The sequence below is a fragment of the Larimichthys crocea genome, chromosome I, assembly GCF_000972845.2.
Source record: "Larimichthys crocea isolate SSNF chromosome I, L_crocea_2.0, whole genome shotgun sequence".
Taxonomy (NCBI): domain Eukaryota; kingdom Metazoa; phylum Chordata; class Actinopteri; family Sciaenidae; genus Larimichthys; species Larimichthys crocea.
Window position 1 is genome coordinate 4,554,934 of NC_040011.1, and position 71,653 is coordinate 4,626,586.

Sequence of the window (71,653 nt, forward strand, 5' to 3'; positions counted from 1 at the left end):
AGGTGAGAAGCTTTTTTCAGGGCAGCAGCTTCTCAAAAACAACTCGTTGGCAGGCAGGATGGTTTTGCATTGGCTTGAGTGCAGCTCATAAACTGTTGATTTGGGTTTTTCATTTCAAAATAACGCTAAGCTATCATTAAAATCAATTATGCGTAATGAAGGGGGTTTTTATCCCACTTTTCTCTTGACCCAAATGTTGGAAAGGCATGCAAAAACCTCAGCCTGCCTCGGGCTCTGTAATTCAAACTGTAATTTCAAAAAGTGACCAGGAAAAACAGGAGAAACGTGGAGATAAATAATAATAATAAAAAAAAACGAATAATAAAAACTGCGATGAGCTTGAGTAACAAGCATTAGGTCTACCTCCCGTGTCTGGCATCTCTTGGGAACTCTTGCAGAGCAACAGATGGTAAACTCTGAATGACTCAGCCACAGCTCGTTCATGCATGGTCCTCTACTGGCACCTGCTGGTCACATGCAGGAAGGATAAATAGCACTTTGAAATGAAAATAATAGAAACAAGTTGCCGAAACATACTTTATTTGCCATCATGTGCAATCCTTAATGGAAACTACTATTACTATCATCCCTCTGTCCCTCAAACAGGTCCAGGAATGACTTAATGAATCCATTTAGTTCAGTATTTGAAGTTTAGACATCTATTGTGAGTGATGATGAAGAGATCGCCACACAGGGTCTAATGATAAACACATGTGAGTCTTCCCACTATCTGGGCCAATTACAGACAGCAGACACTAAACAATCTATCATAGCCATATAGAAAAATGACCCCCTTGATACAAAAGGAGGATGAAAAATTACATGGAATGTGAGGAGGTGAGAGCAGATGGATTATGAACTATAAATGTATAACAAATGAACCGAGCAGGGGGCTCAGGACTGCCAGACCCGCTCAATCAATCACTGCTTTAACAAGACAGTGGGCAGCGTGTTGTCGTTTCCAAGAGAAAGACTCGCGGGCAGCAAATTCCACGCTCAGAGGAGAGCGGCACGCAAACACACACAGCTATATAAAAATGAGATATAAAGGTGAAGCCGCTTGGAGAGGTTGTCTCTGTGTGGGGGTGTTTGTTGTGTGGCTTTGTGAGGTTATAACCTCATTATGAACCAGCCTTCAGATGTGTTTCTGTAGCTGTTCCACTGCCGTGACTAGAGAGTTGGCCACCACTTTTCAGTTTTTAAAATGTATTTGATGGACTGTATTTCTCTGAATGAATCATCTGGTATGAAGCTGGGTATAAATAGTAGTAAAATGAAAGTAACAATATTTAAAATTCTGATGATGTGGAGGAGCTGTTGTAAAATTGTGTAGCTTTTCTACCATGAAATAACTAATTGGATGTTACACTGATGTGTAATCAGGTGACTCTTTCATTCCCACTCTGCACCCGTGTGTCTGTTTCTGCGCTATGTAACTTTGTGCTACGAGTGAGATCACCCGAGAGAAGTCTGTAGTGCTTTATGGCACTAAGTCACACACCACCACTATTTCACTGATTCTAATGAAAGTGGATCATATTTTATTGAGAAAATGTTTTTTTGGTTTTCCTTCCCTCAACTCTCTGTGTGAGTTTCTAGATGGAAAATAAGCTGCTGCCAACTGTAGCTGCTGTTAGCTAATTTTAGCTCCGTTCGTTAGCCAGGCTGCTTGGACTGTGAGCTCAGAGCATTGGGGAATTGTTAGTGTTTGTACCTCAGGCGTTTTGGAGGAGGAGATTCTCAGGCCCAGGATGCCGACCAGGATGGGAGCCAGTGTCGTGCCAGAACCGGAGCTGGGCAAGTGGGCAATGTAACAGATGTAACAGTTGACGGAGAAGGCCAAGAAGAGAAAATGAAAGAGTGATCAAGCAAGAAGCTCCCTGACAAGAGTAAATCTTGGACTGACTTTTAGTCACTGGCAAGCGTTTCATGAAATAAAAGTCTCAAAGACAGATGCCGAGCTGTGCTTCTTGATGTTAGACTAAGTCATTTTAGCTGGCTGCTATGTCTTGTGTTGTTGCACTTGCTTGATCCTTGGCTGTTTGCAAAGTTGTCGACTCGCTTTTGATCATGACTAATATAATCATAACAAATACACATTTACAGCTGTCCATATTTACAACAGTGGTATTACACTGTGAAACGGGGGGTGCTAAATTACGAAAATACCAATTTCTTTGCAGTATTGCTCTTTGAATCAAAAAGCATTGATAGCCTACTGAGTGTTTGGTTGGTAATTTTTTGGACCAATAAATTGTTTGTCTCTAATGGTGTTGGGATTGCAGATGTTTTTTTATTAACAACTACTGATCTTTTGTAACCTGCGCAACACTAGTGACCTAGATCAAGAGATGAAAGTGAGCCTTTAGCTATGTCTGTTACAGTACATGTATTGGGCATGATCCCTGCAAAATAAACAGCAAATAAATAAAATTGGTTTATTTAAATTTGCTCAAGGAACTTTGCAAATGGGTGTCAGAGCTACAGTATGTTTGCTTTACTGTGTAAGTGGAGGAAGTTTGATTTACTAATAGATATTAGCCTAGAGCTCTTTGATAGGTTTGTAATTTCAGGTATGTTCCTGTGAGAAATGGTGGTTTGATTTTGCTAATAAAAGAGAGTTATTGGTTACTGGGGGAGTTTGTTGAAGGGGAAGGAAACAAAGTTCAGCCAGACAATATATAACTGTTTATTTAATGTGTGTATCACTGGAACGTATGTATCATCGTGGATTACATTTGTTCAGCTTCTCATACCTTTGGTTGGAGCAGAGGTGTGTTCGTATCATATGCTCCAGAGTGTGTCATCATGTGATTTATATTGCGAATTTAAAGAGGACTAGGAAAAGTATCTACTTTTTGAAAACAGGAGGTAAGCCTATTTGTAATCTTACTTTTAAACTTTTAATAGCAGAATTTCTAAAATAGCAGGACGATACAAAAGCCTGAAAAAGAATACAAGGTTTTGTAATTTATCTAACGACAGCCTCACCACATACAGAGACTTAAGGAACATTTTCAGTTTTGAGATCATTTTGCTGAGCTGTCGCACTATGCAGTCGTTCTCTTGGTAGTTACAGCTGACGTCTGTACATTTGGTGCACTGGCTGTTTGGTGTGAATCAATGACTGTCAGTCGGTCAGTCAGACTCACAGTTCCCCAAAAGTAAAGCTAAAACATATTCACACCCCCTGATGGCTGTCTGCAGTATCGGTCATAAAGCCCGCTCCTCGTTAACAGATGGGACATGGGCCAAACTAAATTTTCAAATTAATTTTATTCCAAAGATGTATCTGTTATTTTAGAGAGTTCTTATCATGCTGATGTAGTGTTGGCCTGTATCCTCCTCCTGTACCGCCATTTCTGCCTCCTCAATGGCCCCATAAAGATGACCTCACCAACCTGCCAGGGCCCTCAACACTCAGTGGCACCACACAGACGGAGATCAGGGGCCATGAGGGACTCGGTGGGTGGGGGGGTGAAGCCCCACATGCATCCAGGTCCAATAAACACATTGTGAGCGCAGGCTGTGCTGTCAGAGTCCAGCGAGTCACAATGAGCCAACAGCATGTATACTGTGAAGCCATGTCCTGTTGTCAGAGCCCTGAGACTTTTATTTAGGGCCAGAGGGAGCAGAGGGCGAAACAGAGATGGAGGAGAAGGAGGAAGATGAGGGAGACTCCACACCTCCTCACCCCACCCTGCACCCTACTGTCCTTTCAAAGAGTCACAGAGGTGTGGGGGAGTGAACAATGAGCCTATGAACGTGAGCGACTTGTGTTCTTTCTTCTTTTGAGACATGACATCATTACTTACATTCCTCATTTTTCTTCTTTTGAGACATGACATCATTACTTACATTCCTCATTTTTGAACTGGAAAATCACAGAGAAAATTTGCTTGTGAAACTGGAAATACCCATCTAGGACACCAGAATTGTCTATTCAAACCCACACCGATGATCTTTTTATGAACTATCAACTTTTTAAATCCTGGTGACCCAAAACGACCACTAAATACCATAACAGGCAACTGTATCTGCATGTATTTGTCACCACAAATAGCACATTCATCCCTAGATAAAGACAATTTATTATGTATCATTTAGGAATTCAACCAGTATTCCCTTCAAGTTCCACTTTTGAAATGCAAACACAAAAAGAAGCAGAAGTCACTTCAAATCAAAGATTTAAAAATCACAACCATTATTTTTGGCTCTGGACTTTAAATTGCTGTTGTGTTAACGTAATGTTGTCTGTCAGGTAACACTGTAAAAAACAGTGTGCAACGTAAGATGTGACATCCTTTGCTAAATTTGAGAGGGAACTTTAGGTTACATGGAGATGATCAAACATGTTTGTGTCAGTCCATGACTAGAGAACTATGTGGCATAAATGCTGAAAACATAAAAACTGTTGTGTTTTTAGTGTCATTGATTAAATAAGAAATTCATTTTAAAAAAAATAGTGAGAAGGTGAAAACTGTAACTTTGGTTTGAATCATCAGATCAAAAGATAAACAAATGCATTAAAAAGTAAAACCTTGTGTACAACCCTGATTCCAAAACAGTTGGGATGCTGCGTAAAGTGTAAATAATAATGGAATGCACCAAATTCAAAATGAGTTTGGATTTAATTAAAAAAAATAATGAAACAACAAAAAAACCTATTTGTGTCACAAAAGGAAATGATTCACCTCAACTCAGAGTGTTGAGGTCAGCACACTGATGCACAAAAACTGTACGGTGGGAATAGATTTAACTAAACCTAACATGCACTCAAGCATATGCAGACTTGCCCCGACAGACACTCCTGCCCACATACACATGCGTTCCCCTTCCCTCTCAGCTTCCTCCTGGCTCAGCTTTTATGAGGAGAGCAGTGTGAAACTGACACAGCCATTATCTCCGTTGTAAGCGGGGGCCCCCCCCTCCCTCCCCTCCCCTCCCGCCCCCTCATATAACAAGGACAGGAATCTCGTATCAGAATGAAAGGACTGTGACCGCTTTGTTAAAGGTTTTGGTTTAAGGTCAGTAGTTGGGCTTGTGAAGTCATGCAAATACCAGCATGAGCTCATAGCAGAACTGGTCTCGGATCAGTGGACAGGCATGCTGTTCTGGGAGTCTTTGTGAATGTGACCTCCAGAGTCTCCACATTTCTTTTCTCCTTTCACTGTGCTTATTTTTAGTTTCTTTGAATCCATTGGATCTTCCGTCTCCATTAACCACACCACACCCCACCCTCCGTTCATTCACTTTGCAGCCAAACCTGACAATGACCTCCTATAGGTGAAAGAGCCATTATTTTTGGTTATGTGAAAATTGAGCCTCGGGTTTCATTATTTTTATGTTCTGCTACTTATATTTTTCTCTTGGGTCAACCATGTATCTTCCTTAGACAATTACAGCCAAGTGGAAACCTTCCCGCTTGCAGTCGTGTCACCTCCCAAGGCTCCAGCGTTATAACTCAGAGAGCCTCCGCAGAGGGCCTTGCTTTGCTGCATCACCTTCATTAACCACCGGGCTGGAAGCTTCTCTGTCATCCCTGGTTCGATGACTCGCCCCTCAACTCCAGCTTAGCTCCCACAAGTTTATTTTTCCACTTATCTGTCGTGAGGACAGAAGGAGACAAGAAGGAGAAAAAAGGGGAGATACTCGCAGGCTTGGGCTGCTTTTTTTAATCTGTTATTCTCCTGTATTGGCACGGGCGTCTCCAGTGTGGGGATTAAGAATCCAGACAGAGTGATGGAGCTCGACGCTGACCCCGAGGGCGGCTGAGGACTGGAGGAGGAGAGAGAAGAAACAAAATAAATCATCTCTGCGGAATGAAAGAAAGACTGAGACACAAAGAGGCGGGAGCAGGATTGTGAGTTTGTGTGTACGTGACAGACAAAGAGAAAGCGATAGAGAGTGGAGCAAGTGAGGCGCTGGCAGTGGTAATGGTCTTGTTGAGGCGAGGAGCAGCCTAAATCCTGAAAGGTGACCTAAGAGGTTACCTCACAGAGTTGCACCACACAGCACAGTGCTGATAACCAGCCGTGGGTTTGGCGTAGGAGTACCACTGTGCTTTCACACCTCATTTCCACATGGATGAACGCATCACATGAATAAACACGTTCAAGCTTTTGTGGATTCGGGCCTATCAGCTCAGAACCAAGGTCGTATTCCTCAGCATGTGGTTTTTCTATCTTCTTTCACAGCAACTGAGAGGCTGCAGCGTTACTTCTGAAGGACCACTGGTGTCCCTGTGGTTTTTAATTGGTCTTGGATGCATTTTCATGTGACCCAGTAAGAGAAAGATCAAGTTAACACTTGTTATTTCAACTGGTATTTATTGTTGGAGCATGTAAAATCAGACTTCCTCCACCCAGCACCTGTAACAGACTGTAGCATCAACAAACTCTCTCAGAAAATAAACCACGGGGTCGACTGTAAGACAGCAATTAGACAGACGAAGAAGAAGAAGAAGTTCAAGCTTTTCGGAAATTGTGTCACCCTGATTTTCCAAGTCTAATTTAAGAGAGAGACACGACAGGTGCAATGGATAAAGACTGTGACTAATCACCTTGAAACTTAGAGTTGTCTCAACTTTTGCAGTGAAATATGCAAATGATGCATTATCTAATACCAACTTTTAGGTAAAATCTAAAGATGCAGAAAGTGTCAGTGAGAAATAATCACCTAAATGTGTTCATTTGCTACATTTCCAGAGGAGAAATCTAAACATTGAATAAAAAACTGCTTCAGAATTCTAGTTTCATTTCACTGGAATTGTGTACATCTCTTTTATTACTCCATAAATCAGTAAACAGCCAAAAAATATATTCATGTTTTTTTGGCATGTTTTTTTTTTATGAATATGAATATAAATCAGGCTCTGAATGATATATAAACTCCTCTGTGAAAAACCTTCAGAATATAAATGAGACTCAAACTGAAAGGTTTGGTGTATGCAAGTGATGCTGAAGTGGAGATTACGGCCCAGAGGCTGAGAAAAAACTTATTTGGGGGAAATTGTGTTTATATTCAGACATTTTCAGACACTACAGCTAAATAGAGTAAAAATCTGAACTTATATATATATCACAGAGACACTTCACCAGTTGCTTACTTACACTAAGGCAATTATTTTTTGTATAACAAGTTTTATGCAATGTTGAATTATGCAAATGAAGCATTATCTAATGCTAATGATAATGATGCTGAAATGATCGATGTGAACACAGCGGTGAGAACTATTATGGGTAAAATCTCTAAAACTAAAGTTCAGCTAATATGAAGCTTGAGCAGTCTGAGCTAAGAGGATACCTTCACTCTAGAAAGTCTCATGCAGATTCAGGGTGCCAGTATTCTCCATCAGAATTGCTTCAGAAACCCCCGCCTCACACATCTCTCCGACATCAATTCGAGCGGATTGGGTCCAAATATTTTTGCAACTTCCAAAACAAGACAATCCGACGTCCCCCACCATTTCTATTTAGAAAGTAAGCTGGGTTTGAACGTCTCTGTCAAACTCTCTACACTATTTCTGTCACATTTCATGTGAACAATACACAGTGCTACGACTATGATCACACCATGAATGCCTTCCAGGAGAGACGTGTCCTAACGTACCTTTTAAGTTTTCACTGAGTGCTGGATATGTTTTTTTTATTTGTTCTTTTCTGTGCAACAACCTGTTGAGATTTGAGAGACATTTGCACTGAGCCTTCTCTGCACAGATGCAGATATTTTTGCAGCACCATAATCCCAGTTTGTGCAGATAGTTAGGTGTGTTCCCCAAATGGGATAATGCTCCTGTAGCAACTGAAGGGAATAGAGACTGCTTTAGACCACAAATACTCCAAATCTGTGCTGTCCCCCCTCACAGTGTCACCCCTGAGTCTCTACGCACTGACATCTTCAGTGTTTTGTTTCCCAGCATTTCCTTCCTGATGCTTTATTTGTCAAGAATGCTCCTCGGCTCAAGGTCATTCAACCTCCTCTCCTCGATGTATCGATGCCAGTAGAGCCATGGTTCTTGGCTGCTAAAGCAAAATCGATATCGCTCAGCGCTCAGCACTTGTGCTCTAATATCCTCCGAACACCACCTGCCAAAATATTTATGCTGTATTAATGGGAGATGCTCAGAGAGAGACACAGAAGAACAAGGAATGACACAGTCGGCCGCTTGGTCGGGTCTCACATAGAACACTGTGCAGCTCATATCGCAACAGCTGGGAATTTAAACTTTATTGCAATTCTTATTAAACCTTGCGGTGTCAGTGCAGCTAACTGAGTCCACTTTTCCAGCCTTAGTTTGTTGAGGGGTGTGAATATTACTGATGTGCGGGTTACAGCTGGGTGAATCATCTCAAGTGGAACAGGGGGGGGGGGCTTTTTTTCGTTTTCCGCAAGAGCGAAGCCAGCCGCTCCTCTGATTGTTCTGTTTACTTAACAGAGACAGAGAGAGTAATGAGAATGGAAACGCTGGAGGGAGCGAGCTCTGCCATGATTAAATGATACAGCATTTGCTTCCAGAAGCAGACTTCTCCACTTCTTCGAATTCAGACCAGTGGTAGATGGAGGGTGTTTGCCACAGGTGTTAGGCCTGACAGCTTTCAGCCTGACCAGATGGGCAGACAGAACAAATACAGCCTGTGTTAATCTCTAGTTGTCTTTTTGCCCTTGAGGCGGGTGTATGTGACAGTGTATTGTATGAGGCGTATTGATGGTTTGACCTCTTGGCTTGATAAACTCCTTTGCTCTTCATCGTCCTGGACAAACAAAAGCAGGGCTTTGGTATTCTGCCGGCGCACGTCGCATTGTGCCCCTGTCAGATCCCGGCAGGAGGTATCGCAAGTTGAAGAGGGGTCTTGCAGTGGCTAGGGTAGGCCTTAGTGGTTAACATGCAAATGAACGGTTTAATGGGTCTGAAAAGGTCCCGTGGGTCAAGCTCTGTGATAATTCAGTGTCAGATTAAAGTATCATCAGTGTGTATGTGTGGGTGTTTGTGGGTGGCTGGTCAGTGTTGCAGCTGGACTTTTTCCTTGCGCTACATTGTCACAAAGGTCTATAAGTGGCTGTTCCTCGAAAACCCTGCAAACCTTCTCTGTTGCACATCAATCAAGCACAATAAAAGAACTGAAAGACCCCCCTAAAAAAGGCCAAGGGATTGGAGAGAGACAGACAGAGCAGAATAAAGAGCCAAAAAACAAATGGTGATGATGGCCAGAGGCTGGCTTGATGGTGTGGGTGGGCAGGTTGTTTGGGGACAATCAATTTTGTATGATATCTTTTTTTATTTTATTGATATGGACCCTGGGGAGGTAAATGCCATCATGGCCTGCGCTGTAGATGTCTGCTTGGTGGACGATTGATTGGTCTGGCATTTGATCCTCTGGCTCTCGGTGAAGGATGGGGTGATGGAGTCATGGGAGCACCCGCATGGCCGCCCTCCCCTTCCGTTCCCTCCCACCCCCTGTCTATCCCGCATATCCCCTCCTCTCTGCTCCTTCCATCATTTATCTATCCCTTTTTGCTGCTGCTATATATCCCTCACTGTCTTGTTTCCCACACAAGTGCCTCTTAAAAACCCTGGTGAAGTGTGGTTTTGTGAGGGCTCTATTGTGCTGAAAGCCATATAAATGGCTTGACGGCTAAAAAAGGTCCACCTATTAAGCACCCCATCAGCTGCCCATGGTGGTGATTCCCTCTGGTCCCGCCTGTGTAATAATGAAACGTTAAACTAATGCAGCAACCATCCTTTAATTTGCTAAGTAATCCAAGAAGCGCAGAACTACTCTTCCTTCCGTTCATATTTCAGCCAAAGCTATTTAATGAACTAATAAACACATGTGCAACGTTTGTTTAACGCCGCGCAAGACATACAAGCAATGAAAGAACACGGAACACTGTGAGAATAAATCAATCACATATTTAATTGTCTATTTTAATAAGGGCGCAGGATATATGTGCAATCTATGTTCTCTTAAATGGGTGATGAATGAAAAAGGCACGGGCATTAGCACATGGCACAGAAGAATAAAAGACTCCACTGCAAAAAGGACAGGGAGAATATGAGAGCTGTAATTGGATGTCTGTGAATTAATTTGCTCAGCGAACATACTATGAATCACATTGGGTCATAAAACCCAGATGGAGCAGAGGAAGGATTGGCGCAAGGTGGTGAAGGCAGATATTTAACATATCAGAGTGCAGCAGTGATGCTTTCAGTGGTCTGCACCGCCACCATGTGGAGAGGAAAGGGTCTGCAAAACTAAGCGTGGGAGAGCTGAGAGCAGATAACAGTGATTTATTTTTGTTAAAGTCTTCCAAACAGTCTACCTTTTTTAAATTAAACTAGCTTTTTCAAACTATTAATCAAAGCTGGATGAATATTACAACTGATTGCTTCTATCCTCTCTTTGGAAGAAGAAGGTTAACCACTTTGTGCGCATGAACCTGTGAAACCTGAACATGGCTATTGATGAAAGTCCATTTCCTAGTGGGAGACTCAGTGAGAAAGAATGTGGAGTGGGAGAAAAGCCTGGAGTCACTCCTATCACTGCCACCTCCTATAACCAAATTTATGAAGACATTTCTTTGGCGTGCACTACATAAACGTCAGTATTATAATCCTCAATAATCCCCAAGAAGAGGGTGATGGAGGATGTATGTGACAGCTAGAAATGTACCTTTCCCTGAGCAGGAACACAAGAATGTTTCTGTATGTTTCACCAGCCATGCATCAATGTGAAGAATGCTTAGCTGAATCTAAAAGAGGATTCATGCTCGTTAATTATGTCCCAATGCCCTATGCAATATTAGAATAGCACAGGGATGGAGATGTAATTGCAATGTCCTTGTTTTAGCCTCCTCAGAGTCTCATTTCATTGTCTGCTTGTACTTGAGCCCCGAGGTCTCGCTCTTTTGTAATATGACATATCTTCAGAGAAGGAGGATGTCCGGATGTAGCAAAGTGTGATGCAAGTTTTCGGATAATGGTTTGTATGTAGTAATTGTATGTAGTAAAATAATTTCCTCCTGGGATTATTAAAGTATTTCTGATTCTGATTCTGATATCATTATTGCTTTGTTTTGCTCTTAGATGTGTGAGTTTTAAAATAAATTTAAATTATTGAGCATATTCACTTTTAAATGAATCATTACTAAAAGTACAGCATGACAGCAATATGGTAAAAGCAGGAAATAAAAGTACTATAGGTTAAGTTTTTTTTATTTTTAAACTATAGTGAAAGTACCTCAGAATCAGAAACAGAAATACTTTTTAAAATAAATTGTGTTTGTTACAGCTGCTCCCAAATGGTAAGATAGGTAGTAAGTAATAGCAAGAAAACAAAACAAAACATTTGAACACTATACATGTTGGAAGAAAAAAACTTTAGCACTATACACCTATAAGATATACAATTTAACCCTATATACACATGTTAAATAAAACCAATAACAGTAAAATAAAAGCCAAGTAACAGTGAACTATAAGATATATAAATCTGAAACCTAAGACTGTACAGAGAATAGACACTGATTGTTTAAAGTGCAGTATGCATGTGTAGAAGATTTCACTTGTGTATTGCACAAGCCGGTTTGATAGCTACTGGACTTGACTTGGAGTGTGTGATATTCTGAGGGAGGAGTTGTTCAGACTGATGCTCACAGGTAGGAAAGACTTGTTGTGTCTCTCTGTGGAGCCAGCAGTCTCTGACTGAAGCTGCTCCTGAGTCTGTCCAGCACCTCGTGGAGTGGGTGGGAGTCACTGTCCAAAATAGCCCGCACCTGAGACAGCACCTGAATACTTTATAACAGGAGTCTTCAACCAGGGGTCCGTGACCGGCAGAGGTACTGCAGGGGGTCTGCTTTTTTTTTTTCACCAAAATAATTTGTAATTATAATGAATAATTTATTTGTGAAATAATAAGCTACTTTTTTGACAAAAAATATTTACAAAATAAATTATTATGCATGAACGTTTTATCAACCATATAGGCTGATAACCCAGCATATAAATAAGTTAATAAGGTGAAATAAAAGGGGAATAAAGTCAATATAAAAGTTATGTTTAGGCCAGGCTTAAAATGTGACACAGACACAAAAATAATTTATTGTTTGTAATGTATTGTCTCCTGTCCAAAGGGGGTCCTTGGACTGAAAAAAGGTTGAAGACCTCTGCAAAGTAAATAAATAATAAGTAACGTAACGTAGGAGACGAAGCGGAACTTTCGGCAGAGTTACGTTGTTTGAGTCGGACTCATTTGAGCGCCGCGCGCAGCATGGAGGACAAGTGACATGAAAACAGCAACGAGACGCTGAAAACAAACAAAGCATGATTTATTGTTTCATATTTCATCAGCGGGAAGCTTCACACTGAGGTGAGTGTTTGAGTTAAAGCAGCTCCATGACAAAATATGACATTTATGAACAAAGTGTGTCTCTAAATGTGTTTATATTTTGTCTCTGGTGTCCCTCTGTCATGTCTTCGTGTCATCATGTTGAATTTAACTCCCACTTGTGTTTAATAACTCTAATAAATCGTGTTTTAACATTTCATTTAGATAACAATGTGAAACTTTGTAGAAGATAATTTTGTTTCTTCTGTTGTGTCTTCGTCCTCAGCTGTGGACAGGTCTGAGGTCTGCAGGGGGACATGTTTGGTCTCCGGCTGTGTCCGTGGCTCCAGCCTGGGATTCGAGTTTCCACCGTTTCCCGGCAGAGTGTCCATAAACTCGCCTCGCTTCAGAAAGCCACGACGCTTCCCCCAAAGAAAGTGCAAAGCTTACTTTACCCCTTCAGCGGACTGGAGGGTTACCTGGACAGGTAACTGCGTTTTGTTTTCTACATCTGGCTCGTGTCTCTGAAGATGAGTCTCGTGTTTTAGTTGATTGTGATGATGTTTTCAGGTCCGTGGACAGGACGCCGTTCCAGCTCTTTCACCCCAGTTTGGAGGACATGCTGGAAGCAGAAAAGCTCTTCTGTTCTACACCGGCTCATAAAATCGATTACTACGTCTCCGCTGAGAGGATGGACCATGTGCCCGCACTGAAACAGCCGGAGGTTGGTGGGAAATTACATAAAGTCTCTGTCCAGTTAACTTGTAACTTCATTTATTTGGTGCTATAACGTGAATAAGTGAAGTTATGTCCATAAAATTGGGTTGTTGGAAAACATTATTGCTACGACAAATGTAAGAAGTGTGTTCAGAAACGTGTGTGACAACCATCGTCAGATTGATGAAACATCTGGCGTTCATGGTGTGACAGTCACCGTCCTCGGGTGTAATTCACAGCTGTGTTCGACTTTCTCGTTGTCCGTCATTTTCACAGACGGGGTCATAAAAATTCCATCATAATCCATCATTACCCATCATTTTAATTGAATTGTTTAACGGGTAATGAGACACATAGCCTATTTAATAGCATTTAACTTTAAAAACAAATTTATAAACATAACTCAGGTTACATATTTATAAGGAAAAATGGAAAAAATCAGTTTTCAACATCAACATTTCTGCTCTCATGGCTCCTTTAACATTACTATCTGCTCTTGACTAAACTCATGTGAATGAGCTCAGTGTGATGGTGCAGCAGGTCCTGCCAAAGAACCTGGTTTAACTTTTGCTGGTGTCAAGATGCTGCGTTGACCAGTCCCATGCATGCAAACACACATTCCCGGTAGATAACTTTGTAACATGAAGGCCGTATTTCTGTTGTTTACCTTGCGATCGATGCGACGCAACATCAAATGAACGCTGCTGCGATTGTTTTCCAGAGTTCTGAAATCTTGTCTCATTGCATCATAAAAAGCTGGGCCAGTGTTTTGCCACCAGTTCCACCTTCTGGATCGTATTTCATGTTGCACTGGTAACACGAGCCCATCAGTGCAGCCCAGTTTGTTTGTTTTTTTAATGCAGGACTGAACGCTACAGGAGCCTCATTAACAGGTAACGAGAGAGCAGTTGGTGTAAGATACAATTTTAAATGATTCATGATTCTGTGGTGGGCGTGGTAACGCAGATGCTCCTTTTGTAGAAATAACTTTTTGTGCCGGTCCAGACGGTGGAAGATAATGAAGTGCGTGTCACCCATTCTCGCATTCATCTGATACAATGTGCTCCTGCAAATCAAATTGTGTAGCAACTTTGCGAAGCAAATGGAATGGATCATTTCCAGTTATGTCAAATTTATGAGTGGACTCGTCTCTTGGTTCAGCCAGCTTCCTTACAGATCACTGTCTGGTTGGCAAGTCTACAACTTTCTCACGATGCAGTAGTCCTGACAGATTGAAGCAAGCAGATCAAACAAAATATACAGTTTCTTCTTTTATGGTTGATTGGAACGAAGAGGGCCACAGTCCACTGCCTTAAACCAACTCACATTACAGAGTACTCCTCCCATGGCCCGACTTTTGCTTCACGTCGGCATCATTATTATCACCTGTGTTTGAACAGCGGCTGTAAATGAAAGAGAAGCTCTGCACGAGGAGGCTGAACACGGAGTTACTCACATTGTCCTTCCTTGACCCAAAACATGGACACTGTAAATGAAAAACATAGTGTAATGACTTTTTACCCTCCCGCAGCCTCATACATAATTAAGCACAAGTTGACACTTGATAATAAACGAGCGGATTCATAACCTTTATAGACAGTAACGTTCACCGGAGGGTTCGGAATGGAACATTGTGTTGATTTGACAAAAGAGGTCTCTTTGGCATGCCGAGTTAGTTACCACTCTGCCTCTCTGCTCTGTCAGAGGATGATGTATTCACGGCTTACTGGCAGCGTCAGCCTCCATCCATCCGTCTTGTGTCAGAGAGATGGATGAGCCTGAACTATGTCCTGTGGGACTTGGCGGTCGTCGGTACTGCAGCAGCAGCGCAATGGTAGCGGCCAATCGGAGCGACCCGTGACCGTCAGAGCAGGTGCGCTGGTTAAAATGTTGAGTCAGTGAATATGCAGAAGAGATATTTTTGAAGGAGAATATTCCAGAATAAACTCACAGAGGTCAGTAAATTACTAGGGTGTCGAAGACAGTAACAACGTTTTTTTTTTTAAATGAAATTAAGTTTAGTGCAAATAACTTTTTTTATGTTTTACAGACAAAACTGAGAAAAGGAAAAACAAAAGATAAATTGAATTAAAAGGGGAAGGTTCAAGTTGTTTAAGAAATCAATAAAAATGAAAAAATTGATGCAGCGTGTTCATGACTGATTTTGCAGATTATATACTGTTTGAGATTTAAAGCTTAGAGTCGGCGTAGTCCAGGATAGGACGCCACATTTTCTCACATTTGTCAAAAGAACTAAAAGAACGGTGTATAAACAAACAAGTTTCTTGTAACCCCAAAATATAACTGGGACGCTGTGGGAATAGAAGAATAATGACCCTGCATGCTTCGAACATGAAGGCTGCAATCCTGTATTAACTCCTATAAGAGGACACAGAATATACAGGACACCAAAGGCACAGGATCTATCCCTCGGCCAAGAACATAAACAGAGTTTTAGTCATGAGATAGATTAGGACAGAACCGAAACGAAACGTGTGTCAGGGTAGCAGGAACCAGCCTGAATCTGTCACAGACAGTGACGGTAATTTACAAAAGAGCAACTTGTGTGTATTCTCAGGTGTGTTTCATCGGCAGGAGCAACGTGGGCAAGTCGTCTCTCATCAAAGGTCTGTTCTCTCTGACTCCTGAAGTAGAAGTCCGAGTCTCCAAAACTCCAGTGAGTAGTCTTAACCCACATACAGTGTGTCTGCTTCATCTAGAGCATGAACACTGCATGTCAGTATTCGTTCAATGTACAGAGTGCTCACATTGTTCTGTTTCTATGTACCAAACACGATACATCTTTATGTTTGTGAATGTGGTTGTTCTTCTTGTAGGCTAATCTCATGTGTGTATATATTTGCTTTATTATGAAAAAAATACTTTTTCATCTAAATCGGAACTTTGCTAATTTAAAATTTTATATCATTTTATATCACATCATATAGCTTCATGGTGATGCTGTGTACAAAGTAACTTCTTATTTTTCATCATTATTAATTATTATTAAGTGTTTTTTTTTTTTTTATCTTTACACAGAATTTGGGTGCAGGGCTTCACACACACACACACACACACACACACACACAGCCGGTGAAGCAGTGACCAACCGATTATGCAGTTACCGTATCGGCATATGATTTGTCTTGTTTTCTCTTTGTCTTTCCGCTTCAGGGTCACACAAAGAAGATGAACTTCTTCAGAGTGGGCAAAGCGTTCACCATCGTTGACATGCCGGGATATGGACACAAAGCACCCCAAGACTTTGTGGATATGGTGGAGCCGTACCTTTACGCAAGGAAAAAGTGAGAAACTTTTAATACTGTTTATGTCTCAGAGAAGAAATTGCAGTCATACACATATGATAGTAAAACTCTCATTCAGCATCCGTCTCGTTATGAATACAGAAAGTTGAAGTAACCTCCCGACCGTACAACACTGCAGAGGTTGGGAAGAGATTTTTTCTCGAAGGCCACGACAGAACTCTGTTAATTCATCATTGTGGGCCTTTGGGAAGTGAAATTCATTCATGATGCCAAAAACAGTTTGTTTGATTCAAATAGCAGAAAAAATACATTATTGATTACTATGCAATTATGATTATGAATGTTCATAATTTACTCTGAATGATTTTTTTCTTTAGGACAAACCAACTGGTTCACACATTATTGAGGGAAGTTTCACTGTTTTTCAACAAAATAAAAGCTAGAACTTTTTACAAAGGGAAATGTGCAGAATTACAAATCATCAGTTATACCAAACTACCGTCCAACACAAAAACATAAATTCCACAAATTATGGAAGTTATGGAAGTTAATTTGTCATGAAAGGATGGCTGTGCTGGTAAGAACATCTTCAATGAAATCTGCTGGCTTTGAAGAGAGCATAGATCGATAGAAACGTTTCAATTTCCTGTCGTAAACGGCTGACATCAGTGCGATGAGGTTAACCTCTTGTGATAGCATCATCCTCTAATTGAGCTTATTCTCATAAGTCTGAGACCAAGGTGAAACATGGTGTTTTGCCAACTCTGAGTTGGACGTCTTCACTGAATTGACTCCACGGGTTCTTCAGTGCTGCACCCTCTGATTCACACTGCGGCAGGATAATGCCCCCAAACACCCCTCAAAGCTTTGCAGCAACTACTTAAAGACCAAAGCAGACCGGGGAGTCACGGCTGTCATGAACTTTTGTCCACAGTCGCTCAATCTCAAACTCTCACTGAACATTAATGTTTGCACTTTAAGACTTAGAAAGCTGAGACTTCACTGTCCACTGACCACGTTGGATTATATACACACAACTACATACACTCAGGTGCTGAAGTACTCGTGTTTCCCCCTCCTCTTTCCATTTCAAAAAAATGCCACTCGAGACTGATCTTCTTTGGTTTTGAGGTCTTTGTTTCTTTGTTTGTACCGTGACTCTTGACAAAAGTCCACAAATGAGTGAGTGACATGGACTAGTTTGTGGGTTGTCCACAAGGTGGCGCTGTGCAGTCACTACGCTGTCATTTAGAATTGATTTGTCTTTTACAGCTGCTTGAGCCGTGACGAATGCTTGAAGAGCCTTTGGGGATGTAAAATGAATAATCTTTTATTTAACGGGACATTTGTCACATGTGAACGTTTCTCTGTGATCCTTCAGTCTGGCGAGGACATTCCTTTTGGTCGATGGAAGTGTTGGCCTTCAGAGGGCTGACATGATCGCCCTGGAGATGTGTGAGGAGATCAGGCGTCCTTATGTGGTAGGACACAAACACACACTTTAAAATATATAGCAAATAGGCTACACAAATTCTCATTGTTGTAACAGTAAATATAAAGCTCTCTCTAAGTCTGAAGCAACGCCATGTTGGGTCTTTGAATTTATGGGAATCAGGCCTGAAAAGTCCTTGAATTTGATGTTTTAGGAAGATGTGGAACCTTCTTTTTACCATTACTGATATTTAATAGAACAAACAACTAATTAATCATTGATTAACAGATGAATCGATGATGAAGGCACCGCAGCTTGATGCAGCCCTTAAACATTTGCACAAAAAGTGTGAAACAGACCTCAGCTGTGATTTAGAAACTCTTGTCAAATTGCAGTTTGGTGTGTTGACACGTCGGGACTTTGCAGCCTTACATTATAACACACGGCACCCGCCTGTAACCTGAAAACAAACTGCACCACCAACATCCGCTGTTCCATACAGACCACACAAACCCCAGCCTAGTTAACAAGTAAACAAGCAAATGTCTGACACAGTGTGAGAGCTGTGGGGAAAACAAACCAATAAAACCGGTTTGCAGACACAGATGAAAGAAGTCAATCTTTACAGTTTTCTATATAATATCACATGCAGCATGGTGGAGGTGGTAAGCGTTAATGCTAAGCAGCTTTTACTCCCCTCTTTTCCACATTTTATTCATTCTTCTTACAAATCCTCATCATTATGTCCAAACTAAATTAATGCTGAACGCTCTCGCTCAGCTATTTAAAAACTGCTGTCCGCTCTAAAATGCCACCGCTGAGACATTATAATGAAGCACCACCACTCTCTACACACTCCGCAGTCAATTATTCATGCTCTCGGGTTATTAAACACTTAGATCATTATTAACGCTGTGACAGTATGGCTTTTAACAAAGATGAACTCTCTCTGCTGAAAGGCAAAAGGAAGCCATGAGATGAAAGGGTCAGTTTGAAACCTGAAAAGGGCTTTGAAAGGATTTTTTTTGCTTCACTGTTCTGAAGGATCGGATGTAGGACAAGAATAAGAGGAGCTCAGTGAGTTGTAATGTTGTGACGGTGGTGAGTGACAGGTTTGAATCTAGGGCAGCATTTCTTTCTGTTTCAAGGACGTTTCAGCATCCAGCAAAACAAAACAATCGACAAGCAATAATCGTTGCAACGTTTAAATACAAGTCTGAATTTTTGTTGCAAATATTCTAACAGTATAAACACTTAAACACTGTAGTCTTAATAAAAGTAAAAGGATTTGTGCCTTACTGTTTGTTTTGTACATTAAGCTCAAATCGTAATGTGCCAGATGTTTTGTTTTGCAGATCGTGGTGACAAAGATTGACAAATGTGGGCATGGTGCACTGCTGACAAACTTATTGAATCTTCAGGATGTGGTTAAAAGACAGACCACAAGCTGCTTCCCTCAGCCAATCCTGGTCAGGTGAGAGTCACACTTTTGTATGTCTACGTATATTTATGCATCTAACCATCAACAAACCCCACGAAAAAGACTGAACAGTCAGTTCACAGACTCTATGAATCCAAAGGCTGATACGTCTTCTTTCCGCTGTGTTCTACTGTTAAAAACACATTGAGCCACACTGTTGCACCGGGTGAAAACAGTGGAAATGGTCCCAAACAATTTCACTGTTTTGAGTTATTACTTAATAAAAAAAATCATGTATTTGTGACAGTTTGACATGATCAGAAGGAAGAAATGTAGTTGTGTACAAAAAAGTTTTGTTTTGGTCCTTTTATGGAATTAATCAGCAGTAAGGAAAATATAGAGAAACACCAGCTTTATCCTTTTAAAATGTGTTTTTATATTCAACAAAATGTCCACAGCATCATTTCTTCTTTAGACAACAGACCTGCGTATTCACGCCACTGACTTCGAAGGTTTCCTTTTTTTAAATAGAAATGTTTAAGTTCTTCTAATCATACTTGGTTTCGGTGTACATGTGGGGTGTATTCATCCAGTGTTAAGCTGTGGCGTTTGTCTTGTAAACGAACAAAGGTTATGTTAATGTTTTGTCCTTGAGCTCTAACACAGCTTCTCATAAAACGTTTGAAGCCCAGCTCGGCGTCCATCTTTCAGCCTTTAATTAGGTCTCTTCGCCCCTGGTCCAGGTGTGTGTGGGTGTGTGTGCACGTGCGTGTGTGTGTGTGTGTGTTCTGACTGTTTATTTCCACAAAAATCTTAGTGGCACTGAGCTGAGTGTTAGGTACTTCTTGCGGGAACACAACGTTGCATAGTGTAAGAACAGGCAACCAGGGTGTAGAGTGGGAATGACGGAGACAGCGTCCACCTGATGACACGTCAGTGTAACAATGACATGATTTAAAATCTGTCATTTCATGATAGAAAAGTTACATGATAGAACTTTAGCAGTTTAAATTCTGTTGTTTACATTCATATTTACGAGCTTGCAGTTTTCTCCTCCCCCCGTCTTTGTTCGTGCATTGCTGCACGTCCTGACTGAGTTACATCACACGCAAAACAAGGACCTCACCATGGAAAAACAGCTCCATGGTGCTGCTCGAGGTGAAAAACTCCACAGGGACTCTTTAATATAACTCAACACTTCTGCTGACTTTGGAGGATTTCACAGTTCTTACAGCAGCAATTATACATACAGTCACTTGAATAATAATAATAACAATAAAACACAACTTTTTCTTCTTTAATTTAATTAGATTTTGTGTCAGTAAAACTGTAAAGTCAGATTTTCTTTCTTTGTCTCTCTCTTTCTTTTGTTTGTAACAGCTCCCTGCACTTCTGGGGGATCTACCTCCTGAGGTGCTTCATTGCCCATGTAACGGGGAGCATCAAGTTAACGGACACCTCACAAAGCTGACAAGAGGCCAGCTTATAGCTTAATTGACTGTAACTGAGCTCCACATTGATCCACATTGCTAGAAGTGCTTCAGATGCTTTTATTTTCTAATAAAACGTGAAACCTTTGTTGATTTGGGTGGCTGTCCTTTTTACTGAAGTTACATAGTCTCACTCACTGACTGTGGTACACCAAAAACAAAAGGTTTTTCCACATATAAGGAAGCTTATTTTCAAATTACATCTACACTGTCAGTTTTCAGCTGATGTTCTCCGAGCTGTGTGTTCAGGTGCTGGTGTTGAGCACAGCACGCACCTGTCATGACTTAGTATGGTCATTTTCACCAATGGTTTCACTACAGACACCAAAAAGACCACTGGACCACTTAAAGAAACTGTAGTGCATCTGCTACCTCATGATGGGGTGCTGTCCTGGACTGTTCTGCTCCAATGGTGTCTGCTGTTGGCTACATGGAGAAACCAGCCAGTAGTTTTACATGATTTGCTGTGTTTGGTGTTAAATTCTTTGTATGTATTATCAACAAAGTTGTTACAAAGTGCATCATCTATCCTTTATCATCAAATCCAACTAACTATTTCTGAGTTTCCTGAAAAACTCTTGCTCAACAAGCTGACTGGACACCTTTGAGGGTAAGTGATGTATTGGTTGGATGACTAATTAAGGGTGGCTGGGTAATTGATTAGCCTGCCACACACTGACTCACAACCTCTGGTGCATACTGGCCCCTTTAGGCTCACCTATGCTGGAATACGCGTAATATTAATGGAGGTTCACCGATTTTTAAGAGGATAATAATTAATTTATCTATTCACAAAGTCTTAATGAACTGACAACTTCTAATCTACAGCTAAGATGATTTCTACTTTCATTTAATAACTTAACGTCCACTGAAGGTTAGTGTGACATCAATCAAGTAGGCACTTTATAGTAGGATGCTTGTAATAAGATGCTTATTAACATAATATATGTAAGACTATAGAAGTGTTATTAATAAAAATCACAAACGTGCATTATTGTTTTGAGTATAAAACATTTATATGCACTTCTAACAGCTTGTATACAGATCAGGGATGTTAATAAAAGCCTCATGAGTTTCTTATAATAGTTTATAATCTAATTACAAACTCAAAACACCAGTTCAGCTAAGTTACTATATTGTCATTGCTAAAACTACTAGTTTTTTTTTGTTGTTTTTTTTGTTGTTGCTTTACTAAGATTTTATATTTGTAGAGCTTAAATGTTTTATACTCATTAAGAATAAATATGTTTATGATCTTACTGTCACTGATATAGTCTCATGAACATATATTAATGTTAAAAAAACATCTTGTCAGGCCAAATGAAAATTTCATGTGCATGTCAGCCTGCTCCACTATCTTGGCCTTGAGGTAAGGATGGTGCCTTTGCCTTCCACCAGAACTAAGTATGTAAGAGATAAAGAACAGCGAGCAAGTCATCGTTACAAAATAATAGACATGATGCGATACTTTACTCATCCTGTATCCGGCTTTCGCAACAATGACCCCCTCACTGTACGCTGTCCTGATTAACACACAACTACAAAAATAATATCAATAATTTGACACAAAATACTGATGTTAAAATTATTTACTTTAATAATATCCCATAGAGAGTAGGAATAAGTTCTTTTTAACGTTATCGTCTTAAAACACAGATCCACGTGGCTTCATACATTGTTCTTTAACTGGCACATCATATTTGCCAGACTTTAATTTCATGTCATGGTTTATCTTAATGGCTTTCACTCTTATTGTTTTACTATGTTGTATAATCACAAAAGTTTATTATAATCCTATGAATCAGATAGTGGAGACCATGTGCTTAGCTCATTGTAGTAGTTATGAAACGCATCACATTGTTGAACACTGGATAGATTAGAAAAGGTACATTAGAAAAGGTGCAGATTATAGGGACAACTAGTTTCAATCCAAAATGATGTATTCATCTTTGCACCTCTATGAAGTGTTTTAGTGTCTTTTAGCTCTTTGTTTTGGTTCTACTTTACATTATTAGTCCGAGAGAAAATATGTTTTTTCTTGTATCTTGTGTGTACCAGGTTTAAAATATCATCCTGTAGGAACAAAAAAAATAAAAAATACTTCCATCAACATTGTTTTACATTCAGCATTCATAGATGTTTTAGACAAAGTTAGCAACAAGCTAACTGAATATCTTACTTAAAGACTTCAAACTTGGTGACATATTCATCTAAATGAGTGCTACTTTTCTGTGAGTCTCATTTGAATCGCACATTTCACTTTTTACATGCTTAATTGCAATGACAAAAATAAAGGATAAGGTCTTCCTCGATTTTCACATTGTCACCAAACATTCACCTGATTCCAAAATGTGGCCAAGCCTGCCACACGAACAAGACAGAAGAGGCTTGTTTGCCGCAAATCTTTCTTTAAAACGTTAAATGAGATAAATGTTGAGATGATGCATTGGTGTTTCTTATTTTGTACTTACCATTCCGCAGCCTACCAGGCTCATAAAAAGTCATGTGACATGTCGTACATGGTGAGTTTCCGTCAACAGAAACTGTCGGCCCTGAATGTGCTGAAAGTGTGATGACAATGGAAACAGGGAAGGCTAAGAGCATCAACAAGAACACCCTGCTGTGAGGTCGCACTCCTGCAAGTCATTTAAGTAATTTATTTAATCTGTGAAGCAGTGTTTATATCGGCAGCTATTTTAGATTTAGTCTTAGTCTGTCTTTAGCCTTAGTTTTAATCATTTTTGTTTTAGCATTCATAGTTTTTGGTCTAATTTTAGTCAACAAATCAAAACTTGGAACAATTTGTTAATTTAGACAAGATCTTCTCACTACTATAGTACTGTGTGTGGGGAGAGAAATGTTTCTAGCTTCTCCCAGCAGCCCTGCATCCCTCACAATTGTGTTACTATAATCCATGAAATTGTCGGTATGTGAGTTGAGTGGAAGTGGGTCTTAAAAAACCCTGACCCGCACCTCACTAAACTTCCATTTTCGTGTACTTATTGGGGGGAAATCTGCAGCGTTTGTCCTGTCTCATCAATGAAAACAAAACACGCATTTTGTCAAAGGTGTGTGTATATATATATAATTTTTTTATTTTATTTGGTAGAGATCCATTCTGAAGTAAGATCTCACTTCAACTGTATTGAATGTATTGACAATATGTATGCATTGTTTTTCCAGAGCGGAGCACGAATCAATATTTCTGAGGGCAACTGTCCAGAGAGGATTGTCACTATATAATATATATATACATATAATATAATATATATAGACACACACACACACACGTTATATATATATAGTTATATGTCAGATATCTATTTTGCGACTTGTTATCATCTCTCAAAGTTTTCATTACACAACTCTACTGTGAACACACTGTAGGCCATTTCAGGTTATCTGACTGAATACATTTGATGGGTGGTTGCTCGCATCACAGTTGAAATATGACTTTTAATCAAAATATGAGGGTCCCAGTACCTGAACTGATACAAAAATACTTAAAAGGAATAAAATAAGTTTTATATTCTTCTATAGGTGTTACCAATGATATTAATTAATGTTCCCTCTTTAATCACGACATGTTTGCATATGCATGACAAACCCAGTAGTTTCTGACACTGTTACAATTGGCCTGACTCTTCCACCAAAGGCCTGCAGTTTGGTTTGGTGATGGAAAATAAAAGCAGAACAAAATGGCAAAATGGCAATTCAGTCAGGTGTATGCAGGTACAAGCTGGAGGTTAAACATGCATTGGAGATCAGCAGATGTGCAATCATAAACTTCTTTTTATAGAAGCAATGGCTCAAGGTCAATTTTATATTTTTTTTTCATTTTGTGAGCCAGTGTTGGCCAGATTCTCAAAAGTGTCTTATCTTCATTTCCTCATCTCACACGGCACATGAACACGGTGAAATAAAACACGGGCTTCGTCAGATTACATTACTATCTGCAATCAGATCATCTAAGATAAGATAATGGTCATGTCATGACACAAGACCTGAGACACTCATACGCACATCGGGAGCAGAAAGATACTTAAGATTTACTGCAGCCTGATTGAAGGACGAGTCAGATGAAGAGGAAAAGATAAAAGCTGATGGGACAGATAAAGACTGATAAGAACTCTCTCTGAAGCGCTACCATCAGTATTTCACCGTCCCCTTCCCCATACCACCAAACTGATTTACACAAGCAGGAAGAAAAGTACTCTGCACACACCTTTAAACATTTATGAGATGTGAACAGGACGTGAATCACTGCGTGGAGCTTTTAAAGGTTTAGCTTATGTATCATTATAGTACATTAAGTGTCATTTGCAAATCTATACTGCTTTGTGCAGGAGCTTTTTTGTTCTGAACACTTTGTTTGGGATTTTAAAATGTAATTTTCAGGCAAAATATCAAGGTGCACTTCAGCCATAGAGGAAACATGAGCTTTGCGTATTATTGCTTAATCTGGATATTTGTCCTTCAAATGCAGACATTGACACGAGACATCTGTTTTTTCATCATTCATCTGCTGAAGGAGGAAAGTTTGATCACCTTAAACCTTAAACCTCAGGTTTACACGTGTATATATGAGGTGATTTTCTGACATTACAAAATATGGCCCAATAAAAAAATGACCAAGGTCATAACTTTTTTTTAACTAGGTGAATAACTAAGTGATAACTTCTTTTTTTTATATATGAAAAAATAAAAGACACATTAATATTCGAAGCAGAGTATTTTTATATGTCCATACATTGAATTAGTCAACAAAATGCATCATGTAATCATGTACAACACACCAATGGTTTGCTGTGCACCCTTTAGGAGGCTGAAATAACTTTAAACAAATGTTTCTCTTTATCTTCTGTTGCGTTAGGGTCCTCACTGAACTTACCTGGCACAGTCTCAGCAATTTTATTTTATGTGTTGTAAAGCTTGTGTAAATTGCAGGGTATAATGTTGGACTGCATTAAATTGTACAGATGACATCAAAGCTTTTATTGTGTCCACTCCATTTTATTGCATGCATCTCAAAATGTGACCGATGGGACAATGCAGCAGACACGCCATTTTATTTGTGAACAAAATATACATTCTTTGTTCTGTTGACTGGTTGTCCTTTAACTTTGCAGTTAAGCATTACCCCTTCCATAAATAGAGAGGCAGACATAAACTCTTCAGTAGGACCCAGTGAAGGTAAGAACAACCCAATTTTGAAGAAATCAGATGATTACAGAACCAGTCAAACAGAGTTATAACTTTTTTATAGTTTATGTGCAACTCTGATGAACTCTTTGACTTTTAGCAAACTACATCAAAGTCACAGAGAATGAGTGTCAGCTGTAGATCATTATGATGCAACTGAATAAAGAGATTTTTTATGACACTTTTTTATTGTTTCCCCACTTTGCATGTGCAACATGTGCCAATGAAAATTCACACTCCTACTTTTTTATGTGTTATTATTTTACAATATTGAATTAGCATGAATATAATTTAGATTTTTTACTTTTTAACACTTACTTGAATGTCACATTGGAAATCAAACCTCTACCAACAGATCTAAATGAAATGAAATGAAAAGTATTCACACCCTTAAAATGTATATTTAACACATGCACCTTTGTCAGACATTACAGCTGTCAGCCTGTGTAGAGAGGTCTAGCTTACATTTTTGAACATAGCTTTAACTTCTTTATAATATCAATCAAATTAGCAGCAAATTCTTCCACAAATTTTGGACTCAACTGAAGTCTGGATTCTGTCTTGCCCGTTCCAGGACGAGTCATTTTCAGTAAGAATTTTTAAAAATACATTTTCACCTGTAAATACTTTTGGCCTTTTCAAGCTTTATTTGATAGAGACAGCTGAAGAGTGACAGGAATGTGACATGCGGGAAAGAGCCACAGGTCGGATTTGAACCCTGGGCTTCCGCAGCAAGGACTGAGCCCACTTGCAAATACTTTAAAAGTTAAAAAAAAACAAAGAGAAAATATAAACAGTGCAGAATCTCCTGGGCTTCCATCACAGTCATTTAACTCAGTCAGCGTCTTCTCAAACAGTTTTTGCGGTGCTATGCCCTGTTTGACCTTTTTTGCCAGAGTATACTTTAACAATCATTTATTGCGTGTTTGATATTTGACTCAAGATCAAATTTCAATACTTTTACTTTGCCATTTATAACTTTTATATTAAATGATGTAAGAAAATCCTGATTAAATCCACTGTATGATTTGAGGTCAAAGGGGGTAATTTTTATAGGCACTGTGCAAAGAATTCAGTGTACATACAGGATGTGCCCTGTCTTGGAGAACTACAAGCATCTTCCCTGCCTTACTGGCATTGAAGGGTGATGATGCTGCATACCATAGGTATCCAATAAAGTTTTAAAAGGCTAAAGCGCTAAAGGGCAATAAAGGTTGGTCCAATCACTCTTCACATTTCAAAATGAGTCTCTTTTTATATGCATGTGCTTCTGAACACTGACCCCATAAAACATTAAGTATTGGTTAATTTTTGATTTTTGTTTCCCTCCCAATTTTATTTGGCCCGAGCAGGGTAATGATAAAGGGCCAGTTGTTGTCACTGTCGCTACCATCTTCTTGGATATCAGAAGGAAGAAGGAGAAGCTGGAGTAGTCTGGTGGAATCTTTAAGAAGCTTTACAATCTTTCCTCCAGTCTTCTCTCAACTTGGGATCCACCGATTATCCTCTTCTTCTCCCATTACAACGTCCACAATGGCGACAACTACGATGCCCGCTGTCTGCGACTCTCTTTCCACAGTCTGCTCAGGCACAAACTGCCTTGCTCCTCCTAGCAACTTCAATGCAATCCTGAGCCTTGTGTTGAGCACAGTGCTCACCGTAATGCTTGCTATGGTCATGTTCGCCATGGGTTGCACCGTGGATGCCAAGAAGCTGTTGGGCCATCTTAGGAGACCGTGGGGCATCTTCATCGGCTTCCTCTGCCAGTTTGGCATCATGCCTTTCACAGCTTTTGCCTTGTCATTGGCCTTCCAGGTGCTGCCTGTGCAGGCTATTGTCATCATCATTATGGGCTGCTGTCCTGGAGGCACCGGCTCTAACATTATCTGCTACTGGCTGGATGGAGACATGGACCTAAGGTAAGAAACCAACTGGTTGGCAATATCATCTAATGTTAGGTAACGATATGTTGTTTGGATGACGATTTAGCTATTTGGAAACCTGTCCACCTACACCGGATGGGTCTCTTTTTATTAGGATTTTTTTTTAGCATTGTTATACAGTATGTAACCATGTTTCTACAGGGTAGTGTCACTGTATAGCAGCATTAACTAGACAACTAATGTGATATCTAGGTGCTCAGGTGAAATATGTAATAAATAGCTCCATATAGGACCCAAATTTGTGTACCCATGTGGGTTGCTAATGAGACTAACATGGGTTACAAGTGGGGACTAAATGAGGAATTATTTTGTGTCCTGCTGTGTACAGTATGGGCTAATGATTGGGCCTAAATGGGCACCTATGAGCAAGAAAGTGGGATATTTGTCACAGCAGGTGCCGTTTTTAACTATCACATATAATATGTGTGCAGTTTGTTTGACCAACACTGTCCATATTCACTTCGTCCTCAGTATCAGTATGACAGCCTGTTCCTCCATCATGGCCTTGGGGATGATGCCTCTCTGTCTGCTCATTTACACCTCCATCTGGACTTCCAGCAACACCATCCAGATCCCATATGACAGTATTGGTGAGTAGACGACTAATGGTTGATTACTTAAACTTAAGAAGATATCTGTATGAATTGTAGGGCGACCTTCTAATTTAAGGGTCTCAATGCTTGTTGTTTGACTGTGTGTGTCTCTAGGTTCTACTGTATGAACCAATATGAATTCTGTGTGTCCTCAGGTATCACTCTAGTGTCTCTTCTTGTCCCAATTGCTCTGGGAATTTACGTTAAACGCAGGTGGCCCCACATAGCAAAAAAGATCCTTAAGGTAGGATTACTCTGCATGTGATAATTTTATCGAAAAAATAACTTCTAAACCTCCGATTTTTGTTGATTCTAATATTTGATAGAGATTTGTTTTGACATTTTTCATGACTTTATCCATTAACAATTCCTGTGTTTGTTGTGCACAGATAGGGTCCATTGCAGGCTTTGCTCTTATTATCATCATCGCTGTGGTTGGAGGAATTCTCTACCAGTCCTCCTGGACCATAGCTCCTTCCCTATGGATCATTGGAACAATCTACCCCTTCATTGGTTTCAGCCTGGGGTTCATCCTGGCTCGCATTGCGGGTCAACCCTGGCACAGGTAGGCTGACAGCATTGTATTGATGTTTGCATACAGTAATTTTGTTATATAAAGTCTGTATATTGATTGCTTTATTGTCATAGCATGCTTCACCTGTTTTCATACTGCCAAATGTATATTATAGGGTTGCAATGGTATGAGATTTGCATGGTACAAAAATATCACGGCTTCATGCTAACACTGACACAGTGGAATTCGATACAGTAGATAAGTACATGTAAATGTACCTTGTATGAAAACCATGGTATCAGTAAACCACTGCAACTCTAGTATATTATAATACAAATTATAAATCATGAAGCTGCACCAACAAGCACATCTACTAATACATCTACTTACTTCATAATTTCCTGCTTTGTTCAGATGTCGAACCATCGCATTGGAGACTGGTTTCCAGAATTCCCAGCTGTGCAGCACCATCGTCCAGCTGTCCTTTAGCCCTGATGAGTTGGAGGTCATGTTTGCGTTCCCCCTCATCTACAGCATCTTCCAGCTGGTGGTGGCAGTCATAACTGTGGGAGGTGAGAATTTAGCAGGCAGATACGTAGCTATCATCATCATTGGAAACTGTTTGGAAAAAAGTCAGACTCTTTTCACGCAAATTCCAACCAATCAGACCAACAGACTAATGTAGTAAAACTCTTAACAAAGCCAGTCACAAGGAGAGCGAAAACATCCTTTCCATGAAGACAGAAAGACTTCAGTATTGTTCTTGGCTTTTCTTTCACCGATCATAAGCATCTATGCTAACCTATTAGTACACAAGTTCATAGGTGATTGTATTGCTGAAGCGGCTTCACCCTCTTTAAGGCACACACACACATATATATCGCAAGGACAAATGACCCAAACAGAGAAAGAAGGATGCTGCTTGGCTGCAGTGAGTTCAAGGACAATGATTAATGTTATGACAATGAAGTTTATCATAAGGAGCTGTATAATTTTTTCTTTCAGGATGCTTTTGTTTGCCCCTAGCCATTGCAGCTAGTATATGCTTGCAACCTTGCCCATGCTGCTTTCTGTACCTCCTGGTTTTTGCCATATTACGCATAGTTTGACCTTGATACAGGTTGTATAATTCAATGAAAATCTACCTTTTTTTCCCCATGGACAACTCCCTTCAGTTGTTGCATTGTTAATCATCCCATTAAAGATTTTCCAGTTGCCAAGCAAGAACAATTAACTGGAAGAACAATAATGACAGAAAAAAAGGCATATTAACTTACACTGGGGTTCATTTCTGTTTTAAAAGATACATGGCATGACTCATGGCATGAATTTCTCAATTCATGTTTTTTGTTTTTTCCCTCTGCAGGATATCAGGGATATAAAAGAGCATTTGGCATCAGTTCACCTGATCGAGACAGTGAGGCTCCATCCTTGGAAGGTGGCGATAATGAAGCAAAAGAGAAGGACTATGCTGTGGAAAATAGTGCCTTTGAGCTTGATGAGAACGCCAACAGCGGAGAGAAGGAAAAGAGCGCGAACAAGAACACCCAGCTGTGAGATTACAGACCTGCAAATCACAGACTTTGGACTATGAACATCCACAGCCTGACTCAACTGTGAACACACACTGCACTCTGCAGGCCGGAGGTGTCTTTCCCAGAATGGCCAAAAATTAACATCGGAAGGGGAGACAATGACTTTCTCACTATATTGCATAAGTCAGATATTAGAGCCTCCTTGCCTTAATTTATTCATACACAATTATTTAAAACCTCATTCTGTCATGAATTCTGCTGCGCCCATGTTATTTAATTAATGTCTACATAATTCATTTATGTGGATTAACTGTGTGTCCGTATATTTACAACTGAATGCAGATATGTAACCTTCATATTCATATTGGACAGCCCATGTTTTACAGCTGTCTAATCCACTGACATATATAGTATAATAGTTTTTATGTAGTTTGTATCCTTATTCTCTTTTCTCATGTAGCAGATAAAATCAGTGGTTATTACACGCCAGCTTTGGCACTTTGGTCCCTGATGCAAATTTCTGTTGCACGTTCTCAGCTCTTCTATACCTCATTTATGCTGGTGGATAAATAAAAGTAAGGGTCTTGTCACGTTTAGAGATTCATAAAGTGCTCAGTTTCTGCAGAGCACAGCTGATTCTTAGCAGTTTTAAAGACCTAAGCTAGTTTTATATACATGTCTGAACTGAGGAAACATGGATATACATATCATGTCATAATCGCAGTATATTTATGATACTCGTACTTTAATTTATTCGTGCTCTGTGTTGTGAGAATGTGACAAACGCAGAATTCTGTTAATTTACTTTGTCTATTGAAAGCTTGCATTTTCTTGACTTTGTACAGAAACAACATATTTTACAAAACCTCTGTGCTTTTCTGTTTACCACTGTTTTACAAGTGTGCCTTCTGAAATAATGTATTTTTCTCAAAATAAACATATTAATATTTTTAAACTTTATGTTGTATGTGTTTATTTGATGCAGAGGTTAAGGTGATAATAAGGATAATATTTTCATAATAGAATTCCTACGACCCCTGGGTACGGATGAACACACATCGGATGAACACACAAATATTATACACAAAATATTTCTTGTTGTATTTAAACATCAAGAAAACCCACAAAGAGATTCACAAATATTTCTTGTACATACAGTATGTACATCTGGATGTTGATACATTTTATCAGTTTAGCCAATTCATTTTCTACAGGGCTCAGTACTTTTCATGTAATTGAGGATGTGATTTAACGGGATGACACAGTGTTACATCTGTTTACGATTATGAATCAGAACATGAGGAGAGAAAGCATGTCCAACAGCTGCCCGGTGTCTGGTGGCTACCCCTTCAACTGAAGGGGTATGTGCGATTTTTAAAAAATGTTCATTTGAAAAATATCAGTCCTGCATAATTAATTAGTTCAATAAAACTCTAAATGTGAGTTCAATAAACTATTTTATATTCAATATTTGTATTTTGAATACACTAATACACTCATCCATTGCATTGAAGAAGAATAGATGGATCCTAAACATTTGAAATGTAGCATTTTAGCTTTTTTTTTCAGTTACAAGAGCGTTGTTTAATAAATCAGACGATGATGGTGCAGTGTTGTTCCTACTAAAAATGTTTTACACTAGTCAGGAGAAAAAAACAGACGAGAATCACTGTTCTATAGTAATGCAGTAAAATGTTAACATTTACAGAACACGTAGTCCCAGTTCAAGGTCTGCAACATATTGAATCATCAAATAATTCTTACAATTGTTCAAAGTCCAAACTGGGACCGGAAAACTACATAAGTCATGTGATAATAAACGTGTTCAGCTGTCTGTGCCATAACTCAAGTGCTGAGTCAAAGACACACTTAAAGAGTGATCTCTACCAACACCAACACAACACCCTGCCTTTCACACACACACCCCTCCTTCTGAGGACTGCAATAAAGCTGCCTTCACTTACTGTTGAAATACTGGGAATTCTCACACTTGACTACAAGCATGATTGAAAATTACCCATGATGACCCACCCACACAGATATTTTCAATTTTAATACCGTGTTTGATTAAATGAAATTTATTGTTGCAGGTCAGACAGGTTGCTCCTTTATAATTCTTATTGGTTCCTGATGTTTGGTGACCTTTGCTATGTCTCAGCAGGATAGTGTTGCTTCAGTTCACCTGTTGTGCACTTTCTGGAAATGATGATCACAACATTTTACTGCTTTTACTTCTTTTTTTATTATCACCGACATCTGGTTGTTAAAATACAAAACATTAACATTTAAAACATATGTACAACAGTATTCACGGCGTTCACCTTTTTTTTGTTTTTGTTTTTTGGCCCGTGGTCCCTCTTCTTCTCCTAATGTATCTAGCCAAAATAAAGACCCCTTCAGCATTCAACACTCAACTTTTTGAGTCGAGTGCACGATCCGTTTGCAATAATTGACAGTGTGAACACACTTGTGTACCCAAAATAGTGTGACTATACAATAAGACAACAATAAGACACAGCACTTATGTAATTCCACCATGGCTTGACCATGGGTATAGGGTGAGTGGGAGAGGCTCTCCCAGGGCATCAGGGTGATGTGCCTTGCTTAGGTGAAGCAGGCTGACAATAAGTGAGCAGTGGGCAGGACACTGAACAGGTCTACTGTTGGGGGACATGTCAGTGAGATTAGCGGGTCCTTGGTGAAAGACCAGTGTGTAAAGTATCAGAGCTCCAGGATTAATGTGTGAGGAGTGTGTACTGAATTGGCAAATTCCTACACCTCTATCTTAAATGAATGTGACTGACAGCCTGAGGACACAATGTATTAATGACTTGTCAATCACATAGCCACACCCTAAAGTATGCCCTTCACGCTGAATAGGACCATCATTTCCAAAGACATAGCATGCTGTATGGAAGAAGACTTGACACACGAGACTGACGTCATTAATTCACGAGGAACATGTTTATTGAGGTAATTAATCAATGAAAAGTAGACAATTTTCTCATAAGATTACATTCAGTGTGATTACTTTTTCACTTTATTTCACTTCATTATAAAGAATGCAGGTTCAAGGCTCTTTCAGACCCAGAAACACTGTCCACTTAATAAACATTTTTACTTTGCATGTTAATAACCAGCACATTTGTCAGAAGGTTCAGATTTAGGGAGATTTATTCACAGAGCAGTGCAGGAACAAAATGAAATATGCATAACTGTGTTTTCATTAGTATATAATCACCTGAAAATAAGAATAGTTATGTTTTGTTGCCTTATAATGAGCCTTTTACATGTCCCACTAGACAAAGAGACGTGTGGTAAATTAAGCAGAGAGCCAAGTACAACAAAGTAGTTCTCAATGTAATATTGATCTATGAAAATGCATTGCAGTCTCTATGGTCTGACTAGTTTATGGTAATATTATATAAGCACGGGTGTATATCATCCAGAGTGAGGAGACTAGTGAAGGTGAAATTAGGAGTTAAGACCAGTAAGTTGTATTGAGTGATATTTGCCTGTAGTAATATGAGACACACAGTTGGATTCATAAATTGACACATTTAGATGCACCAGGGTTAAAAACCATCTATAATGTAATGCCCTATAGCTGTACTGAAACCTCGATAAAATATATGAGATCAATAACCTAGTTATCAAAACTATTGTACAGATTGAAATTTATATTGAAGACTGGATAGTGTAGGGAGGGGATGGTGCCACAATTTTGTAACTTTCCACTTCTGTGACGTCACGTGCTATTACGCCATGGTTAATTTCCTCTTTTTTTATTTTTATTTTTTTATTTTCAACTCAGAAGCTGCAGTTTACGTGGAGACCTTGAACGCAGCAGAGGCTAGTTTACAATAGTGATGGGAATTCCGGCCCTTTTTTTTTGAGCCGGATCATTTGGCTCAGCTCACCAAGAAGAGCCGGCTCTTTCGGCTCCCAAGTGGCTCTTCATTTAACTTTTATAATTCAGGCAATATTAGCGCTGTTTTTACTTGTGATTTGTATTTGAACGCATATATCACTTGAATTTCAATAATTTGCTGTAGCCAACTGCATTTACAGTTGTAAAATCCCTTGTAACTCCCTGAAACCACCCAATGAATGCACTAACTTGCTTGAAGAACCACTCTGCTACACAAAGCAGATAGAAACGCCTATAAAAACCTAAGCATAGAAGTTTTAAAAAAGGACAGCTATTGACATTTTATTTTTTTATATTTATATAAACACACACACACACAAAGTACTGAAAAAAAAGAGAAAATAAATAACAGCACTCAAGTGCTTTGTTAATGCCCACCACTGACATCTGGACAAATAAAACCCAAATGTTTTTGGTATAGTGTAAAAAGTAATATATTTTTGCACCACACTCCTGTCTCATCTTCACTCCTCTCTCCTTCAGCGTGTCTCCCTCCTCTTGTCTCCTGTCATGGTCTCAGCACTGCTACCCCCGCCCCTCCCCGCTTGGTGGTATGCTCCTTGTCAATCCTCACATGATTGGTTCCACAGCATGCACGTTACACCCGTAGCCAATGCCCGCAGTGCCTGCAGGTATTTTTCCTAAAGAGAAAAGTTTAAAAAAAAAGAAAAGTAAAAAGAACAGCTTGTGGACGGACAGGAGCCGGCTCCCATCGTTCACTTAAAAGAGCCGGCTCTTTGAACCGACTCGTTCGCGACCGACACATCACTAGTTTACAGAGAGGCAACAGTGAGGCGGAGAGGAGCAGCGTCGTAAGTAACGAAACGTTGTTTTTTTAAACAAGTTTATTTCAGAAATCATGTCTGTTAGAGTGTAAACACATTTTAGCACTGAAACATAATCTATCTCGTGTATTATGTGCACCAGATAACGTTGCAGTCGGTGAAGAGGCGACAGAAAAGTTCGTTTCCTCTTCTTCTTCTTCCTCAGATTTACCGTTATAACAACTTGTAAACTGAATTTAAACTCGTCAGGCTGAGACACTGACTCACGCGAAAGTTCAGAGTTATAACATATTCATAACACGTACATGAATTTTTATCAAGTAAACAGCTGAATGACCGTCGTTGATGTTTTTCTGGTAACTGAGCTTTAAATTAATGGGTCGCATTCCTCCCTGAAGAGGTTGGCATGCCATTCACAAGACGACGGAGGGTGTGTTTATCTTATTAATTATGCGTATTAAAGGTCGTTTAGTTAGTTTACTTTGACGGGAGAAAGTCACACGTTGACCTAATTCAGTCACTAATGCAAGAGAACGAAAAGAAAAAAGCTCATTTAAGTCATGTTTTTAAAGGAAAGTGTGAGTAATTAAGTTAGTAGAACTTAATTATACAAGTCCTTTTCAAACACAGGTTAAAACTAGACCCAAACACAGATTTCTATCATCACACAGCAAACACCAAACTTCTTTGAATGGAATAAAAAACATGACAGAGAACAGAGAAGGCACTTGGTTTGTGTGTCATTGTGTTTATTTGATATGTTTTTCCCACATCACTTCATCCTGCTTAACTTAGATTTAACATAGTTAAAGTTATCACTCAGACTAAAGTGATGAAGTGATGACACGTTCTTCAAAAACAGAAAAAAACAACAACATGTAAATACATGTCAAATCCATGAAGCAATAGAAGTTGCAACGTTGCAACCAAAGTCCCAACGGGTTTTGGTGTGGGCACATCTAATGAGTCTCGATTCTCTCTGATACCCTGAGCAAACTTTGATCTAGCTGATCCTGATATCTAAATGAACCGACCTGCATCAGGCATTCAGTGCATGTAACTCTCTAAAAGCTTCTCTGTGACATGTCAGGGCACAAAAAGCTTCTCGTACGTTGGGTGTCGTTGCGTAATCGTGCTTATTTCATTCAGTTGATTGCCTGGTTTGATGTAAAAAGCAGATAATAGATGCTTCTTACAATTCAAAAAGCTTAGTTTCAGTTCTTGTTGACACTTTAATCCGCCTCATTTATAACCTGATCGTGTCAGACGGTGAGTTTTTAAAAATAGAGGCTAGGTGATTGGATGATCTTTCACCGTTCACCGTGAGATCAGATCATCAGACCGCGTAATGCAGTCAAACTTTCGCCGAAACCAACTGGGAGCATCTTCTTGCAAAGAACAAATACGCTCCAGTTGTGATATAACTGATGCTACATTACATTACATTACATTACATTGCATTTAGCAGACGCTTTTATCCAAAGCGACTTACAGAGGAGGACATAAGCTGAGAAAGGTGTAAAGGATAGGGTAGTTGTTAGTTTTGTTAGGCAGGGAAGCATTCTCGAAACAGAAAGGGTTTTACAAGTTTTTTAAAGGTAGAAAGGGAGCGTAATATTATACTAGCTGCATAATATTACGTACTAGGTCTAAAACACCTGTGATACAAACATTAACACTCCCCCTGGTGCTCTGAGCTCACAGCCCGGCTAACAAACGGAGATAACATTAGCTAACAGCAGCTACATTTCGCAGCAGATGACTTTACTCCGACTCTGAAACTCTCCGACCGCAGAAGTCATCAGATAAGTCCAGTGGATTTTGTGATAATGCACTTTAAAGACTGACTGAGGTCAATGTTTATTTGATCCTTTCTTACATATTTCTCTAATTTTCTCAGTTCAGCATCATGTTTGTTTTACGCATTGCTCAATCACTTTCATTGTTGGAAGGATTTTTATCTCTAATAACAAACAAAACGAGCTCGCTCTTTATACGAGTAACAATGAGGCGTTTGGACAAGGTGGGGGTATGTGTGGTACTTCAAGACAGGTCATGACCTCAGAGCTTTGATAAGATGTGGTGGGGAAGCCACAGCTTCGTCAGGGTGAAGAGAGAGCGGAGAACATTGCGGCAGCTGATATCTTAAATGTCACTGCGGAAAAGTCATCCGTCATAAATATTGTAATGTGGAAAATTACCAAGAGATCATGGGAGAGCACCCTGCCTGACTACAATCCTGAGGATTGTAAAAAGCTGTTGAAGTGAGTCATCAGTTTTCTCAAAAGATGTGTCCATTTTATGTCAGTCTTCATAAACAGTCATGGCTTCTTTAAATGTCAAATGCTACAACACTCTAAAACAGCACTGAACCTGCACTGCTGCAGTGAGGACTCAGGCTTTGTGCGTGGGGCATACACTCCACCAGGGTGACCCACATTTCTTTTTTATTTTCACCAACAAAAAGACGACATAGACACATCACCAAGCATCTGTTTGTGAAATGAATGTTAAGTTGCAAATAATGACTTCAATCATCCAATCAAGAGTCAACAGCAAAGAAAAGCTGTTTGGAAATGTCAGAGATTTGGCAAATTTTTCATGGGCGCATCCCACATACTCAGCTCTGCTGCTCATCCCACAAATGCGTGTTCCTTATAAATGTGGCACTGTTTAAAAGGGAAATAATCAGCCTTTCCAATGGTATAAGAAGCATTCTTAAAACAAAGAAGAAACCTACCAAACACGAATGTCCTTACTCTTTGTGCATATTTTATAGGGCTGTGCAATTAATCGAATTTTGATCACGATTTCGATTTTGTTGTCAAACGATCTCAAAAATCATATAATCGAGTTTAAACGTTTTATTTTCCACTTTTCATTACACAATTTCTGAGAGACGCGCATGCACAATACGTTCCATTTCACGCGGCTTCGCTGACTAACAACAGCTTCAACGCAGCTGAAGAGTGAGGAGGTGTGTCGCTTGGTGTTCAAAAACAGTGAGCGAGATTGAAAGCGAATAAGAAGAATCCGACGAGAAGCAGCAGCACATAATGTGCAAGATTTGCTACAAGGTAATAGCTGCTCCTCTTGGTAACACTACAAATTTATTCAACCATCTCAAACAAAAGCACAAAGTCACTCACGACGAATTAATAAAGAAACAAAAAGACAAAGCCAGTGCCACAACCAGCAAGACGTCAACGCAAACTCAGTCATTGATCACAAACACATTGTTTAATGCGACTCCTTATCCGACAAGTTCGGAGAGGCACAAGACATTAGGCTACGTTTACACATAGCCGGGTATGTTGAGAAACAAATATTTCCCTCCCTCCGTTTTCCAAAGTAACATCGCGCACATAGCATCGTTTTCAAAAAAGTTTTCGTTTACATCAGCCCGCATAAATACACCATCGAGCGCCATCATAACTACGCCAAGCCTATGGGCGGCTTGCTTCTATGATCATTGTCATAGCAAAAGGTACACATTGGTCGCACTTTTCGTTTTCAGAGGCGAATTCACTGTGTTTGCATGTAAAAGATCGGTACAAACGAAGGGAAATGTCTCTGTTTTTTAAAATACCCATGTACGTGTAAACAGGGCCTAACAGCTGCCATTGGATATTTCTTAGCTAAAGATATGCAACCCATTAATACCGTTGAGGGTGAGGGTTTCAAGAAGATGCTTATTGCTTATTGATGCTTATGCTTATTATTATATTTATTTTGTTCTATAAATACAGAGAATTTGCAGAGCAGCTGGATCCATAGTTTATTTTGGATACATTTATGTTTTTCTATGCCTTATTTAATGTTCCATAAAGTATATTTATTTTATTGATTTAATGCTTTATACATTGCAAAACAGCTGTAAAGTACAAATTTGTAGCCAAAATGTATTTTCAATTTGATTATTTTGCATAAAGAATCAATAACAAAGTGTTTTTTGAGAGAAATAGAGAGAAATGCTGAATAAATGCATTGTGAAACTCAAAAATAATCGTGATATTGATTTTTTCCATAATCGAGCAGCCCTAATATTTTATATCATCAGGCCCAACAAAATAAAAATAAGTAACAAAATATCAGAATTAAAGAAAAAATAAGTAGATAAATAAACAGTTAAAGGTCCGGTGTATAGAATTTAGTTGTATCTAGTGGAGTAATCACTGCAATATTATCTCCTCACATCACCCTCACCTTCCTAGTGTAAAGGAGAAACAACACTGTTTAGAGTTATTATTTTGTTTGTCTGTTCTGGGCTACCGTAGAAACGTGGTGTTTGAACATGGCGGCCTCCATGAAAGAGGACCCTCTTCTCCCACTGTACTGTAGATATAAAAGGATCATTTTTAAGTAACAAAAACAAAAAAAAGATTGCTATTTTTCTGTGATTATACATGCATGAAAACGTGTGTCCATGTCAGCCTTATTCTGAAAGTAAAGGCCCCAGATCTTACACACTGCAGCTTTAAGATAAGATATAAGGAAATAAAAGAGTAAAGGACAGCATCAGAATATTGACTGGAGTTGAGATCACTGTCAGTGTTGATCTAAGTGACAAATGCGATCAATAAAAACATATAGAAATCAATAATCATGATTGTAGTCAGAGGGGTCGCCTCTTGTATAACAACATTTTGTGTTCAGAGAGTTCCTCCCCAGAGCTTTAATTCACAGTCTTTCTATGGCAGTCAGGTGCTCTGTGAGTCCCAGCTGAGCACCCACAGGAGATGAGATCACCATAACAACTACCACTGTCCTGCTAACACACTTATGCCAGCCTTATCATTAAAGGCTACAGCAGGTATCACCAGGTGTGGAGGGATAACACTCTTTCTGGAAGCCTTTTCTTCCTGGCCTCAGAGCCATAACGTCACAAAGCACCTGACTGTCATTATCTCAGCGTGATAGCGGTTTATGGTGTGCTGAGCAAGGTTTTCTGGAAGTTGTTTTGTGGACTATGTGTTGGATTCCGGCCACAGGAGGCGGTTTCAAAGGAGCAGACCGAGGCCATCTTTAAAATAACTCTGATGCAAACGCAGATCGACCGATGCCTCACAAGAGCGTGTGCTTTACCGTCATCACTGGCACGATGAGGTGCTTGCACCAAGGTCCTAACCACATAATAGACAACATGCATTTTAATAGAATCTCAGTCTAAGGTAATAAAAGCAGACAATAGACAATGGGGCATTTACCATTTATCATTCTCCTAATATAAGAACTAATATGACCTCATCACAGCTGTGCCAATAATGACCGTAAAGCTCACCCATGAGTGTAATATTGTGAACCAACAAAATAAACAATGTATAAATAATATGATAGATAACACTGGGGAACAATTTGATAAAAAACATTTCTGTTGAGTTAGATTTTTATGATTAGATTAGAATTTTATTAAAACTAAAATTGGCATGCTGATTCTCGTCGTAAATGCCTAAACAACCCTGACTACTTTTGCTATATTTGTGGTAGTTTCACCATTCCAAGTCAGAGGAAAGCAAACATCAGTGCATTTGTCAAACAAGCATATAAAGTGATCAAGACAAGCCATGGGCCCCCTCACAAAGTGTGCAAGCAGTGTGTCGAGAGTTTACGGATGTGGACCAAAGGAACACATGAAAAGTTGGCATTTGGTATCCCCATGGTTTGGCGAGAGCAAAAAGATCATTGACTGTTACTTTTGTTTAGTGAAAATAAGCACATATCTGTTAAGTACAGTATTTTTCATATTTTTTAGGAAAACAGGATCCTATAGTTCAAAAACTTGACGTGATAGAGAAGAAACTGAGATCTATAGTTCAAAAACTTGACGTGATAGAGAAGAAACTGAGATCAGTTTTGGATTCCGCACCCAGAAGTTAGTTAAAAACAGCTGTCAGACCTGACTCAACAAAAATTGTGTACGCCAGTGTAATAAAAAAGTATTCATGTTATGGGGCTAGTTTGCTATCTTTGTATGTTTATAATATATGTAATAGAACCCAGCTTACCACTCCAGTAAGAAGTCCTATCCGATAGTATCTGTTAGTAACATAACATAAATGCTTTGTAGACATCAGGTGTAACTAAAATCAGAAAGAAGTTTTTCTTTTTTTAGATTTAACAGCTACCTCTTCTAACTTCACATGTATTTTTAACCTAGTAGCTCTGGTTTAGGTCACAGTCTTCACAGGCAAACTGTGTGTAAAAGGTAGTTAGTTTGTTGGTTTTGTTTAGGACGTTTGGACTTGTTTTTTATTTTTTATATTAACCCTGGCAGTGAATAATGTTATTTTACCAAGTACATCATGTACATCAAATTTTGGACTTAACAAACAATGGAGTTATTGGAAATGTTTCGATCACAGGAGGCGTAAACAATCGTACATAGCCTCATCTTCATCTACAACATGATAAATAGACATTGGCACCCTTTCCAAACACTTGTTGCTTCTTCTTTTAGGAAATGGTCCAATGACAAGCTATGAGTCAAAGTAGTCCCTGCCTGTGGACTCGGCTCCCCCAGAGCAGCCAGTCGCCATGTGACCGCTTCAAACACGCCTGCTGCAGCTACGATGGAAATGTCTACATCCTGGGAGGAAGAGACAACAGCTGTCTGAGGGACTTCTGGAGGTACAGTGTCGGTAAGAGCTGGACACGCAACTATTGTTCAGTTTGTTTTGGTACTACTCTACTAGAAAAGAAAGGTTAGGAAGTGTGTTGTGGTTTGATCCCCAGCTAATCAAACATATAATTGTGTATCACAGTGTGTAATGACTGGACGGAGTTGAACTGCACCGGGGAGGCTGCCCCAGAAGAACTAGAGGAGCATTCTATGGTGGCGCATGAGGTACAAACTCACTGCTTCAAATGCACAGCTTGGTGTGTCAGTGTGTCAAGAATATAATTCTCAGCTTTGACCTTTTCAGGGCTTCCTGTACGTGTTTGGAGGCTTACTGGATTCTGCATACACCAAGTGGCGATGTCCCCTCTGGGTGTTTGACATTGGTAAGTCTCACTGCAGAGGTGCATGCGTGTTACAACTATTATTGGCAGCCGATGTTTGGATTTTATCTGTCAAGCCTGGGTAGACACAAACCTGTTGTTGCATGTTGATTCCAGTTTCAGATCTCCAAACCCCGGTGAAAATATTCAGCACCATAGTTCAGCTGTGTGAAAAAGCTTTCATGAACTTTAGAAAATGTGTTTCTCATTTACATTTTCTGACATTTTTAAATGTTTAAACAAAACGGAAACGTTCCAAATGATATGTTTAAACAAAGACACAAGGAACAGTAATATATTCTGACATGTGATTATGTGAAAAAGCTGTGTCACTGTGTGCTATATTAGCTAAAATGTCCTGGAGCTGAGACACACTAGCAGGCCTGGCTTCCTGCTCTAAAAATACCACAACATGTCGGTTCCTGTGTCTCGACCTAGTACGACACAGCTTTAATTCTGTCTCCCTCACATCAGTGTCATCATGTCTTTTACCTGATTTTGGTTTGTGCTGTTAAGATTTCAACTGTGCAGTATAAAATAATGTTTTTTATTATTGTTGTTCTTGTCCATGTTTGTATTAAAGGACTAACCCCAAATAACATATAAAAGCAACCTGCATGTCCAGTTCAGGTTTGCTGCTTTTTTTTCAACCCCAGTCTCACTGAACAGCTAAAATATACCAAAATATGTGAGATTCAAATAATCTGCACATACTGACAATAAAAATGAAATGCTCATATAGAAGTCCAAAGTCAAAAGAGTGTTCCCATTTGTTCTGGGTTTCTTAAGGCCTTTCCAACTTCAAATATAACGTATGCAAACCATTTCTAGCACATTCACTTTTCTATTTTTGGGCTCATTCTGAGAGATTACAAGATGTATACGTTATCATCATTGTTTTAATCTATAATTCATCTCTAGCTTGTTTTTTTTTTTAAATTAAGCTCTACTTTCGTTTCATTTTCCTGTGTTTGTGTTCCAGCAAAGCAGAAGTGGGTGCACTACCAGAGAAAGACAGGCTCCCCTCAGGTACAGTGCCTTTATGTGAGAACAATCTGGAGCCATGATATGAAACCGCTGTCGTTTTCTCCTTCTCTTGCCAAATCTCTGTCTTCTTTTGTTGTCAGTAAGACTACTGACAACAAAAGAAGGTGTTTTGTATAGTCATAAGACTGAATAACTGAATTTTTGAATGTACTGTACTGAAGTTATCAGATACAGGAATATGATCCTGTTTTATGTGTCAGCATCAGTTTCCCTGGAACCAGTAGCAGGACATCAGCTTTGTTAGCATCATTAGGGATAGCCGGCCAGGCTGAAGGGCTGTAGGTTACAGTGTAGACTGTACGGTTACAGTACTGAGCGGAAATCAAGAAACAAACAAGCATTTCATTGATTAGTGCTTTAATGCAGTCAGTGCACTGACAGACAAATCAAGGCAGGCATCAGACCTGGAGGCTCTGTGTAACCTAAACAATATAATATAGAAATAGAATAGACTGAGATAGTTTGAAGATGCTTGCGAAACTCGAGTCCTGGGTTTGTCAGTAAATACAGATGTGTGTCCGTGTGTGTAGACCGAAATGCCAACCAACAGGAAAGGACACAGTGCCGTGGTGCTCGGCTCTGCCATGCTGCTGTACGGAGGTTTCGTAGACATGAAAGGATCCTCGCAGGACTTTTGGAGTTTGGATTTTGGTGAGTTTAAGTTGCTTTTGCTCCAGTGTAATGCGCTCATTTTTGTAAAAAGCTACCCGTGGATGCACTCATTCTAATGTTCTTACTTGTATCTGTTGTAGTATTCATGTTATCAGCCATTTGTGCAGTGCAGATAAACTGAGGGGACAAAAATGACCCAAACAGAGACAGCCTCTTTCGATTTCAAGTTCATGTTTTCTGAGCATACGTTGGGTATAAAAAACACTTCTACTGATAACAAGACACGCATAAACCATGGCCGTAATTTTTAAAATGTAACTCGGATGCACAGCATGTTCTGTGGCACATGCTATGTTGTACAAATGGCGAGCGAGGATTGTGTAACATCAAGTTCAGGTGCCTCTGTGAATTGTGATAAACACACATTTCTGCAGAGAATACCCCCACAGCTTTAGTATGTGCTTTAATTATCTATGTGTGTTTATATTCATGACAGGTACCATGACTTGGTCCCTGGTGAATAGTTCTCAGCAGAGCTCATTAGGCCCAGGCCCCAGACACAGTCATTCAGCCATGGCCTACCAGAGCTGCATGTACTTGTTCGGGGGCTTGAAAGGCTTGCGTGAGCAGAGGGATTTCTGGACGTGGAATTCCACCAACCACATGTGGAGTTCCCTAAAAAACAAGTGAGTAGTAATTTCATCTGTCACTTTGTCCCTTTGGGCAAAGCCCTTCGGCTTCGCTCCACAGCTAAATATAGTATTCATATTGCAACATGCTGTTTCTTTGATGCTGGCTCGATGATGCTTCCTCGAGGATTTCTGCTGTGTTCAATATATACTGAATATCAGAAAATGATTTAGACGGTTAACACTCCTGACTTGATTTTTAAAGTTATTTCTAGAGCTGCAACAATTTGTCGATGTGTACGTTAGTCAATAAAGAGGAACATTAATTACCAATTATTTGGATACTTGATTGATCATTTCAGTCATTTTTTAACATTCCAATCTGTGACACAGAGGACTACAAACTGGTAGGGTGTGAAACATCTGCAGCCTTTATTTTCTTTGTAAGCCCATACAGCTGCAGCATCTTGACATGTGTGTCAACTTGTCAGCGTCAAATCCACAAAAGCAGCAATTTTCTTTAAATAGCAAGACTTTTTTTTTATTTTTATTTTTTTTAATCACAGTAACATTATACTGGTATTATTATGATTGATGAAGTTGAATCCAGGTCAGAATCAGCTGTCTGCACCAGCTCACTTCATAAGCTGTTTGTTAAAGGGAACGTGATCCTCTTTGGATAATATTGAATACTGAATGACTCAACACCTGCTGAGGGGTCAGTTTTCAACTGCCAGTGCTGCGCTGACACACGCTGACATGAAGAGGCTGTCAGGCGGCAATAAAGATAAATGGCCTTGTGTGTATATAGAAAAAAGTAAAGTAATTAGTAATTATTATTTACTATTATATTAAAAGCTGTATTGTGACTCTTGGTCTTATTTGTGTAGCTCGGGCTTCCTCACACTACAAGGAGTCTGACCACGATGTGGTAGAAACTGACAGCTGAGAGCTTTATGTCAACGTGCAGGATCATGGAGAAGGTGTTGATTGATATTTTGCATGACAAAGAGTCGAGATATTTATTTGTATTGGAATCAGGGTTGGGAGACTGGATAAAATATATTGGTTTCAAAGTCCAGGTGTTTATTTTTCTAATTTAATGCTCCATTACTGAGAAACAAGTGAGAGCAGCAACAGACTCTCGTCCAATGAGCTAACCCAGTAGCTCAAAGAGGCCGGCGATAGGGGAAAAACAGCATGTAGAGCCAGAATGTTTTCACCTCTAACTGTGTGGATTAAGTGTTTTTACCAAACCAAAGTTGGTGATTGTGACAGTTTTGGTGAGTTTTGAAAGGTCTGAAAGAAGTGCAGAGGGAAGAGGTGAGAGAGGTGCATCGAAACAAAGTAAATGTAAGAAAACAACCAAATGGGTGCCTGCATTGAGGAAGAGAGAGACGGTTAATAACAGACAAGGCTTTATAGACTGGAAACACTGGGCCCAGTTGTTCCTAGCTGGCACTGATGATCCCCTGCCCTACCCACCACGTATCTGAAAAACAGGTAGACAAAAGACAGATTGGCAGAGAAGGGAAGGGCTGTCGCAATAACCAATAGAAATGACGCTGGTGCACTGATCGCTCAGATCAGATGTGTCGGGGGGAAAAAAAACATCCTCTTAAATTCATATAAATTCATATTATGTGATTTATTTTATTTTTGATGTATTTTATCTTGAAATGTATTCATCATCTGAACGTCCTAAACAATTTCTCAGTAATAATGTAATAACAGACTAATTTTTCCTGTAAATCACATAAAATGCATACATGTTTAAAATACAACATTCACTTAAGCAGTGAATAATGTTTCAGCCACATGAATTAGATATTTTGTTTTTGAATTTTATACATTTATTGCGATCGATGGTCGCACCATAAGACATGAAAACCTCATATCATTAAAATCTATTTAAAGAAACCAATAAACAGTAAATTCCATAACATTAGAATTAAACCAGATTTTATTCAAATTTTAAAAAGGGACACACACACATTGTTGAATGTTATTAAACTAAACTGACAATGCTTCAAATAGAAAACAGAAATATTGAATCTAATGGAATGATGCAAGACCTGAAACACAAATTTAATTAATATTACATCAGTAAAAAAGTAAAGAAATATATTTTGCTGTAGCATTATCAATGGTTTTTAAACACATCTTTTATTTGGGGAACCTTGGCATGGAAGAGTCTGGGAACCACTGCTTTAAATAACAGAAAAATAACAAATGCTTTTTGAAAAGTTAAAGTAAGTACATACATGTGAGACATTTTTTATGTATTTAAACCTTTTTTTAACTGAAAAAAGTGAAAGCATCATCTGCGTATGTTTTTACCCAACCTCACTTCAACATTCAACTGAGGTTGCACCATTTAGATTTATCCATGTTCTCACTTTACTTATTTTACCTTAATAAGTTAGTTAATGACCTTAGTGACAGCTCTGTCACACCTGTGTGGACTAGATGAGGACAAACTGTACAACAATCACTGTCATTTGTACTGTTCAACTAACCTGCTTGTTGTTGTATGTGTTCAGTATGTAGTTTACTGTCACAGCTGGAGGTTACATACATTAAAACACAATAGACTTTGTTTTGTGTTCCTTTCCGCTGACACCCCCTATGGTTGTTTTTCCTCAGGTCCGGTCCGTCCAGACTGATGGGCCACTCAGCTGTGGCCTACAAGGACAGTATGCTTCTTTTTGGGGGAGGTGAGAGCCAGAACTCTCCAAACAACTGCCTGTGGAGGTACAACTTCACCACTCAGACCTGGGGGCAGGTTGCCACACTCCCAGGCTCGAGCCCCCCAGACAAGATTCACCACTGCTGCGCCGGGCTAGGACCCAGCTACAAATCCAACACCGGCACCCCCTGCTCCAGCTCAGGACTCCAATCCAGGCTGCTGGACGGGAGAGTAAAGCCCTTCAAGAACAAGTGCTTCCCTGCCCCACTCACTTTTCTGGGATCAGAAGTAGCTATAGAGCTGGAGACGTTCAGCCCGGACAAGTGCTACGGGAGAAAAACACTCACAGAATCCTCAGAACTGGTGAACAGCAAAGAGTGCTTGATGGGAAACGACGCACACCGAATTGAAAACTGTTTGACCTTTGAAAACAAGGCTTTCAGGAGACAATGCACAGACGAGGACCTGCTCAACGAGGAGGATAGAGACATGACCCAGCATCTGCCTGATCTGATGCTGGTGCTGGGGGGACGACCCTGTACCGGACACAGTCCAATCTCCATGTGGCAAATGACTCTGACTGACTCGTAACAAACATTTTCTCTATGTGAGAAGTGTAAAAAAAACAGTGTTATATTATCACGTTGCCTTTGTTACACTGTATATGTTTAAAGAGTATACATGAGTATTACTGATATTTTATGAACAAGAAATAACCTGAAATATTTTTCTGACACTTTTATTGTTTTGAGTTTGAATGTTATGCCAAGTTAAGCATTTATTGTACATTTCATTTTTACAGAAATAAAAATTGCATTTAAGTTAAGTTTAGTTTTTTTCTGTTTTTCAAATTATTTTTACACCACAGTGGTAAATGTAGTTAGCTATACATATACATTTCTTATATTACTTATGATTCCAGCCAACAACTTTGATAACAGACGAACAACAAGTAAGTGCAACAACACAAAACATAGCAGTCAGCTAATATGACTTACTGGTCCAACAGGAAGAATCCCAGCTGTCTTTTGGCTGTTCTCGCCAATGACTAAAAGTCAGTCCAAGATTTTCTCTTGTCAGGAAAAAGAGAACATTTTTCTCTTTAAAATATGATCCAGTTAGACCACAAATCAGCTCAAAGCTCAAAGTTACATGGTGCAAGAACAGGTGTAAAGGGCTCAAAATGGGAATGACAGAGGCACCATTTGCCGGATTACAAGTCAATTGAGCATCAAACTGATAGTGAAGCTGTTATTTCAAGGAAGACAAGTTATAAAATTATTGCAGTCATTATTGCATCCAGTAGCCATCGTGACTTGGGTTCTACTCGAGGTTTCTGCCTCTTAAAGGAAGTGTTTCCTTGCTGCTGTTACCAAGTGCTTGATCATGGTGGGAATTGTTGTGGAGAAATTGCTGAAGTCAAAGGTCAATAGTGAGGTCAGGAAGGAAAAAAGTGTTCAGGAGCCTCTGGTGTCTTATGCTGTATTATTTATTGACGGCCAAGGAGAATTAGAGACACTCTCATGGTTCATCAGAAGTGCCTGAGTCGGTCTCAAATTCTGACAAACTGCTGGTGGATAGACTTTAAACCCCAAGATAACACCACAAATACTTTACGCCCAGAATTAGTCAAAGAGAATGTTTTTTTTTTTTACTCATGCAGGTGTTATTGTCAGCATATTGTAGTCTGGAGACACAGATGTCTGTTTACACAGATTGGAACATCAACGGCAAGCTATCTATTATGTCTAGGAAGGCAGCAATAGGTCTCTTCGACCATGGCCAGCACAGTGTTGAGATATATAGGTCACATGTGGGCCTTGAGGTGGTCCCCCTCGTGTAACCTAAGGATAGAAAATTCCATAACAGGAATTGCAGCACGTAATTGTGAAAAAGATAGGGGTCTGTGATATATTTCGGCCCCACAATCCACCAAATATGGTGAAGACACATTGTACAATTACGACAAACTGACAACATGGAGATAATTATTCAAATTACACACGATGACTCCAGAGCTCAGTGTTCAGTTGTCTTTCTGTCTAATGTGTAACGACAGGTGCAAATCCACCACAGGCAATTTGTCAATTTGTGGAATATATCTTGTTTCCAGATGAGCCCCTGGAAAGAAATATGAATTCTGTGAATGGGGACTGATCTTATCATACAGTAATTCATTTACTTTTTAGCATCTAGTGTTGTAGTATTGCAGTGCAGTGTATTACATTCACTGCATAATACAAGCGTCATAAGCTTCAAGCTTAATAAATAGAATTTTTTCAAGAACATTTTTTTGACCTATTAAAAATATCTCCTCATCACAGGTGATGACATTAATGTTGACAATATATGTAGTTCAACCCAAGAGTGTTTTTTTTCCCCCCCTTTTCACATAATTTGATATGACATGATTTAATAGGTTCAAGATCAAAACAGATCTTGACAGCACATGCATATTGCCAATTGTCATGAAATTGTCTACATTTAATCTTTACTGCTCTATATTTGGCCACTTCGCTTGTTTGTATTTAGTGCAGTGGTAGCAATCTTTTCCCATTTATTCATAGTTTCTTACATCCATCTTGTACATCCTGTCAAACAGGGCAATGGATTAAAGCTAACAAAAAAAAAAACAATTATCAAATTATTATTATTATTATAACATATTACTATGATCAAAATGCCAACATTTACTTATTCCTGCTGTGCACATTTGCTGCTTCCCTTTGTCTTATGCGACTGTAAACTAAATGTCTTGTATTGGTCAGACAGAACAAGAAATCTGATGATGCTTGCCTTCAGGAAATTATTCAGGAAAGTATTCTACATTATTACATAATATGTCTACCGCAGTATAGTACAAAATGTGCGTTTTAACATGCAAAGATACTCCTGCACCTTTCTCTACAGCATAGAGTATTATCAATTTGACTTGATAAACTTAATAAAGTTTTGATTGTATTCTGTCTTGTTTATTTTTATCATTTTTTTGTGAGTTATTCGGATTTGGATTTTAATTCTTCATGTTTTTTGTTTGTTTGTTTGTTTGTTTGTTTGTTTGTTTGTTTGTTTGCTTGCTTGTTTTAATGTGAACTGCAAATTCAAACAAGATACCTCTCTAGCTACCCATCTATACAGCCTCAGCGTGTAATGAGATCTTCATGTCGCTAGATGGCGCTATTTATTTGTTAATCAGCATTACAACCAGCCACGAATTCATTCGATTGAAGTTGTAACTTCTATTCGTCATTTTTTAATGCTCCTTCTATATTTTTTTTATCTAATCGTATCTTTATATTTCACTTACACGTTTAACATTAAGTATTCTGTTTGTTGTTTCACATCTTGAAAGAATGAATGATTTAAAGACACTGAAATTCTTCCGTTGGGTGTTTACATTTGATAAAACATAATTCAGACAAATATTAAAGTTTGATTTTGGTGCAAGTGTGACTGAACATCAGGTACATTTGCACTTGTCTGGATCTCACACCGCGTCCAAACCAAACTTTGTGATTTCAAGACTTAAAGCGTAGACTGATGATCAAATAATGTTTCACTCTAAAATAACGCAAGCTTCTTTCAGGGGGGAAAAAAATTACGCAACCTCTGCGTGGCCGGCGTGCCATAATAAAACATTGTTCCATCAGTGTTTGAGACGTAGTAAGTAATCCCTTTCGCCCAGTTGGTGGAAATCCCCACGTGGTTTCGACTCCTTGTATAAAAACTTTGGGTGTGCGGAGCCCCTGTTGTCGTGATTGCAAAGGGAGAAAAGGGTCTCAGTGAGCAGCAGCAGCATCTTGCAGGACGCACGGAGCCTGACCATCTACAGCCGGACACGGTACCCAGGCGCATACACAAAAGACGCGGGACTCACCGAGAGTTGTTGTTCTCTTTTGGGGCTGCAGCTGTAGCAGTGGAGTTGTTTGAATGGGAAAGAGCCGATTGAACGCTATTGTGGAAACCGATTTTTTTTAATTATTATTATTATTTAGTTTTATCCGCGAGGCAACGTTTGTTTTGGTAGCTTACGCGTCTGAGGTGAACGTGGTATGACAGAAGCGCGTCAACAATCAAAACTGAGTGCGCCTCGCAGTCACAAAGATGAGCTTTTATTTTGTGCAGAGAAAAGACGCATTGCTGGATAACAAGCTGAATGCATAATGACTGGAGTTAATTAGCCTCACAGTTTCACTCTTGTATGATTGGGAATACAAAGATTTCATTCTTTGGATATCTTGAGGCGTCTCACTTTTTGGAGCACAAAGTGGATGTTCTCCCGGAATTTGCAAATCTGTAAATTAAAACTAGCTTTAACCTCAGTGTGTGTGTTTAATATACCACATCCACCCTTCTATTCTCAAAGCATCTGGACTGTAATCTCCAAAAATGAGCATACACAGTCTGGTTTTGTGTTTAGTTGCGTGCCTTCTCTCCGTGCGCTGCAGCTCGGTGACCGGGACAGAGACTCAGAGCTCGCCCCAGGAGTCGTGCGCGTCATGCGGCATCAGAGCACCAGATCAGTCGGAGCGGATGAACATAGACTTCTTGGAGGCGGTGAAGAGACATATACTGAGCCGGCTTCAGATGAGAGACAGACCCAACATCACCCATCCCATCCCGAAAGCTGCGATGGTGACGGCGCTGCGGAGGCTGCACGCCGTGAAAGTGCGAGAGGACGGCCGGGTGGAGATCCCCAGCTTTGACGGACAGGCTGCATTCAACAACGAGGTTCAAGCGGAGACCTCAGAGATTATCAGCTTCGCCGAATCAGGTAATAATCAATAATTCATTGCACACATCTAAATCGACCCCTTGGTGAACCCATTCACCGTTTGACTGAATGTAACAGCTGCGGGAAGCCAGGTGAGTTAAATACTTAAAAATCAGCCTCATTGCACGGATGGAATTTCATTCTGTGAGGCTCCTCATGTTGATCTGACTGCGCAGCAGGGATGGAATGGATGAAGCGCACACAAGAGTTGAATTTGAAAAAAAAAAAAGCAATAAACTAATTGGAGACACTGCAGTCATCATTTCCATCCTCATGTTACATCACAGCTCCTGCCTGAAGCCAGTGGTTAGTGTTAAATCCTCCTGTTTTTAGGCCGATGGAAATTAAAAAGAAATGAAACTAAAGACAGAGTCCTTAAATTACCCTCATGTGTTGTCTAGGGGATAAAAAGAACCTCTGAATCCAATTTCATCACTAAAGCCGTGCTCACACTCAATACTCCAATGTATAAAGCCCTCTTTTAAATCTGGACAAAGTCCTTCAATTGGCCATTTATCCCTTCCTCTAAGAATGTGTATCTAACTAATTCTCAGAAGTCCAAAGAGAAGAGAGAGTCTCTCTCTCTCTCTCTTCTCTCTCTCACTCACACACACACACACACCATTTTCTACACACACACAAACACACACACACACACACACACACACCTCTAATCATCTGCGCTTGACAGAATCCAATAATTGTCAGTTAGCACGGTGAGAACCACGTCTTTTAGACAAATTGTTAGTTTAACAAAAAGAAAACATACAATTAAAGAGACTAAAATAGGATGCACATACATGCACACACACACACACACACACACACACACTCTTGTGTATTTTCCCATTGGCTCTGCTGGTACAATTAGCCTGAATGGGCTTCTAGGTCCCGCCTTCCAATGGGAATGATCTGAGCACCCTCATGACAAGGGAACAAAAGCCAGGCAATTATTATAAGAGCACTATGTGTTCCTGCTGAACCCGACATGTCAACGGTAAGCAGCACAAAAAAAAAAAAAAAAAAAAAATAAGCAAAGAAAACAAAAGAATCAGAATAATGCATGAGACATTTGAGTTCGTGCAGGGTCGGATTGGGGGAGTGTGGGTGGAGGAGAATGGTCTTGTTGATGGTGGGGGGGGGTGGTGATATTGTGTGTGTGTGTGTGTGTGTGTGTGCGCGCATATTGCAGTGTAAAGAATGTTTTTGTCGTTCTAAAGGTTCGCTGGGCTCCTTTGCTTCTTCTTCTTCTTCTACTGTTTTTTTTTTTTTTTCTGGTTCTATTCTTCCTCACACCTTTGAGCCTTTGTGTGGCATTGTACCATGGAGCTGGCTTGGGTCCCTGCTCCCTAGACCCCGTCTGCCTCCTGGCCAGCTGGCTCACGCCCCCCAGATCGGATGCTGCCAGCCGGGGCATGGCTCAGAGGGAAGGTCTCCAGAAAGCTCTGAAGCCAGGGGAGCTTGTCCCCCAAGCATGAGGGAGTCTGAATTGTTGTTGTCACAGTTTAGGACAGGGTGGGTAGGTGGGGGGTGAGGGGGGGGGGGGGTGAAGTTGGCAATATGTTCAGCCAACAAATGGATGTTGGATAGGTGTTTATGTGCATTGTGTATGTGTGGAACAGTGAGGTCAGCTCGCGTCCCCTGCCTCCCCTCAGCACAGGGTTAACTGTGTGCTTGTCAGGCCGGGAGCCGGCTTCTTATCTCCGGTTGCGGTAGCACAGAGGTAAAAAGTCTGCCAAGTGGCCCTGGGCAGGTGAGGGAGACGATGCCAATCTCCCTTCTCCCCTGACATGGTCCCGTGGGTCCTCGCTGAGGGATTCGGTGTCCCGTATCCACGGGAGCGGAGCGGGGAACACAAGCAGGGAAGGGAGGGAGGGCCGAAAGAGAGAGGGGTCGAAGGAGAAGTTTAGATCAGCGCTTCTTGATTGCTCGCTATAGCCGTTCGGACCCAGTGAACTCGCGGCGAGTGGTCCAAGACACGGAATTAAGACTTCATTATGGGAGGTCATTAACTCCGGCCCGGTTCCTCCAGAGGATCGGGTTGGCGGGTTTACTTAAGGACACAACTCTTTCATGAGGAGCTGTCAGTCATTGCCATCCTGGACCTGGTCCAGACATTTTCCACATTCACTCACAAGTGTGTGTTTCAGTCCTCAATGGACCTGGCTGCCTTGTGATACTTTAAATGATTTATGCAACATTATTAAAAATGCCCCTGGAGTAAACCTTTAACAACAACAGAGCCAGTGCCACAGCGGCTTCCAGTGACTCAACCCTACCTCTCCATCCTCCCCACCTCCCTCCTCCTCATCTCCTCACCTTATGTGGAATTCCTGGAGTGCCGAGACTCTGGCTTTGAGGGAAGGCTGCTGTATGCACGCACGCCTCTGCTCATGTTAGAGCCGCGATCGCTCCGTGCCACTCCTTTGTCTTTCCACGGCGTGTGGTCTTGTCGACAGCAGCTTTGAGTAATGAGCTCTGGAGCTGTCTGCCTGCTTCCATGGCCTCTTCCCTGACTTGGTGGCGCAGGTGGGGACACGCTGAAGTAGCTCTTTATCCTCACAAGCCCACCCAGGTGTCCTGCCTGCCGATACTCACTTGCAACTTTTCCACTGTGGGGTCAGGCGAGGCGTGTCGGGGCCAGCTTCAGATAAAAAGAACAATTTGTTCCTTTAAAGGACCTGAGTGGAATAAGTCATGTGGAGTGTTGGTATGCGCTCTCAGTACTAAGGAAGTTTATGATCAAACAAAAACACATACTGTAGAAGTGATGCTGGTGATGACTGACATCATCATTCTGAGTGATCCTTAGGTCCTGCTCAGGGAGTGCTTCATCTCCCTCATATCCCCAAGTGTTGTAGTTTTACATTAATTTAATCACTCATAATTCACTGTGGACTAGTTTGTCACCTCAAGGTCCATTTAGTAACTGTTCTGGAGCTCTCGACTGTATCACTTCATCCTCATCAGCTCATATACATTGCCAGTTGTCATTAAATTGTAGTTTGTCCATTTTTAACAGTTTGTTCAGAGCGAAATCTCTAAGCCAACATGGGCAAGAAGTTTAATTCGCTCAGACCAAACAGATCTAACAATTTAACTTATGAGAATCATGTAAAGCTCCAGAGCATCTATTAAAGTGATCATGTCATCCAGAGATTCCTATCCTAAATATCAGTGGTACAGTCATATTTAATGGTGATGCTTGCATTTGGTGCAACAGCGGCAATCTTTGGAGCAGATGTATGAAATCATGAATAAACGTACAAAGTGCATCTTGAAATCACTTTTTTAGCCCGCTGTGGTTCCTAAAAAACTGTCAAACAGAGTGATTAAATAATCATATAATTATTTTATTGATCATAGTCGTCTTCTCAGCAAAAAATACCAACAACTACTTGTTCCAGCTGTGCACATTTGCTGTTTTTTTTCTCTGTCTTTTGTGATAGTAAATGAAATGTCTTTAGGTTTTAATGTTTTGGTTGAAGAAAACAAGCAATTTGATGCCACTGGCCTCCGGGAAATTATGATACACTGTTGAAACACGTTTTGATAGACCAGATGATAAATCAGTTAGACAAAAGAAAAAAACATGTCAGATTAATTGATGACGGATAAAAAAGTTATTAGTTAGTTAGTGATTCTACAAATGATGAGCAGCTATTATAGCATCAGGGGGTGACATTCACAAAACCAAAAGTGTCAATCCATTTTGCATCAGTTCTATCCCACAGTTCTTGCAAAGAAAAGGTTTGATTCTATCCTGCAAGGTAAATGCAGTTATCTGGAAAGCTGAGCTCTTAGATTTGTGATCGGTTTTATTTTCCAGCCTTCGTTCCCTGTCTGTTTATCAGGCTGTCACTGTGTACTCGTTGCTGCGCGATCCCCGATTTTCTAGGCTCGGAGCTGTCGAGGCAAGTAAGAACGCACAGCGTTGAATGAGGCAAGGGTAGTTACTTGTAGCCCTGAGGGGCCTTTACTGCAGTCGCAGGCAAAAGCTGCTGTTCAGCTGCTTCCTTTATGTCGTTCACTTCAGATGAATTTCAATATGTATCACTGTGCACTTGATACTTTACCCAAAGGCTTTTGGTATTCAGAAGGCTAATAGTTGATATATTGCTTAACAGTGGGGTTGGGTTTGTGTGTATAATTATGTGTGTGTGTGTGTGTGTGTGTGTGCACGGATGGATGCAAATGTGTGTGTGAGAAGTGCTTGAGCTCCCTGCTGACGTGCTGCAGAGTGGTGAGCTGGTCTGAACAGGTTTCTGTGTGAATGTAAAGCCGTGCTTTACAGGAGGAAGAGGCGTGAGGCGCCTTAAAGAGGGGGCCGTCTTTGGTGGCCACCTGTTGATACTGACACACACTAATCAGTCGGCAAACAAAGTAATTTAGCCGCTTTCAAAAGCGCTGCTCTGCTTGAGCACATTGTACCAAAATCTCCTGAAATAGAAACCTTTCAAGTTACCTCAGGGTAATTTGGAAGACATCATTAGGCTTAGAAAATAAAAGGAAAAAAAAAAAAAAATACTGCCAGGGAGAGCCCATCGCCACCTTTAGACTCCCGGGATCTCTTCATTGTGCTGCTCCAGTGTCATGTAAATGGCTTTTATTTTTGCCTCATCATGCTTCTTGCTGGAAAGCCACGCGTTTCAATGCCGGGCTGCAGTGCGGCTGTCTCCCAGTGCCTCACAGGGGGCTTTGTGCTGTCACTCTCAGGGTGCTCACACTGGTAGGAAGGGGGGGAAGAGGTGGGGTACGGTGGGGGTGGGGTTTTCAGAGGGCACTAACAGCGAACTCAATGAACCCCCCGGGGGCCTTGGCGGTGTCCGCCACCCTCCCACCTTTTTTTTGACTTGCATCCTTCCTCCGTTCCTTCCTTGGTCTTCCTCTTCTCTGTTCTTCTCTGTTCTTCTGTGTTCTTCACTGTGTCCCTCTCGCTCCCTCTCTCTCTCTCTCTCTCTTTTTGGCCCTGTCACTTACAAAGCTGGACCTGAGGCCAACTGGGCCTGATCCCAGAACTGGCTTGTCACAGCTGGCCTATCAGGAGCTGCCACAGAGGTCAGCTGACACAGTGATTGAGGGTGAACAGAGAAAACAAGGCCCTTAAAAGACAGAGCTGTGCCCTTTTGGGGGAGGCTTTCTTGCTTTCTATGTGGGCACATGTTTGTGTTTGTGTGTGTGTGAAGACGGGAAATAGTCTTTCTAACCCTTTTTGTTCAAACAACATAAATATATTTCACAAAAAAAGGTCCATTTATTACTACATCTACTAGGCCTTCAAGAGCCAATGCAAACTGCTGTGGTAGTTCATGTGATGTGATCTCTGGCATCAAATGTGTTATCACATTACAGAAATTCCATACTTAGGTCATGTGATGACAGTTGAACCATCTCCATGATGCGAGATTATTGACACAGCTACATCGTGTGGTCCTCATCAACAGATGAAGTTTTCTCAACCATCCACATCAACATAAATATTAACTGACTGCTGTGTTTTCATTATGTTCATCCTTGCTTTAAAAAGCAAAAAAACATTTTCATGCTACCCGCTGAAATGACCATCGTTAATGTTTCCTGTCTTTCCTGTCTCCTACAGATGAGCACACATCCTCCAAGTCTGGTCTGTATTTCCTCGTATCCAACGAGGGCAACCAGAACCTGTATGTGTCCCAGGCGAACCTGTGGCTCTACTTCCGTGTGTTGCCAGCTGGTCCTGAGAAGGGCCTCCGAAGGAAGGTGACTGTCAAGATCCACTACCAGGAGGCTGGGGCTGCCACTGGTACAGAGGGAGGCCCGGGAGGTGGTGGTGGAGGGGGAACAGGTCGATGGGCCCTGGTGGAGAAGCGGGTGGATCTGAAACGCAGTGGCTGGCATACTTTCCCCCTTTCGGAGGCTGTGCGGGCTGTGTTTGGGAAAGGCAGCCGACGGCAGGACCTGGAGGTCCACTGTGAGGGCTGTGAGACAGCCGGCGTGGCTCCGGTTCTGGTGGACCCAGGTGACCAATCCCACCGACCCTTCCTGGTGGTACGTGCGAGGCCGGTGGACGGAAAGCACCGCATTCGCAAGCGGGGTCTGGAGTGTGACGGTACTAGTGGGGGCCTTTGCTGCAGACAGCAGTTTTACATAGACTTCCGCCTTATCGGCTGGAACAACTGGATCATTGCACCTGCTGGTTATTATGGCAACTACTGTGAGGGCAGTTGCTCGGCCTTCATGCCAGGTGTACCGGGCTCGGCTTCATCCTTCCACACTGCAGTAGTTAACCAGTACCGCATGAGAGGGATGAGCCCTGGCTCGGTCAACTCCTGCTGCATCCCCACCAAGCTCAGTACTATGTCCATGCTCTACTTTGACGATGAATACAATATCGTTAAGAGGGATGTGCCCAATATGATTGTGGAGGAGTGTGGCTGTGCTTGAGTCCACACTTACCCTTCATAACATTTGAACTTGGAACAGTAAGAAAGGCCTTTTGTACAAACAGGACGTTATTGTACAGTACACATATACAATATATCTATTCCTACTGTACGTGCAAGCAACATGCGCACTGGTACAATCTAGCAAACACAAGTATCAGTGTTGTGTCCATGTGTGCGTGCGAGTGTGTGTATTTATCAGAGTGACATGCTTGCTGTCCGAGTTTTGTCCGTTTGGCTACGACTCGTCAGCGATGGGACGAGAAGGGAATGATTATCACCAAATGATACTTTGCTCTAGTTTGCCATTTCTAGTCAAAAAATAATGGCTCATCATCTCCTCTTGAATGAAGATAACAAGCGCTTAAGGAAAGTGACAGGATCGGCCGATGACATTATTGGCTTCACCCCGACGCTCCCAACCCCGCTCCTCCAACCCTCTTAAGTACTTTAAGCACATGACAGACTTTTGTTTTTTTATAAAGCACTGACAATTCATCAGCTTATACAATTCAGAACACCAGCACTTCCCTACTATGCCGACAGACACAGTCTGACTGTCCTCTCTGGTGGAATTAGACCGGCAGCGCTTAATGCCTTGCAGGATTATACCCCTCCGCAGAAAAAGGCAAAAGAAAGTCCTCCGCAGGGCTGCTGCTGCCGCCGCTGTTGTTGTCATTCTTGCTGTTGACTACGGGCCTCAACCTCAACTTCCTGCCTAAGAGCGCTGCAGGCCCTGCTACCATGACAACCAGGTGAAGATAGATCTTATAAGTGCACTTCACTTGTGCACTGGGAGCAACAGAGAGAGAACTGCTTTCTCCTGCGCCCCCCCCTCACCGCCCCCGCCCTCCCCCACCCCCCCCTCCAAGGCCCAGTAGAAGTGGGCTCGCGGACGTGGAGACTCTAGTTTTTGCCCAGTGGGTCGCCACAGTGCAGTGCAGCACTTGCAGAAACTGAAAAATGCACACCCTGAATAGCACTTGTATAAAGAAATGCCTTCCAAGGGGTACTGAGTGTCCTGTCCTATCGCTAATTAAGTGCCACATGAGCTATGCAATGTATAGTAACCTATACCCATACTCAACATGCTCTATTAGACTGAATTCTCTTTCCATCTTTGTCTTTTTCTCTCTCTCCTTCTTTCTCTCTTCAGTCCTCGACTCTTTATCAATACTTGAAATGTAATCTTTCGCCTCCTTTCCAAAGCGAATGATTGTTGTGACGTTTGCACTGAAAAGTTGCGGGATTAGTGAAACAAAAACTGCCATTGAAAAGTTATTTTTATAGAAGTAAATTGAATTTTGTTTCAAATGTATTTTACCTAATTAATGGAACCAAAGAGGCCAAGATTTTAGCTATTGTACTAAGATGGCAAGGCCATGGAGTTACTGTGTACAATATTGTTTTTGATCATTTGCAATAGGCCTACCACTGTATCAGGGTACGAGATATGATTTCATTTCTTAGCTCTATTTTCATTCTCTGTTTTGTACAATAAGCAACACTTCATTTTTCATCTTTAATTCTATTTTTGTTTCAGTTTTCTATTTAATAAGAAAGTTATTTTTAGTTCCGTCTAAGAATCATTTAGTCAAATAAATGTCATCTGTACAGTTTATGTAAAATAAAATGTTTTCTTAAATATTTTGTAACTTCTTTCCTGTGTCATGTCACTTAGACTTTTCTATTTTCCTGATGAAAAAGGGGCTGGGTCAATATCTGGATCTGATGTTATCTTCGGATTGGAAGGTGCTTTGGGCTGGATAACTCATTAAAAACAAAAAAAATAAAGGTGGGGCTGAAATAGCTGGGTGCTACAAGAAAAGACACACATCTCCATTATTGTTCTCGTTAAATATAAAACATCTCTCTCTCTTGTTGTCAGTAAGCTGGAGCTGTAGAACAGAGTAACTACAACTATGATTAACACCTTCACAACAATGATTAATGCTGCCAACATGCATACTTCTACATTCCTGCTTCTTGGTTGCAGCATGTGCATGCAGATAATTAGTATCTGTATTTGTGTGTGGGTGTGTTAGGTAACTGACAGCCACGCAGTCTGTTACACCAGAGTGGTTTCACCCTGCATTACTTCTTTCAGTGTTTCTGTTCATCAAGGTAGGTTCACAGTTGCCACAATGTCAAGAGCTTTGTGTCAACACTTTATGCAACAGCACAAGGCTTGCCCGTCTGAATGTCTGCCTGTGCCAACACCCACCAACGGCTCGATTTCATGCAATGTTTCTGCAACGCTCCATCAAAACACATCATGTGTCCCTGTAAAATATCAGTCAGACAATTGCTCTAAATGTATCTATTAGGATCTGCCAAGGAGCATAAAGAGATTGGTTTGCCCGCGGGGCAAATAGCATGTTAGGGATGGATCAGTGCAATAACTCTTTATCTTTAGATCAACGAGTCAACAGGAGCGGTAGGCGAAATGTCGAAGAAAATAAGAAAAGAAAACAAATCAATATGACAGTGCATGTGACTGACAGGCAAGCGGACAAGAAGATAAATGATCTGTCAGGAAGAAACTGAGGTCGTTTTTAATCTCCTGTACCTCTCGAGACAAATGACAGTCTGTGCAGAGAGCGGGGAGAGGGATGTGTAGCTGTCTTGTCACGCTTCCCGATGCATGCCAAAATCTCCACAGCTGGAATGTTAATGACGCTGAGCAAGAGCTGTAGGCCATTAAACATACTGCTGGTCATGACTGCACTCAGGGCCACACACTCGCTCATGAAAAAGAATCACATCGCAAGTGTGTGTGTGTGTGTGTGTGTGCGTGTGTGTGTGTGTGTGTGTGTATTTGCACATGCATCCATACCGTTTGTATCCATGATCACTCGAGCAAAGGTACAAACCCATCACTTAGCGTGCTCTCGTGCGGACTTGTTTACATAATCATGCTCTCTCACATGTCCTCTTTCCCAAAGTCACACTCACACATATGCACTATACATAAACACCAAACACAAATATGTATGCACACACAAACACACACACACACACACACACATGCACACAACCTCTACAACCTCTAGTTATCAGCTTAAACAAATATTGTCTCATTGCCCTCCCCCATCTAATACCACCACAGGTTGAGGTCATGACAGCTGTCAAGTTGACGAGGTCAACTGGTTTATCACCGCAATAGCGTTCATTCTTCCAAATCAGCCTGGTCCACATTCGCTAATGAATTTATGACTATTCATCACCTGAGGCCAAGCATTCCTCTGCTTCAGATCACTTGTGCTTAGCTTTGTAGCCTGGAGAAATGTGCCTGCATGTGTCTATGATGATTTTTTCTGATCACTCACGTATAAGTGGAATTCAAAAGATTTGTTTTTCTGTATGCGACCCCATGGAAGATTTCTTACACAACCTATGATCCTAAGCCTTTGCTAATAACTGCGTTCACTGAGCTAAGACAACAGGATTTCTATTACGGGTGATTAAAGCCTGACCCTTTTGTTTCAGATTTTAGAGACCATGTAGAGGCACTCTTATTTTAAGGATTTATGGTGTGGGCCCCCTAAGACAGGAGGCTTATTCCACCCCTGTTTACTTCTCCCTACAACCCTAAGTGACATTTTGACCTTTGGAGCAACGTGGACCGTGGCCCCTGCAAGCTCTCTCTCTCACGGGCGGATTAGTGGAGTAAAAAGGCTTTGCAACTTGAAAGCATATTTGTGATCACTAATGAGCAAAAATCCTATCATTCTTAATGGCTGCGTTCTGTATCACAGACTTTTCTCTCTCTCTCTCTACATTTTTGTTTCATCTTAAAAAGAGAGCCAAAACAGAAAAATTAAAAGACGTTGGCTGGATTTCACCCACACAACTTTCCGTAATCACTTTTCCAAGATTACGGTGTGCCACTGGCTTTATTATTGACCTCCCAACACGGTAATGATCCTTGTTTCTTGTTCCATCAATCCAAAAATGTCCAGGATTGAAATTATAGTGTTAGGACGACCTCTGAATGCTGTTCCCAGATCAGTAATTCTATTTTCTCTCTCCTGAATGTTGTAGCTGAGGAGGTGACAAGGGTCAAAATGCCACAGTGCAGTCCACAGTGTGTGTAGAAGTGTGTATATTTTTGTGAGTCCACAATGTCATAATGTCAGGGTTGTTCTTACCCATTTTTGCAAAACAACTGAAGCCTTGTCACCAAAGCGCAGCCTACCCCCCTCCTCCCCTCCAAACTATGTCTCCCCGTCAGCCCCTAAAACCTTCTCACCTCCTCACCCCACCTTCCACCATCCTGACCTCCTGACTCCCGGAGTACTGAAGGCACACTCAGGGGCCACAAAGCTCTCATTTGTGTTGTCTGCAGTGGCTTGTACTGGCCCAAGGATCGTCTCCACTCGCCTCCAGTCAGTGAGAGAGTAAGGACTCACCTTCAGTGTTTGTTCTTTTCTCAAAATTAGAAGGTATTTGGTTTGAATCAGCGCTGGTACATAAACGTCACATGTTAAACACTCAAAAGAAAAATATAACTATGTTATTTCCTCAGTAAGTTCATTAAACCATTATGAAAGTGTCTGCACACTTTAGTGAGTTATTTATCTGTTCTGGTGTTCACATTGGAGGCTTGGACATTGGACACGATCTGAAAGAGACTCCTAGAGAAAACTCCCCAAACCTGACACAGGAATAAATGCTGTAAATTTGTAAATGGGCCTGATCCAAAGAGATAAAAACACACAAGCATGATAAGCCATCAAGCAACATGTAGCAAGAAACTGCATGTCATTATTTCCAGGACATCACAGTTCAGACTCAGTTCAGACTCAGTTCAGACCCTAAGAAACTTTCAAACTTAACCATGACTGATTTTGAAGTTGGTTAATTTTATTGTACCAAACTTTATCTTGATTGACTGTATAATTTCAATCCTTGTCCTTGACCAAAAAGAACACTTGAGGCTTTATACAACAGCTTTTCCGGTGCTTTTGACCACATCTCATTGTTTTTCCTCATTAATAGATTGTCTCAGTTTTTATTGTCCATGACAACTGAGCAAACTCAACTGAAAAACACCATGTTTTTTAAGGTAAAACAGGGCTGCAACTAATAGAAGACATTCTGACAAAGTACAAAGTGCAAAGTGCAATGCATCGATGAAAAAATACCCCATTACAAGTAAAAGTCCTGCATTCAAGACCTTACTTCAGTAAAATTACACACGTATGAACAGCTAAACATATCAAAGTATCTAAAGAAAAAGCCCTGTAAGTGTTGTAGCAGGTTGGGATGGAACTAATTTTAGCCACTTTATAAGCAGTCAGGCATTTTAGCCTTTTGGTTCCAAACCTCTAAAGGTTAATAAATCTTAAATGTCATGAGATGATGATTAATGGGAGTTAGGAAGTTCCTGTTTGGATCTACGTATAATCTTGCTGTTTTTGTGATAACACTGGAAAAATTGACACATTTGGACCATCTGCGTAACAACTCATCTGAAACTGAAATATGATGCACGAAGTTACACACTACTGCTTGATTTGGTGTCGCAAGCTAAAAGGTTTGTGTAATACTCAACTTAAGCAAGTAACTCAAAATTAGGTAGGTTATAGTAAAGTACATTCAGAAAATAAACTACTAATGTTTATTTTAATTGTCAATTAATCTGTCAAATAAATGATCAATTCATTTATTTAGGTCTGCATCAGTACAGAGCACAAAGTGGGATTTAAAATGATATACACAGAGAAAAGCGCCACATTTGAGAAGCTTCAATGGCTTTAGTGATTATTGTTTATAAGTGACTAATCAATGAAATGATAACTGTAATTACACTTGTTATTTGCAGCCTCCCGTATTGGTTCTCTGGGGTTATTCAAGGCAGCTCGAGTGTAAACGGCTTCATTCTCATCTTCCCAAATGAACTTAAGTGAACGCTCCAAGAAACATGCTCGGTGTGAACACACCATGTGGCGCTATAATCAGCATATCCCCCTCAGTTTGTCTTATACTCTCATTATTCATGCCTTTGGGCATTTTGCGGTTGTTTTTGTTCCCTCAGAACCTGTTGACCAGCTAAATTTAGCTCACTTTTGGTATTTAGAATTGATGAGGGAATTTTTTTTTTTTTTTTTACAACCTTTAAAAGGGAAAGGAATCCTGATGACTAATGTCTCGTGTGCTCTTGGGAGTTAAATGTAGAACCAGTATGTAAACAGTCTGGCTTTTGTTTCCGAGGAGCATAGTTTCTGTCCACATTCAAGTGACGTAGCATATGCGATAGTCAGCTAACTGATAGGCTGGCAGTGATGGTGGCAGCGTGTGTGAATGAACCTGCTCATACACTCTGAATACCACTCCATTGTGAAAAACATCCTGCACAAGGAAACAAAAATATGGAAATGTTTTTTTCCCCCTTGTGTCATGAGTGTTTGCACCTTGTGTATGTGTGTGTGTGTGCTCGTATGTGAGCATGACTGCTTTGTGTGTGTGTGTGTGTGTGCGTGTGTGTGTGTGTGTGTGTGTGTGTGTGTGTGTCAGAGGGGAAATTCCAGCCAGGGGGATATAAGGTGTGGCTGAGGATCATCTCTGACCACTTTAAAGTGGGGCCATCATCAGCGTTCCTGTATGACTCTCGGCCCCAGCTGCATTTCTCTCTGAGGGCTCATTATTCTGGCAGGTGCCCTATTGTTCCGTCTTTTGTGGGCCTTTTCATGAGCATACCAAAAACACAACACCAAAATATGCAGGGAGGAGGAGGAGAGGGGGTGGTGGTGGTGGTGGTGGTGGTGGTGGCCTGAGTCAAAGTGGAGAACACTCGGAAAAACTGTGGCATCAAAAGAGAAGAGAAAGAAGAACCTTTGTTCAAAAGAGACAGCATATCTGAAGAAGAAGAATGGGAGCTGTTTAGATGTTTGCGGTTACAGTGGTGGGATGTGGTGATCGCCACTATAAAGAGGAAAAATTCAGAGACGCTGAAATGTAGATGATTGTTTTTTTGTGAATGAAAACATGACAGGACAAACTGCAGTAGTCCACGTAGCTGGACTGTCCCCAAGTTGGCCTTAAGCTGACTTTTATTGTCCTCTTTCTGGGTCATCTCTGAATAATTTCACCTTGTATTGTCAGAGATCTTGTGGTTGCAGAGAGTACTATGCAGTCAGGACACTAACATCCCCTGCTGTGTGAAAGACTGTGCGTGTCTTTGTATGACCTCATGGGAAAGTCCTTTTGGTCTGGAATATATACAACAAAGGAGCTGTTGACAGATGTTTCAATAATAGAAGAACAACTGATGCTCTTGTGTTTTAATCTGCCAATGCACGAGTGTTTGTGACTCTTGCTTATGTCTAGCCAGCATCTTAAAGATATATATATACACACACACAGTGTGTGTGTGTGTGTGTGTGTGTGTGTGTGTGTGTGTGTTTTGTAATATGCATCAGTGGAGGTGATCCCACTTTGGTTTTCATCACTGTTAATATCTGAGCTTTCAACAATAAAGTTGTAATATTTTGAGAAAAAGAGTTGCCATGTTATGAATGTGAAGTCGTAATTTTGAGAATAGTGTAATTTTAAGACAAAAGGCAGGAAGTGCACTTCCATATTTGTACGTGTCTGTTCTCTTCTGCAACTGTCTGTTCTCTTTTTCTGTGTTTGGTTTTATTTTCTGTGAAGTCATCTGAATGCATTTCAACTTTATCCTGAAAATCTCTGGTTTGTTTTCTCAACAGTGGCCTTGATATTGTGCATTCATGTTTTTATTTGTATTTATTGGTGTAGAGGTACTGGTTGGATACAAGATAATCTGAAAGATATGTAAGGGAGTCCTCTCAAAGTTCTTACAAGTATGTGTGTGTGTGTGTGTGTGTGTGTGTGTGTGTGTGTGTGTGTGTGTGTGTGTGTGTGTGTGTGTATCCAACACCTACCTACACTGAAGTACTTCAGGTTTAAACAGCCTCCCTGACAGTGTGAAGAAAAACAATGCTTCACTCTTCCAAACACATGCCTGGCGCCAGCTGCCAAGGGAGATAAAACCAAGAGGTGAGGAAGAAACAAAAACGAAAACAAGCCCCTCGTCTCTCTGGGTGATGAACAGTGGAAGTGCTATCAGATGGGACAAGTTGAAATATCTTTACAGGCGAAGCGTATTACAGAGAGAGAGAGACTGGCATTCCTTCAGTGAGTGAGCCAGTCAAAAAACATCAGAGGCAAAAAGGGACTTTGGAAGACTTGGTCCTCTCTGGGTGTGGACACATTGCTTGTGGATATCGCCCAGATCAAAATTAATTTTGCAGCGCCTTGGCTCAGGATCATGGCAAGCGAGTGTGCCACACACAGTCTTTGATTGTTTCTGATGGCTCAGATGATGCAGGAGAGGAGATACCATCTGAAGTTACCCACCCTGTAAAGTCTTTTTTTCCTACACTTCTTTTTTTTTTTTCTTATCTCAGATTACAGCAGTGGAATAGGATCCCTGCCTGTGCTGTACCTCTGCGGTGAGCTGAGAGTATACACAACAAAGGCATCTGTTGTACTAGGCAGTCATTGTGTGCAATTTAATGTCTCCTAAATACTTTTATTGTTGACTTTTTCAGGTGCATTCTGAACATTCCTTGTGACCGTGCCAGGAGGCAGCACAGGTTACTGTTAAAGAAGAAAAACATTATTGCTTTTGAGGATATAACAAGACGAGACAAGGATTCAGAGAGAAACTATTTCTGCCTGCTTTAGCGTACGTCAACCCTCAAAGCACATCTTCACAAACAAATCGGCTACTTACGTGTGAAATCACTTAACAAATTGACACACTCTATGCTGGAACAAGAGCAGGCACGGTCTTTAATTACTTGCAACAAATTCAACCATATAACCTGAAATTATGAGTCACGGTGTTTTCTACCACCACGGCAGACAATCACAATCACAATGAATCAGGGCCTAGTGCCTAAAATAGGTATTGTACCACCCCCATGGTGTTTTTTCTCTTTTCATTTTTTTAGACAGTCACTGCAACAGCTCATAGGCCTGCAGACTGAGGTAATGCCCTGAGATTCCTGATGCCTTACCTCATGCCTGTCTGACTGAGAAACGCCTCAGTTATCTCAGCCACTTCCTTCTCTTGACCACATGCATATCAGCTGAGGTAAGGATGGAGTGGCCTGGTCCTGGAGCAGCAAGCTGGCTGTAGTGACCTGATTAGATTGGGCCTCTAGAATCAGGTGGCACAGGGGAGTAAAGTGGATCACATGTACAGAGTCAACATTCTATTTTAATAAGAATATGCTCATTTGGTCCTTATCTCGAAGACCACATCGGGAAGGTTAAGACGAGCAGTGAAATTATGTATCCCCTTGTGTTTTGTGTGTGTGTGGAAATACAAATTGACTTCCTTGGTATTGCTTTTGGCTAATATTGCATGTCTGTGACTAATCTTTAAGCGAAATAACACGGATTTCCTCCTCACCTCTTCATCATTTCTTAATCACAAAGTTAAAATTACAAAAAGTAAACTTTTACCCTTGAGTGTTTAGAAATAACAGGACCAAAATGCACAGAAGGCCAAGTACTCCATCCTATCAACTCACCGTTTTGCCATTTCTGGCCCCACCTTTCCCCCATTCTTTCCTGTCCTTTCCCCTCTCTTTTGACTTGTTGTTGAGGAATCCCTTCTGTTTTCTGGGTGTGTTTCATTTTGATGTTCCTTATAGGACCAGCAGGATTATTGACCATGAGTAATAGGGCTCTCACTGGGACAGACCCAGATGCTTTGCATGCTTTCCCAACACCAGCAGGATCAGTGGTAACTGTAGCTCTATCTCGGTTGGCTTTATTGAGAATCCCTTGCAATAACAGGGAAGGGTTGTGTTTAAGTCTAACCAAGCGGTAGTAAAGCCATGGGGATTTAACAGAATATCCACATAAGGGGTATCATCAACATATTAAGCAGCAGTAGTAAGTTAACACCTCTTCCTTGGAAATTCCTTGGAAACACATAGTGGACCTGCTTGGAATGTGCAATCTTATCCTAAGTGCCAGCGTCCCTTCCGCTTATATGTTTGCTTGCAACACATCTTTGTGCGTTATTATGTTGATCCAATCCATATGTGAGCATCACATTTTGGGTGTGTCTCACTCTTGGAAACTAAGCTGCAAAGAGTTCTATTCAGTGGCTAAATAGTTGTGTTATTTATTGGTTATGATGCTTTAGTGAGCTGCACATTCTAGCTGACATTTACACACTGAGTCTCAAGTCATTTAAGTCACCAAATCAACTCTGATCTCAATTGAGACTAGTCCAAGTCAAAATTTAAGTAAGTTAGATGATGTCTTAAGTAAATTCAGAAGTCATGGAGTACATGTCAGTTCATGTCAGAAGTTAATCAAGGTGTAAGTCATCCATTTCTCATGTCATCCGAGTCACAAGTCATTCAAGTAAAGTCTCAAGTCAGATGCAAGTTATCTAAGAGAAGTAAAATCGTGTTTCTGTCCATGTCTCAAGGCAAATCTGAACTCTGTAAGGGCAAGTCCAAGTCAACTCCGTTCGTCCAAGTCACTATAGTTTCAAGTTGAGCAACTAAAGTCTCTAGTGATTAGAGTTACAAGGAATCTTAGCAGGTAAAGTCTCAAGTCATTCTAAACGAGTCCATGTCAAGTCAAGTCTGTTAGAAGATGTCTTAAGTGGGGCAGGGTTTAGCTCAGTTGGTAGAGCAGTTGCCGCATGTGCAAAGGCTCAGTCCTTGCTAGGTTCGAATACGACCTGTGGCTCTTTCCCGCATGTCATTCCCAGTCCAAGTCCAGTTTTAAGTCTCTTAGAAGATGTCTTAAGTAAATTCTGAAGGTCGAGGTGTAAATCATCCAGTCAAGTCTTGTCTGTAATAATATAAAGCAAATTCTAGTCAAGTCTCAAGTCTGCCAGCTCAAATGTCAAGTCCAGGTCACACAAAGTCAGAGGTCTTTGAGAGCCAAATTAAGGAAGATGCAAGGAAAGGCAAACAAGATGTCTTGTGGGTGTCTGCTGACCATAAAAAAGACATTTGAACATTTTCTGTCAAAGCTTTTTTAATAGTGATTTTAATGCAGCTGAGGACATTTCTGTGCATATGCTGGATAATTATAGACTCAAGGCCTGCCTGTCACTGTCTTGTTAATCTTTTTATTCTTCATAGATTTCACCAGGTTGAATGAACAAATAACAAGTGAGGTTAGTGATGCAGTCTGACAGACAGTGGGTGCATAATACTTAAGGCTGTCTCCAACAGAATGTAAAAGTGATTTAATTGTTTGGATTATTATGAGTGTCTCCAACACACAGTGTGACTCAGATGATTGGAAGAAGGCAGTCAGTTGTAATCCCAAGGCCAGACAATATTAAATGTGTGTAGATATGTGTAAGTCCTTGTGTGTGTGAATGAGTAAGTCAGTGTACAGGTGCTCCACCTCAACTCTGGGAGCAGCTGGCTGAGGCAAGGCCCCAGACATTTGTCTGGCTGCACACACACACATACACACACCCACACAGAGAGAGCGGAAGAAGTTTGCAATGTGGAAACTACTTACTTGAGTAAAAAGTAAGCAGATGAAGAAGGGAGGGGATTAAAACAATTAAACCCATGCTGACAACTCACAGACAGTCATTTCATAACTCATACATGCAGGGGGTCAGCTGGAACTGCACGTCATAGCATCAAGGCCTCAAGGGTAGCAGCCCTTATAAGGTTATACTATGAACCACACACAGGCCTGACACACGCCTGACACAAGTATACCCTATCTAACATTAACTGGATGTTCTTAACCCAGACAGCTGTGGCTTAATCATGCCCGTAAGATAATAGTAACAGCTCCATCAATGGTTTTTCATTGCAGTGACTGTATATTGACTCTGCATACAAGCTGATTTCACTCAGTATAATAACACACTGATGGAATTTTTCCATGAGTGGTGGTTAACTTTAATTGCTCAGAATAAGTGCATCTCTTGCCATTGTGGCCAAAGTAGAGAACATACTTAAATAGCTATTCCAATAAAATACCTTCCCTAACAGATAAATTATGAAGTATTGATGATAAATTCAGAAGTTGTGTAGGGCAAGTCCAAGTCAATTCAAATCACAAATTAATCAAGGTGTAAGTCATCTGTGTCTCAGGTCATTTGAGTCACAAGTCATCCAAGTAAGGTCTTAAGTCATTTGTGTTGCAAGCTGTCTAAGAGAAGCCACATCTCAAGTTGTCTGATCTGAGTCACAAGTCACCAAGTCATTCGAGACTAGTCCAAGACTTATCTTCTCAGGTCTGGTCTCTTTCCATGTCTCAAGGCAAATCTGAACTCTGTAAGGGCAAGTCCAAGTCAACTTTATTCATCCAAGTCATTAAAGTTTCAAGTCGTGCAACTAAAGTCTCTAGTGACTGGAGTTACAAGGCATCTCATCAGGTAGTCTCTTATCATTCTAAATGAGTCTGTGTCAAGTTTTAAGTGTGTTTTATGATGTCGAAAGTAAATTCTGAAGGCCCAGTGTCAGTTCAAGTCAGAGGTTATGCAAGGTGTAAATCTTCCAATTCAAGTCGAAGGTCTTTAGAGAGCATCTCTTGCCTTTGTGGCCAAAGTAGAGAAGATAATTAAATTGCTATTCCAATAAAATACCTTCCCTAACAGATATATTATGAATTATTGATGAACATGTTGGGGTTAGAGCAGGATTAAAGTCAGAAATGATCAAGTATCTTTTTTTTAAAGATATTTTTTGGCCTTTTCAAGCTTTATTTTTGGCAGAGAGAGCTGAAGAGTGACAGGAATGCAGGGAGAGAGAGAGAGAAGGAAAGACATGCAGCAAAGGGCTGCAGGTCAGATTTGAACCCTGGGCCACTGCTGAGCCCTCGTACATGGAGCGGATGCTCTACCAACTGAGCTAACCGACACCCAATGATTAAGTATCTTTGACCAAGGTAGAAATGCCTACCATCTCCTGAGAGGGCGTGTGGTGGGGTAGCTGTCTCAAATTTTATTAACAGCTTCATGGAACAACTTCTTATTCACAATCAACAACTTGTCTACTGAAAGCAATGGGATACCTAGAAGAAAGAGGCTAAAGACCAACTTAAAACCATGTTGACGTGTTATAAGAAATAGTACTTTGCCCTCATGTAAATCCTTTAATTGGTGAAGTTTCTGTTACCAACAGTCAGTTTGTGCCATTAGGGTGAATCTAAAGTTTCAGTGTCTTGTAATGGGAATGGAACCTCTGTGAATCTAAATCCTCTTTAAGATTTAGACTGACAACATTTTTAGATAAAGATATATTAAGCCAAGAAACACTGAAAGAAAGATGAAGAAATCGACCCCCTCTCT

At 40.6% G+C, this 71,653-nt stretch overlaps 4 protein-coding genes across 5 annotated transcripts; all 4 read left to right on the forward strand.

Annotated features, from left to right (window-relative positions):
* Positions 1-12,209: 12,209 nt before the first annotated feature.
* On the forward strand, positions 12,210-20,742 carry gtpbp8 (GTP binding protein 8). Its single transcript, XM_027287042.1, has 8 exons — positions 12,210-12,368; positions 12,613-12,813; positions 12,897-13,050; positions 15,622-15,720; positions 16,218-16,348; positions 17,691-17,790; positions 19,097-19,215; positions 20,542-20,742. Exons 2-8 carry the CDS (start codon positions 12,644-12,646, stop codon positions 20,630-20,632), a joined length of 864 nt encoding a protein of 287 aa, XP_027142843.1. The 5' UTR covers positions 12,210-12,368; positions 12,613-12,643; the 3' UTR covers positions 20,633-20,742.
* Positions 20,743-26,889: 6,147 nt separating this feature from the next.
* slc10a2 (solute carrier family 10 member 2) lies at positions 26,890-31,338 on the forward strand. Its single transcript, XM_019260401.2, has 7 exons — positions 26,890-27,066; positions 27,206-27,772; positions 28,268-28,386; positions 28,545-28,633; positions 28,779-28,954; positions 29,318-29,475; positions 30,270-31,338. The coding sequence occupies exons 2-7, from the start codon at positions 27,210-27,212 to the stop codon at positions 30,458-30,460; spliced, it is 1,296 nt and encodes a 431-aa protein (XP_019115946.1). The 5' UTR covers positions 26,890-27,066; positions 27,206-27,209; the 3' UTR covers positions 30,461-31,338.
* Positions 31,339-35,025: 3,687 nt separating this feature from the next.
* Positions 35,026-47,956, forward strand: klhdc3l (kelch domain containing 3-like). Its single transcript, XM_010756970.3, has 8 exons — positions 35,026-35,181; positions 41,612-41,792; positions 41,916-41,998; positions 42,078-42,156; positions 43,136-43,182; positions 43,731-43,851; positions 44,309-44,498; positions 47,088-47,956. The coding sequence occupies exons 2-8, from the start codon at positions 41,633-41,635 to the stop codon at positions 47,719-47,721; spliced, it is 1,314 nt and encodes a 437-aa protein (XP_010755272.3). The 5' UTR covers positions 35,026-35,181; positions 41,612-41,632; the 3' UTR covers positions 47,722-47,956.
* A 2,868-nt stretch (positions 47,957-50,824) lies between these two features.
* On the forward strand, positions 50,825-59,898 carry inhbb (inhibin subunit beta B). 2 transcript variants are annotated; one of them, XM_027274305.1, is made up of 3 exons: positions 50,890-50,971; positions 51,579-51,904; positions 57,504-59,898. In XM_027274305.1, the coding sequence occupies exons 2-3, from the start codon at positions 51,664-51,666 to the stop codon at positions 58,325-58,327; spliced, it is 1,065 nt and encodes a 354-aa protein (XP_027130106.1). In that variant the 5' UTR covers positions 50,890-50,971; positions 51,579-51,663; the 3' UTR covers positions 58,328-59,898. The 2 variants fall into 2 exon arrangements, with proteins under 2 accessions (XP_010755273.1, XP_027130106.1); XM_010756971.3 differs by having other exon boundaries at positions 50,825-51,904.
* Positions 59,899-71,653: the final 11,755 nt, after the last annotated feature.

Bases quoted from the DNA above. Each gene is read 5' to 3' on its own strand.
- gtpbp8 (XM_027287042.1), top strand. From the start codon at position 12,644: ATGTTTGGTCTCCGGCTGTGTCCGTGGCTCCAGCCTGGGATTCGAGTT. The intron at 16,349-17,690 runs GTGAGAAACTTT...GTGATCCTTCAG, and splicing joins TACCTTTACGCAAGGAAAAA to TCTGGCGAGGACATTCCTTT. The intron at 17,791-19,096 runs GTAGGACACAAA...TTTGTTTTGCAG, and splicing joins AGATCAGGCGTCCTTATGTG to ATCGTGGTGACAAAGATTGA.
- slc10a2 (XM_019260401.2), top strand. From the start codon at position 27,210: ATGATAAAGGGCCAGTTGTTGTCACTGTCGCTACCATCTTCTTGGATA. The intron at 27,773-28,267 runs GTAAGAAACCAA...CTTCGTCCTCAG, and splicing joins GATGGAGACATGGACCTAAG to TATCAGTATGACAGCCTGTT. The intron at 28,634-28,778 runs GTAGGATTACTC...TGTTGTGCACAG, and splicing joins TAGCAAAAAAGATCCTTAAG to ATAGGGTCCATTGCAGGCTT.
- klhdc3l (XM_010756970.3), top strand. From the start codon at position 41,633: ATGAGTCAAAGTAGTCCCTGCCTGTGGACTCGGCTCCCCCAGAGCAGC. The intron at 41,793-41,915 runs GTAAGAGCTGGA...TGTGTATCACAG, and splicing joins CTTCTGGAGGTACAGTGTCG to TGTGTAATGACTGGACGGAG. The intron at 42,157-43,135 runs GTAAGTCTCACT...TTTGTGTTCCAG, and splicing joins CCTCTGGGTGTTTGACATTG to CAAAGCAGAAGTGGGTGCAC.
- inhbb (XM_010756971.3), top strand. From the start codon at position 51,520: ATGAGCATACACAGTCTGGTTTTGTGTTTAGTTGCGTGCCTTCTCTCC. The intron at 51,905-57,503 runs GTAATAATCAAT...TGTCTCCTACAG, and splicing joins TATCAGCTTCGCCGAATCAG to ATGAGCACACATCCTCCAAG.